At 40.6% G+C, this 60948-nt stretch overlaps 1 protein-coding gene across 2 annotated transcripts; it reads left to right on the forward strand.

The window, feature by feature from the left end:
• Positions 1 to 38755: 38755 nt before the first annotated feature.
• On the forward strand, positions 38756 to 57085 carry LOC141371963 (growth hormone-inducible transmembrane protein). Of its 2 annotated transcripts, none has more exons than XM_073890383.1 (9): positions 38756 to 38852; positions 40342 to 40506; positions 41532 to 41631; positions 42883 to 42994; positions 43400 to 43541; positions 47365 to 47473; positions 53587 to 53775; positions 54212 to 54383; positions 55674 to 57085. In XM_073890383.1, the coding sequence occupies exons 2-9, from the start codon at positions 40378 to 40380 to the stop codon at positions 55756 to 55758; spliced, it is 1038 nt and encodes a 345-aa protein (XP_073746484.1). In that variant the 5' UTR covers positions 38756 to 38852; positions 40342 to 40377; the 3' UTR covers positions 55759 to 57085. The 2 variants fall into 2 exon arrangements, with proteins under 2 accessions (XP_073746484.1, XP_073746483.1); XM_073890382.1 differs by having other exon boundaries at positions 38820 to 38945.
• Positions 57086 to 60948: the final 3863 nt, after the last annotated feature.

Raw genomic sequence — 60948 nt, forward strand, 5'->3', positions numbered from 1 at the left:
GCTTCCCCTGGGGACACGCAGACTCCGCTCAGGAGCACTGGGGAGGTTAATTCATCTGGTCAAGCTTGGTCTGGCCCTGTGAGCTTGGCAGCCCTTCGGTTCCAGGCACTGATTTCCTCAGAAGTAATCTTTTTAGGTTTTCTGCTCCACAAAACCCATTCAACACAGCAATGTAAGGCTTTGTATTGACGAAGGCAACGCCTTCGAGGTGCACAAAATGGCTCAAAGATTCACAGTTGCCTCAATTTTCACTTCTTACTCCTTTAACTATGGTCTTGGTCTTTTAAGCTCGACAAGTGTATCTCCCTTTGCATGCATTCGTATCCTCTAATCCCTTGTTGCTATTGTGTGAGCTGCCTTAGAGTGGAAGTTTCCCTGGCATAGGGATGAGTCCATCTGTAGGGGTCACCCTTGTATGTCCCACCTGCCATCTGCAGGGGCTGCCCAATGCAGATTCAATTGCATGGCATTTCATTGTAGGACAGGCTTATGCAGACACGGTCACATTGGGGCCACACCAAAGCCCTCCTCCAGGCTGGCCCTTAGGAACCATGGAAGAGGGACCCAGTTCCCCTGCAGCAGCTAGAATGGGAGTGAAGGGAATCCTTACCCTCTTGAAATAATCTCAGGCTCAGAAAGGAGGACCCTTATCCAGGCCAAGCCCAGGTGTTCCAGCATGCAGGGCTCTTGCTGTCGACTCCTGGTCTCGTACTCAAGGCTGTGCACATGGCAGCCCAGCACCCCTTCCCCACCCACAGCTCCCTCCACACCCCCTGGTGCTCCAGAGAGAGCTGGCACTCAGTACCACCATTTCCAGTACTTTACACTTGTACTTTATGCTTATTTCACACGAACAACCCTGCAAGAAAACAGGACAGCTACCACCATTTTACAGATGGTGAAACTAACTTGCCTGAAATCAGATTTCTAAGCCCTGGAGCCAATATCCAAACCCAGGGAAATGGGTTTATCCCTCACACAGCTTGGAAAGGTACTCCTACGCTGAGCGCTTGAGCCCACTTTAGCTCGACCCTGCTTCAGCAGATTTTCATGGAAAACCACAAGAAAGATCCAGCTGCAAAGCCCTGGGACTCCATCTGGTTTAATGCCTTCTGCGGGTGAACAGCAGGCCAAAAAGTCACCCCCAGAAAGGACTAGATGTAAGAAACATGGCTGAAGCTGGCTCAGATAGCCTGAGAGTACTGGTCCCCAGGGCCACCTCCCCCCAAGCTGTGAGACCACGGTGGCTACCCACTCCCTGGAGCTGGGGCCAGCCAGAGCTGTGACCCTCCACTAGGAAGATCCTGTGACAGGGGCTATTTCTCTGTATAGTTTATTACTAACTTGGAAACATTTTTTTGCTTATACCATTTGCAAGTGAATCTGAAAGGTCTGGTTTTCAGTCTAACCAGGGGGACGTCTATATACATACACTGTGTATACACAGACACTTAAACTGGGCAATTCCTAGCGCCCGCCTGTATTTTCCTGAAGGTGCTTCCTCCACATAAGAGGTCTTTAAACTATTAAGACTCCAGCTCAAAGGCCACCCCTACTCCAGAAAGCCTTCCTAGATCCCTTCAGGCAAATTTTTCCCCTCTCCAAACGCTAAGAGCTTTTTGCTTTAGCTCCTTTCTGATACCTTCATCTTCTATGTGTGCTACTCAGCTCCCCTGATCTCCTGGGAGGATGGCAGTACCCACCTATGCCTTCCATCTCCATAGTGATTAGATCAATGCCAATCAATAGATATTTGAGATTTTGGTAATTCCGGTCCCCAGTGAAGGCTGTTAGAAATTAGACTAATTATCAGTCATTATCTCTTGATGGTTAACCCTCATGAGGGTTAAAAACAAGACACAAGAAGTGCAAAGAAAAATGAAGATTTGATTCAAAATGAGGAACATTAGCAGCACAATCTGCATACAAGATTATAAAATAAGGATGGATACAATCAGATCAAGCCAAGAGCCTGCTGTTATCTCCAACTTACTGCTGGAAACAGCCTTAATTCTTCTGGTATAAACCCATTCATTGACCAAGTCTTTTTAGGTATATCAACAGGGAAAATTTTGACATTCTTTCCTCAACCCTGCCACCCTCCAGTGATATTGGTGGAGACCTTAAAATATGTAAAAATATTCAATGCTTCGATTATCCTCTGGGAATTTTAACCATTGTTTTCATGTACATTAATTTCTTGGTGTAATTTTTCCCAAGAACATAAAAGAAAGTGTGCATAGATTTACATATGTTATTGCTAATAAACCTCCCAAGAAAATAGCCCTCCATCCAGGTGGAAACCATATCGCTTTAAATCAAAGCTTAATGACGATCAAAGTATTTTTATAGTTACAGAAGAATGCTAGGCTATAAGTCAAAGGCAATTGGAAAATGTAGGTTGCAATTTTGATAAGTGGCTACTCACCTGATGGTAGTGTGAGGACGTTCCAATCTGATGTTTTATCTACCATTTTGTCTGCCCAGAATGTGTACACCCTTATTAGGAAGTAATTCCAAGACAGTTTGGGGGGAAGGTGGAGGGATGCCCTGGTCTTCCATCATGGATGCCAAAGAGCTGGCCATTCCCTCCCCTAGTTACCTGGCTCCAAGAATGTAGTCAGCTGAGGATGAATCTTGGCATAATAGAGGGGATCTACTAAGGAGAATCCTATAAGTTTATAAGAAAGATAGCATCTCAAATTAGAAGAACAGTGGTGTGGGTAAATTTTTTTTTAAAAGTCCTGTTAGAAAAAAAGATTTACAAGTGACTTATTGGCATGTCTAGGACTGCTTCAAAGTATTTCTGCAAGAAAAAATTAGGTGCAGGATAGATACGGTTGGCAGAATTGTAATAGGGAACCAAGAATGGATTCATGAAGATTCATTATACTCTTATGTAGGCTTGAAATTTTTTATAAAAAGTTACTTTTTAGAAGTCCGAGTGTTGCAATGTCCTGTCAATGTGTCAGAGGCAAGCACCTTGGTGACACCAGGATCATCTGCCTGGAGCCACGCTTGGCTAATCTTGGTTGCTGCCCATTTTCTGAGCTGGATTCTCCAGTCTTCCTGGAGATTCAGTGAACGATCCAATGCCCTACAACACATTTCTTCCCTGCTATTGTTTGCAACCAAAAACTTGAATGTTAAGACCTAGTAAATTTAGAACTCCAGAAGACTTTTAGAGCGTCCCAACTGGAGTGCAACTAGTTAATGTGAAACTGGACCCACAACAGCAAATAAGTTATAGAAACACAGCTGTTCTCCCCTCCTAAACACATGACTGGCTTTGATAATCAGTGTCCTAATAATTACCTTCCTGCTATACCTGCCTATGGTGTCAGACTCCTCAACACGGGCTCCAGGCAGCCATTACCTAGCATAAATGGGGATTTCGATATTTGCCACTCCCAAGCAAAGCAGGAGAAAACTGCCCCTTTTCCCTAAAGTGATCGTAATTTTAAACTGATTACAAATGAATTTGATTTCTGTGCCTGCTTTTCTCCGCCTTCCCTTTCCCAGTTGCAAAGGTATAAATGGCAAACATCTAGAAGTATCAAATTCAAAAGACAACTGTAATGCAAGATCTTTAGACCTGAAGGGCTTTAGAATCCCTAGGAGTCCTCGGTGAGATCTGAAACTGGTTCTCAACATAGAAAGCAAAGAGACCAGAGAAAGTTGTGTTACAAGTGCTCCAGATCTTAACCTGCACAACCTGCGCCCTCCTAGTTTTGCAAACCGGCTCGCTAAGCTTCCCAACTTACCTTGCTCTCCCACCTAGTCTGCCAGTCCTAAGGCCGGCAACATCGCAGACGCCTTCTCTAACCTTAGCTCTTCCTCCAACTTTCTAACTCGGGCTTCAGCCCCTGGGTGGGCATCAGTGGCTAAACCGTCCACAGGAGCTGCTAGCCCTCCAGGTGCCACCTACTTCCCTTCTCTGCCCTGCGCTTTGCGCAGGCCCTCAAACACGCACCTTAAGCTGGGCAGTGGTTCCGGGGTGCCCCCCCATTCACGTGGCCGTCCGCAAGCACCAGGAAGACCACCCCTCCCCCACACAGAGATGCAGAACCAACCCAGGATTCCCCCCGCCCCCTCCCGCGGATACCGCTCTTCCGAAGCTAGTTTCTTTCCGCTCCAGCTAGCTCACCACTTACCAGTCCACAGCCCTAGGGGCTCCCCGGGGTGAAACCTGAAACTGCCCGGGTATACCGACAGCAAGGAGAGACCCAAGAAACAGGCCACGCCAATTTGGTCGCTTGGAGGTTTAACTCTACCGGAACTTACCTACCAGGCTGGTCCTAGGCGATGGCGAGAAGAACAGCTCCGTACCCACCAGCTGCCATCCTACAGTTTATATAGCAGCCTCATGCGGGTTCAGGCCCGTGTACCATCCCAGGTGGTCTCAACAAGGCTGTGCACCTGAAGCAGGTTCCAGCTGGGGAAAGAGAGAGGAACTCACGTTCCAAGCACAGGGGAAGGGGTCAGGAGCCTCTGTTTGCCCCCACCCAGCTCGCAGGCAAACCCTGGGTCATGTCTTCTCCGTGACTTCCTGCAACAGTATCTTCTAAGTGGTTTGCCACAACCACAAAGCCCTGCGTGCACACACCGTGTTTCATGGTAGGGCTTTTTAAGCCCTCTCAAGAACAGCGGGGCTCAAGATTTGACATTTCCCAGCACAAGAGGAGGTGCCAAATTGCATACTACAAATTCTGGCTTCTAGGATTTTCCTACTGTAGAGGCAGAAAAGAGTAAACATGATGAAGACTAGCCCCGCCTCCCCCGCCATGAAATTCAAAGAAGCCCCCATGAGCAGAAAATTTCTCATTTCTTTTTCAAATTGATCTACGAGTCTTATTTGTTTAAGTATAACATCAATCACTTTTCCTCAAAAGTTCAAGAAGGAAGCCGAGCTTCTGGCCCCACCCAATTTGCACCTAGGAGCTGCACAGCCCGTGTTGGGTTGGGGCATCTATTCACCAACTTCTGCCCCTCAGTGGTTGTTGGTGACTGGGGGGACATCAACTCCTGCCTGCTTCCAGGCCTGAGCACTTGTGCTGAGCAAGCTCCTTGCACTTTGGAGAAGTACCTAAGGCAGAAAGCCGACACTCCTGGGTGCTCCAGGTGGGAGGTGGTTGCCTGAGAGCTTCCATCACACTGCAGCTGAACGCAGAGGTAGGCTAAGGGCACGCAGCTCGGGACACCAACGGCATCTGCTCCGTGCCTCCTAAATAATCAAGTTTTAACAGGTGTTAACTATTTATGATGTTCCGTGAGTGCCTCAGGAGACAGCCATGATATCTAATCACAGAACAATTTTATAATTTAAAAGGGATTTGATTCTCTTCTCTGTCTAGACAGAAAATAAGCTGGGAGAATGACTCAGACCCTGTATATTTAAACAGAACACTTCATGTGAACCTTAAGTTAAGATATGTTAGTCTCTAGTGTGGAAAGTCAGATTAATACACATTACTTTGCAGGGAAACTAATTAAATTTTTCTATCTTCTTTCTTGGCCTCTATCAATTAACTGTAATTTAAACTTTACCTGGGTCTTTCCATGGAGGAAATAAAGCACACAACCGAAGTCCTAGAAAGCAAATACAGTGTTCTTAGGGGGAAACTCGTACGAGATAAAAGCTGAGAAACGTGGGTAGTTTGCAGTTCAACCAATTTCAAACTCTATTATTCAAAGAGGATAAAGCCTAGACGGTACAAAGAACTTCACAAATATGCTAGCCCACATTATTCATTTCAAGGAGATATTAATGAAATTCATATTTCTTAAAATAAAGACAATCAAGCAGAGAAACAGATCAAATCACAGAACAAAGAAGACTTATCCCACATAATATTGCTCCCTAGGCTTTTTCTTATGAGTTCTGGATGTCTCTGCAGGCTAACCAAAACGCTAGTTGAAGGAACAATCAGAATGAGAGCTAACAGAAGACTTTTCTTGAAAGTTAGTAGGACTTTAACCAGCCCTGCACAGCCTGTGGGAGCCAATGGGGTGACATCAGCAGAAATAACTCATTTTTCTTGGGTCATGCACCTGCAGGGCACTTTAAGTGTTTCTTAGAGTTCCCAGGGATATCTCAGGTGAGGTTTCAGATATCATACGGACATGTCCAGCCCATGTGAGTGCTGTTATTGTCCCTCTGCCTCCTACCAGATGTCCCCTTTCCTATTACAGCTGAAATCCCGGGACCCCCTAGACACGAATGCTGCACAGTAGTCCCCGCCCTTTCTTTTGCTCTGTTGTAGGAGTGTCAAAGCTGTGTGGCTCATGCCCTAATGTCTTAGAGAAACAGCCTTGTCAGATTTTATGTATAGCACACCTGTTCTCCAAAGGACTGCCATCTTCTGTGAAACCTAAGGAGTAAGGACTTGGACAAGAACCAAAATGACAAACACTTCTAAATCCTCTCAACCACATCTCCATGGCTCTGGATGGTTCAAGACTTAGTGCCTCCTTCTCCTTTCTCCCATCAGGTAGCTTTCTTTCCAGGAGGCAACATATTCCCTCCAGATATAACCAGGTAGCCCTAAATCTCTGTCTCGGGCCCCCTTGATTAAAAAAAAAATGGTTGTTTTTATTTTCTTTACTCAATTTTTAATGCATATTTTCCTTAATAGGCACTTCTCTACCCAGTTGCTCAATGAACGTTCATGTAACATTCTCAGGGGATCATGTTAAAATGCAGATTCAGTAGATCTGGGATGGGGCTCAAGATGCTACAGTCTGAACAAGCCACCAGGTGATACTGTGATGTTTATGCTCCTGATCTTGGGCCAACCCTTGCGAAGCGAGGCACCCAGTATTCACAGATAAATGTGATACACCCTGGCCTTCCAGGAGGTTACAGTATGGCTAGAAAAATAAATGTATCCTTATATGGTCAGTAGTACAAGAAAGCACATGTCTGAGAATAAAGTACCTGTTCTCAGTAATGCCCAGATTATGGCCCATGACCAAACTCATATAAATATGCACAACAGCAGAGGTTCTCAAATTGAGTGACCATCGGAAACACCTGGAGGGCTTGCTGAGCACAGATTACTGGGCCCCACCCTCAGAGCTCTGTCTTAGTAGGTCTGGGTTGGAGCTCAAGAATCTGTAGCTCTGACAAATTTCCAGGTGATGCTGATGCTGCTGGCTTAGGGCCCACACCTTGAGAGCCTCTACTCTAGCAACCCCAGGACCAGAAAGCCTCCTGCTGAAGGGACAGATGCCTTCTAGTCATCGGTGTGAGTGAGGATAAATTGCTCCTGGATGCCTGCCCACCCCTACCCCCGACAAGACTTTTAAATAGAGTCTAGACCTCCTAACACATGCTCCCCTGACAAACTCATTCCACAAGAACCTTTCAATGTTAATCTCCATCCTTTTATCTTTAAGCTGAGTCTTTGTGTTTAAAGATTTTTTGTGTGTGTGGATTACTTGTAGACAACATACTGTTAGGTCTTTTGTTTCTTTAATACACTCTCCACTCTGACAATCTCTGTCTTTTGATTGGTATACTGAGACCATCTAAATTTAAAGTGACAAACGGTATATTTGGATTAATTTCCACCATGTTTGTAACTGTTACCTATTGTTGCATTTGTTCTTTGTTTTGTTGTTTTTTTTTTTTTTTTTTGGTCCCTCTTTCTCTTCCTTCTCGGGTTCTAATTGGCATTTCATGTGATTCAATTTTATCTAATCAATGTATCAGTTGTATTTCTTTTTTTATACTTCTTTTTAAAAAATGTTAGTGGTTGCCCTACAGGATACAATATACATATTTAACTAATCTAAATCTACTCCAAAATAACACCATACCTCTTTATGTGTATGTAGTATAGCTCCTGATAACAAAGTATTCCCAGTTCCTCTCCTCTGTCCCTTGTGACATTGCTGTCCTTATTTTCAATTATCCACATGCTAATGATCACTCAGTTATTATTATTGCTTCAGTTATCTTTTAGATCAATTAAGAATAAGAAAACAACCACTTCTCGGCCTTTTGGCTAAGATCAAGTGTAAGAATAAGAAAACAAGGGGCATCTGAGTGGTTCGTTCAGTCAGTTAAATGTCCAACTCTTGATTTCCCCTCGGGTCATGATCTCAGGATTGTGGGATCAAGCCCCAGGTTGGGCTCCACACTCAGTGGGGAGTCTGCTTGAGATTCTTTCCCTTTGCCCCACACCCCACTCACGTGTGTGCACAAGCTCTCTCTCTCTCAAATAAATAAATAAATCTTTTTAAAAAAAAAGAATAAGAAAATAAATGACTTTATCTTTATTCCTTTGCCAATGCTTTTCCTTTCTTTATGTAGATCCAGGTTTCTGGCATATCATTTTTCTTCTGCCTAAAGAACTTCTTTTAACTTTTCTCACAGGACAGGCCTAGTGGTGATAAATTTCTTCAATTTTTGCTATTCTGAAAAGTCTTTACTTCTTCACTTATGAAGTTAACATTTTACTGGATTTAGAATTCTAGGTTGGAGGGTGTTTTGAGTAACACCTTAAATATTTCAGGGGCACCTGGGTGGCACAGTCGGTTGAGCATCTGGCTCTTGGTTTCAACTCAGGTCATAATCTCAGGGTCATAAGATCAAGCCCCACGTTGGGCTCCTCACTCAGTGCAGAGTCTGCTTGAGATTCTCTCTCTGCCTCTCCCTCTGCCCCTCCCACTTGTGCTTGCTCCTTCTCTCTCTAAAATAAGTAAATAAATCTTTTAAAAAATATATTTCATTCCATTCTTTTCTTACTTGCATGGTTTCTGGATTAGGAATCTAGCATAATTCTTATCCTTGTTTCTCTGTAGGTATGTGATTTCCCGCAACCACTACCCACCCACTAGCTTCTTTCAAGATTTTCTCTTTGTCTTTTATTGTCTACAGTTTAAATATGATATGCCTAGATGAGAGTTGTTTTTGTTGTTGTTGTTGTTGTTGTGTATGGGAGGTTTGTTTTGTTTGGGGTCAAGAGTAGGGTGCTCATTTAACCTGCATGATGTTCTCCATTCCTGGATCTGTGGTTTGGAGTCTGTCGTTTATTCTGGAATGGTAAATGGAATGTTATCAGCTGTTATTACATCAGATATTCTTTCTGTTCCATTCCCTTTCTTCTCCTTCTGATAGTCCAATAATGCATGTGTTAGGTCTTTTGATATTGTCCATTAGTTCTTCAATGTTCGGTTCTGTCTTGGGTTTTTTTGTTTGTTTTCATACTTTTTTTCTCCATGCATTTCTGTTTGGAAAGTCTCTATTGACCCATGTTTAAGCCCAGTAATTCTTCCTTTGGCTGTTTCTAATCTGCTGATGAGCCTACCAGGGGCAGTCCTCCTCTCTGTTACACTGCTTTTTGTTTTCTAGCATTTCCTTTTGATTCATTCTTAGAATTTCTCTCTGCTTACATTAGTCCTCTGTTCTTGCATGCTGTCCACTTTTTATATTAGAGCCCTTAGCGTAGTAGTCATAGCTATTTTAAATTCCATGTCTGAAAATTCCAAAATTTGTGTCATATTTGAGCCTGGATCCAAGGATGGCATTTTATCTTCAATATGTGTATTTTGTTTTGTTTTGCCTTTCAGTATGCCTTGTAATTTTATGTTGAAAGCTAGACATGCTATATCAGGTCATAGGAACTGAGGTAAATAGGTCCTTAGTGTGAAGATTTATGGTCACTGGGTAGGAGTCAGGTTATGTTTAATGTTTGCTTAGCTGTAGGTGCTAGAGGTTTCAAATTCGCCTCACATCATTAGTGTTGTCTCCCCTCTTGACTTTAGGCTTCCCTAAGTACTCCTCCTCCTCAGAGAAAGTCTGTATCTTTCAGGTCTCTCAGCTGTAATCTGCTGTTACTACACTGGAGCCTTGGTGTGGTGGCAAAGTGTGGGGAAGGGGAAATGTTCTATAATCTTATGATCAAATCTCAGCACTTTAGTGGGCCTAGAACCAAGTGCTGTGAACTTCACAAGTGTTTCTCCAAAGCGTAGCTTTCTCCAACTGCCTCCCCTGGCTGTAGCATTTCTAGTTTATTTCCTTGATGCCTTGCCCTCTGTTGACTGTGTTTTACCCTCTTAGGGAGATAGGAAGGCTTAAAGGAGAATGGAGTGGAAGGAAAATGTTTGTCCCAGGTGTGAGAAGGCCCTGACAAAATCTTTACCTCTAGAGAGTAGGCATATTGAAGAAGACTGTGGGCCTGTTTCATGATGGCAACTTTCCTGCTGCCAGAGCTACAGAGGATCTTCCTCAGATATCCACAATGAGAACCTGGTAAGGGGGAAGCCTGGCTGGCTCTGTCAGAAAAGCTTGCAATTCTTGATCTCAGGGTCATGAATTCAAGCCCCACATTGGATATAGAGATTACTAAAAATAAATAAATAAATAAACTTAAAAAAAAATAAAGAACCTGGTAAAGTTCTTGGAGCTAAAACCCATGACATTGTGAGGGGTTCCCTAAGACTGCAATCCCAAAAGCTTCTCACTCTCATGCTAGTCCACACTCAACCTCTAGCAATTTGCCAAAATTACCACCAAACTGTTCTTTCCAGTTTGTGGTACCAGAAACTCTCAGTCCAGGTAAATGGGTCTAGGCTCTGGATGAGCCTGTCTCTCCAAATTTCAGGGTAGTGGTCTTCCCTGCATCCTCATATCCATAATAAGTCCAAGAAAAGTCATTGGTTATCACTTTTTCAGGCTTCTGTTTGTAAAGATAGGAGTGACAGCTTCCAAGCTCTTCACATGTAGAAGGTGAACTGGAAGTCCTTCCAATGTTAATTGAACACAATGGTTTCCTTTCTTAATAGAAAGAAAACAAATTCATATGGCATTTCAAAACCAGAGACTATCCATGCCACTGAAGCACCTTCCTCAGAACTTTTGTTGGAAAACAGGACTCAGAATGTAAGATTTCATGTACTTGGGTGTGATGTTTCTGCCCAAGACATCCATAGCCCTAGAGAGGGGCCTGATTCGATCCCTAGTTCATTCTACTCCAGAGATATTTTTTTTTCTTACCTATAACAGTTATGTTTGAAGAAATCTGATTCCATGCACAATATGGCCAGCACACTGGAATAATAAGCCATCACTTTTATTTTTAAAGAGGGAATATTTACAATAAATAATAGCCACATCTAAGGAGATTTAGTGTTAGGCAAACATTCCTGAACTTAAAAAATGAATGCCTTCAGTTATTTTTATGCTGCCTCAGTACTCATTTGGAATATGCTCACCTCCTTGTCTACGGGCACATTTTTCAAACATGCAAATGATCCTATTGTCCAATTCCCAGTTCTTATATTAAGTATCTGATTCAAATATGAAACATGATTAGAAACTAGAAATGTAAATTAAATAAAGGATGAGGTATATTTGTACTCACACTATGTTCACAAAATTAGAAACCAGTGGAGTAGAGAGCATGGAGGTGCAAAGCACAGGCATTTGATCACCTTACACAGCTGTCACTGTGTCCTCTTAGAAAAGTCCCTCACTGGCTCCTCTCGAAGTTTTGGCATCCTTGCCTGAAAATGGGAACAATGATAGCACCTGTTAATGAAAATTCACCTGTTGTAATGAAGATTGAATGAGGGAACCCATGAAAAATTCAAGGCAGTATCCAACAGACAGTTAAAACTAAATAAGTTTTCCTTATTGCCAAGTCCAGTGTCATTGTGCATGTCTGAAACACTCGAAATATATCAGTTCTGCACCTATACAGCCTATAACCAATACAGGCTTCAAATCTAAGATCTCAAATTGCCTTGCACTTTATGCCCCTTTTGGCTTTTCCCGCCCCATTGTTTCTTTAAGCCTTTAAGTTACCAGTCAGAGTTTTTACCTTTTTTTTTTTACTTCCTACTTCCTTTTGTTTCTCCTATTTAGAATTCCACCTCCAGTTTGAACTTCACAGAAGAATTTCAACTTCACTAATGTTTATGATCAGCAAATCCCTAAACAAAATTTATGTTGCCTTTCAACCCCTTTTCCCAGGGGGAAACCCACCCCACCTGACCCTGCCCTGGCCTTTGGATCTCCCACCCACATGGCAAACCTCAGTTGGTGACATCATAATCTGTAAGCTCTTTCAAAAAGCAGTACAAAAGTATATATGGAGACCTTAAATATTCATCCCTCTGGTTTAGTAATCTCACTTTTGAAAGTATATCCCAAGAAAATAGGGATAAAACCATGGCACACAACATTTTTCAACACAGCCTTATTTATTAAAGTGATAAATCAGAAACAAACTAAAAGTCCTATAGTAGAATGCTTAATTAACTTATAGCACAAACACTCCACGGAATATTATGCAGTCATTAAAAGAATAATGAGAAAGAGTACATAGCAACTCAGAGTAATGCTTATGAGTTAAGTGAAATAGCCAGCGATAAAACTACATATTCTGTGTGATTGCAATTATATAAAAATATGGGTGCATATAGAAAGAAATAAGGAAATACTCAAAAAGGATATTAACTATGTTAATGAGATTAGTAACGGTTCTCTTTTTGTTTTTTAACTTTCCAGAGTATTATTACATTGTTTTTAAAATGAAAAGAAGTTCCTTATAAAATGGGGCACCTGAGTGGCTCAGTCGTTAAGCGTCTGCCTTCGGCTCAGGTCATGATCCCAGGGTCCTGGGATCGAGCCCTGCGTCAGGCTCCCTGCTCAGCAGGAAGCCTGCTTCTCCCTCTCCCACTCCCCCTGCTTGTGTTCCCTCTCTCACTCTCTCGCTCTGTCAAAATAAATAAATAAGATCTTTTTTTTTTAAAAAGGTGAAGCTTTCTATTTTAAAAAAAAGAAAAGAAAAAAGTTCCTCATAAAATGTAAATAAATAGTTACAAGGCCAAACTCAGCGTCCTGAATATCTTATACTTTTAGCACAAATGACTCATATTCCAGGCTTAATTTCTCATGTTCAAAGGATGTGCTAGAAGCAAATATTTTTCTTCCCAGATAGAATAAAGGAAGTAATTTAGTTTACTGAGGAAAATTTGACCTCTATGTTGAATTAATGTTATACAAAGATAATGCTCTTACTCCTCTGTGAGCAGGGCATGTTTTTCCCCTCATGGGGATAGATTTGAGCTGAACTATTCTATCTCCTTTCACCTTGCTCTCCATTCAGCTGATGATGAAGCATTTGTAAGGCTGGGGACTGGGGGCACTTAGGAACCTGGCCAAACAAAGCAAATTGACCTGTCCACTGAGCACATTGAGACCTTGGCCAAATACTCAATTCAAACGAGCTGAACTGAGACAAAATAATGAAATATTTTTAGGTGATTCTGTGCCATCCAGGCGAAGCACATTCTTTGACAATGGAATGATGAATTATCTTGGATACCACCAGATAACACTGTGAGGTGTGTGTGTGTGTGTGTGTGTGTGTCTGTCTGTCTGTGTTTTAATATAAAGCACCTGGAGAAATAAGGGGGCTAATGTACAAAAAAAAATAAATCTTATACTGAAAACCATAGTCTATGAGTGTGAAAAGGGGAGCATGTCTAAAAATAATCTAAATTGGTTCCCCATCTCCTGCTGCCATCTTGTCTCTTTCCCAGCTCCTTCAAACCCACTGGAAGGGTGGTCTATACACAAGTCTCTCCTTCTTCACTTCCCCCAGCAATCTGTAGGGTCTGCCCTCACCAATATGCTGAAATGATTCTGATTAAGGTTACACATTAACTCCTAGTCGCCATACTGTTTCAGCTTTTGTCTTACTTGACTTTTCCATAACCTGCATGCCAGTGAACATTCCCTCCTCCTTGAGACCTTTCCTCTATCTGCATTCTCCCACTGTATTGGTTTTCCTCCTACTGTTCCAGGCGCACATTTTCATTCTCTCTGTGTGTTCCTTTTCTTCTTTCTGCCTTTATGTTGGTGTTCCTTAGCTAGCTGTGACTTCTCTGTCTTCACATACTTTTCCTGGACAAACTGCATGCATTTCCATGATTGCAACACTCACCTACCTACTGATGGCTTAGAGGTCTGTGCTTCTATGGCAGCCCTCTCTTCTAAGCTCCAGCCTTTTGGATGACTAACTTCTTAGAAAATCGTCCATAGATGTTCCGTGGGGGTACCTCAACTCTGCTTGTCCACCACTGAATTTGTCTTGGCTCTCTTCTAACAAAACCATTTATTCCTCCAATATTCCTCATCTCCAAGACAGAAACCTGATACAATGCTTGATGCCTTCTTTGCTGGTTCACATCTAAAATGTCACCATGTTCTCTTGATTCTACCTCTTAAATATGCCTCTAATTGCTTACCTGCATATTAATTGCTTACCTGCTTATTAATTGCTTAACTAAGTTTGGGCCCTTGTCATCTCTCCTAAAGTATTTCAACAGTCCCCTAACTTGTAGTCTCTGCCTCCAGTCTTGCTTCTTTCAATCTCTCACCCATATATCAAAAGCATGGTAATGCTGTCATTACTCAAAATAATTCAATGACTCTTCCTTACAGAAGAACTGCAATTAATACATGTAGAAGAAATGATGGAAATAGAAAATCACCACTTGAACATCATAGTAATAGTAGATCCAGGCAAGATCCATGGGTAAATGCTAAAATTAGTGGGCAAAAAATTAAGGAGAAGCTAGACATTTGTATGGTGACAAAGAATGTCCCTCCAAAATATTTAATAGCCACAAAGGAAAAATAATAACTTCCCAGTGGACAAACCTGACATACATCAGCTTGGCCATGTGAAAGAGGTTAGCATCACCAATAATAAGCTATCAACACCAAGTTCCACTTGTTATAACATGCCGAGAAGGGCAAATCACTTCCATAGTACTCTTGCCAAAAAAGCCATAACCTCAATCTAATCATGAGGAAACTTCAGACAAACCCAAACTGAGAGACATTCTACAAAATAACTGACCTGTACTTTGGAAACATGTGAAGGTCAGGAGAGACAAAGAAAGGCTGAAAAACTGTCACAGATTAGAAAATACTAGAGACGTGACAACAAAATGCATGCAGTGTAGTATCTTGGATGGAATCTTGGGAGGTGGTTTTTTTTTTTAATGTACTGGGGAAACTGGTAAAAATCTGAATAGAGTCTATAATCATTTGTATTATACCAATGTGAATTTCTTGGTTTTGATAAATATATAAACTGTTGACATTAGAGGAAGTTTGGTGAATAGAATGTTGGACTTTATACTATTTCTGCAACTCTTATGTAAGTCTAAAATTCTTTCTAATTAGAAAGTTAAAAAAACACACAGAGTGTTTCCCAAGTACTTATAAAATAACTCCAATTTCTTTAGCATGGCATTTAACATCCCTTGTGGTCTGACCTACTTGTCACATCTGTCTCCCATCACTGCTCATAACACACCCAAGGTTTCAGCTATACTACACTTTCTTACCTTGTACCACTTTTTATAAACATACACACACACACACACACACACACACACTCATATGCATTCACTCAACACACATGAGGCCCACAGACAATTGTCTAAATTTGTCATTAATGGGCATAGGGCTAAATTTTGGGTTCCCTGATTCCTAAACCATTGTCTTTATTGAATCAATATAATTCCAGTCTGCTCACTGGGACACCCAAGTTATGACATATGACATGTCATAGCTGTCAAGATAGTCAACTTAATTTTTCCATCAGCTTAATTGAACCCTTTGATGGGGAGTAATACCCTATAATGGTGTATGTCACACATGGAATTAAGGACTTTGAACTCATTCATTTCAAATGCAAACACTGCAATTAATTCTCATGAAGCCAAAAATGGACACACTTATGCACATTTACAAAGTGCATAGTTCTGCTTTTATCAGTCGCATTACAATCCTGTCTAAATCCTAAAGTGAAAATGAATGTCACAGGGAAAAAATTACTGGTGCATATAAAACAGCCTGGCCTAACTTTTTAATATATTCACAAACAGGGATTTCATTCTTTTATTAGTAGTTAGGAAAGGTTGCATTAATATTCAGTAGTTAAAATGTGCCGTTCTAAATTTTTCATAATTTCCCATGGGGGAATAAATTTTTTGAAAAATATTCCCAGTAGGTGAATGACTTCAATAACACAGTGTCTGTAAGGATGGCAAATAAAATGGCTTGTAGATTCAGGCTTTGGCAAACAGTTGAAATAACTTTTCCTTTATGGACAAGTGTTAGTCCTGCTCAATGAAGCTGATCGAGATTGGTTAGCATCTGTACATAAGTGTGTATTAATTTTGGGGGTCCTATTCACTTTTAGCGTTCCGAAATCCTTTCTTGAATTCTTTCAAAGGTGACGCCTTAGTAGAAAGAGCAGAGAGTAGAGGCAGGTAGGCTTGAGGAAACTAAAGAGCTCTGAAATAAAAGAAATGAAGACGCTAGATGAAATTCTGGGTTTCCAAGAGCACCTAAGTGGCTCAGTCGGTTCTGACTCTTGGTTTCAGCACAAGTCATGATCTCAGGGTCATGAGTTCAAGCCCCATATTGGGCTCCACGCTGGGCATGGAGCCTACCTAAAAAAATAATAAAATAAATAAATAAGTGGATAAATAAATAAATAAAAGCACCTCTGGGGCGCCTGGGTGGCTCAGTCTGTTAAGCAACTGACTCTTGGTTTCAGCTCAGGTCATGATCTCAGAGTCATGTGATCGATCTCAGGCAGGCTCCATGCTTAGCAGGGACTCTGTTTGAGATTCTCTCCCTCTGCCCATCCCCCCATTCATGTGTGTGCTCTCTCTCTCTCTCGAATAAATGAATTAATCTTTATTAATAATAAAGTGTACCACTTATTTAATCTTTATTTATCTGAGGGAGAGAGTGCGGCAGACCAAGGGAGAGGAAGAGGGAGAGTGTCCAAGGAGACTCCCCCCTGAGCACAGAGCCCACCCCAGGCTCAATCCCATGACCCTGAGATCATGACCTGAGCTGAAACCAAGAGTCAGTCACTTGACTGACTGAGCCACCCAGGCGCCCCTAAATAAATAGATCCTTAAAAAAAAAAAAAAGGAAGAGGACACTCCTATTTCCCTCTGGATCTTCTCCACAGCGTTCCATGAAGTCTCAGTTTACCCAAAGAAGGAGCTTCCCTTCTTCATTCTCTTTACTGCTGGATTGTGTTCCTTCACAGCCATGCTGGCCCTCTTGACACATCAGTTCCCGGAACTTATGGGGGTCTTCGCCAAAGCTGTGATTGACATTTTCTGCTCGGCAGAGCTCAGGGCCTGGAATTGCCCGAGTATTTTCACGCGTGTTGAAGATGAACTGGAAATCCCACCGGCACCTCAGTCTCAACATTTCCAAAACTGAACTCATCACCCTCCTTTCCCACCACCGCCCCTCCTGTATTCCTGACCTCCGCCCGTGGCACTGCCATCCGCCCGGTTCCTCAAGCCAGAAACGCGGCAGCCCTGCTGAGCTCCTCTCTCTCACTCCCCACACCCTACCTGTCTCGGCCTCCGCAGCGTGTCGGGTCTAACTAAGCCACTAGGCGTTCGGTAAATGTAATTCACCTCTTCTTCCCTCCCTCTCTCCCCATGACCTCCTTCTCTTCATTTAGGTCTTGTTTTTCCTTGCTTGGACTCCTCTGCAAGAGTCTTAACTGGTCTCCTGGCTTCCAGGTTCATCCCCTGCCAGGCTGTCTTTCATACTGACACAAGAATGATCCTTCCAAATTGCAAGTCTGAGCATGTCACCTCGCTGCTTGAATTTCTCCAGAGGTTTCCCAGACTTCAGGATAAAGTCTCAGCTCTTTAGCATGGTATGCAAGGCCCTTTATGATCTGGCCTTGCTTGCCTCTGCAGCTTCATCTCTCCCAACTCTTGCACAGACACTGCTCTTAGGCCATAGTGAATTACTCACCACTCCCAGATGCATAGGCTCTCGTACACCCCAGTGCCTTTGCACGTGCTGTTTGCTCTGCATGGAATGCCCTTCCCCATCACCACCCCAGCTTGTCCACTCTACTAACTTCTCTTCCTTCTTTTATACTCAGCTTTCTTTCTGAGTTTCTCCTAAGCTGAGTTAGAGGTCTCTCCTCTGTGATCCCACAGTATTCCATGAATACTGACATTATCACATTTATTGTACTATATTATAATTGTTGAAAACTTGTCTGTCCCCCTTTTAGAATGTGAGCTCCTTGAGAGCAGGACTGTGTCTTCCTCATCTCTGTATCCCCAAAGCTTTGCACAGCACCTTGCACATAGTAGGTTTTCAATAAATGATTATTGAATAAAAAAAAAAAAAAGGAAGAAATTCTGGGTTTCCAATCTTTCTTTTTCCTTTCTCTCTTGGTTGTGGAGATAAAGAGTGACCAACCACTATTTTCTTTTTTAATCTTTTTTTTTAAGATTAGCAACTTGGTCTTGCAGAAGGGGAAATTTCTTAATCAAGTGAGGAAAAGAGCTACTAAAGCCATGGAAGCAGGCAAGCAAACACAACAGGACAAAAAAGGACTGCAATCCTGTCAAAAGCTTGTCTTCATGGGTTGTTTGAGACCACCATGGTGCAAGACCATGACACCACATTGCCTGGCCAGAAAGAATTACAGCAAATACACACAAAGCTCGTGATGGACTCTTTCCTAGAATTTTCTCACAATCAGGTAAACAACCCTTTCCTTGACAGTGCCATGTCTAAGGATTCCAACCGTTTGAAGTAGGAGCTATTTCTCTGTCTCCCAAAGTCCTGAGGTAGATTTGTAGATCTGGATGCAAGGGGCTGGCAGTTCCCAGACAGGCTCACATTCGTGGGCAAAAACATCAGAGAAGGTGTGTGGGGAAGATTTGGGGACTGCCCCCCCAACAAATCCCTTCTCTGATGGAGAGGTCAGCAGAGTACATGAAAACAGCAACTGTCCTAAAAGTAGTAAAATGAGATTATGGAAACATATATATTGGGGGAATGTGAAGATAAATCAATGAAAGAGATAGCTGGATATACCAACAGTGACTAATCTACATTTATAGAAAAGGTTCTAGACTTATATAACCATTGTATTAACAGTGCTTATCTCTGACCATTGGGATTATGAGTTGCTTCATTTTAGTTATTTTTGATTCTGTTGAGCATTTACTTTTTATATGTCTCTCAGGTAACGTTGGACAATCATTGGAAGCCCAAGTTCTAGGCAGCATCTTTCCTAGGAAAAAGATTAAACCAAATGATGAAATGTTCCTCCTGGATCTAGGATTCTGTTACAGAACACTAAAGAGGGAACAAAAACAAAACAAAAAAAAATCAAACAGGAATCTGGGTACTTTGCGAAGTACTTTTATTAAAAAGAAGAATGAGGGGGCGCCTGGGTGGCTCAGATGGTTAAGCGTCTGCCTTCAGCTCAGGTCATGATCCCAGGGTCCTGGGATCGAGTCCCGCATCGGGCTCCCTGCTCCTTGGGAGCCTGCTTCTCCCTCTGCTTCTCTCTCTCTCTGTCTCTCATGAATAAATAAATAAAATCTTTAAAAAAAGAAGAAGAATGAGATTTTAGCATATATTTTTATAGAAATACTGATTTTATTTGACAATTACCTTCCAAATATTTACATACTACTTCCTTTATTATTTTAATCACTCTTTTAAATGAGACTATAAAAATTACAAATGAATTGCTTTACTGTAAGAACAACATTATAGCTTACATTAATGGAACTCTAAACAAGGAAGAAAATATTAACCCTAGTTTTATATTAGAGATATTTATAAACTTACATCTGAAATTCAGTGAAACCAACTGTTGTTCCAAGTTGCCTTTACTAACCTCAACCTCTAAAAAATGTATAATCGAGTACCATGACCTCTTGCAGAAATGGTAAGATAAAGCATTGCTCTATGGTAAATTTATTCAGAGATCTGATTCCTCACGAACAGCGTGTGTCATTAGGACTTCTGAACCAAAAGCCCATCCCTACCAATCAGAGGCACAGGCTCACAAGTACCCACAGCCTGGCAATAGGAAGCAAATGCTACATTCCCACTATCTTAATAATTCAGATTTTGTGAAACGTGCAAAGTGTTTGGCTCCCATCTGCCATAGGGAACTTGACAGTTCTGAAATACATAATGACTTCTTTCCTTGAAATTAGCCTCAAAGGAGGTTACATATTTCAACTGGATACTAACAAACCAATAACTTTGAAGAAATTCCTTCCTTTTCCTGGAAAGGTCACACTACAGAATGTTAAGATCTCTTAACCTCCAACTGTCGGGACCTCAACATTAGAGTCTTTGCCCAGTGTAAACCTGCAAGCTACAAATTTCTATTCATTTCTAAAGCAAGAACTAAAAATAAAATAGTAAATAGAGATAAATGTATGAATGAATGATGAACATAAATGCTTCTACATAAGAAGGATGTGGATCTAAATATTATGCTGGTTTCTCTTGAGAACAAGGCTCAGGAATTCCAACATGCTGAGTATTGGAGAGTGTTCGCAGGACCTGTGCTCCCAAGTCCCTGGTGATATGAGTGCTGTCTCCATATGTCCCTGTTAAGATATTTATTATAAAGGCTGGAACAGAGAAGACTCTCTGTATTACAATACAATAATGTAAATATACTTAGCTGTAATAGGTAAGCCCCCAAACCCTATAAACCATACCAGGAGAGGTATCTAGAATGCAGGGCAGGAGGCAAAGCCATGGCATGCTCCGGTTTTTACCCCAGATCGAACTTTGAAAACTTCAGTGCAAATTCACTCCAAGGAGAAATTGTATGAAGCACAGACTCATTTATTTTCTGCTGATGAGCACGGCCATGTGAACAGCTGATCAAGTCATCTCTCCCTGCAAAAGTGTGCCAGCAATGTAGTTATGAGTTTCAGTTCCAAATTTCAAAACCACCCTATTTGCTAATGCAATTGTAGGTTTGTTGCCATTGCACGCGGCTAAATATGTAAGTGACTCCGTTCTATCTTTTTTTGTCTTAGCAAGAATGGCAAGGAAACGTGCTCTGCCGACCAGGAAAAAAAAAAATGTTTGATACATCCATTCGGGAAATGAGTGCAATGCGAGGTGATATGAAAATTTCTGGAGAAGTGTCAAAAATCCTTAACAGAAAAAGAGGATGCTGACTGAGTATGTGTTTTGAAATCTGGGTGAGTGAGGAGGGCTGGCAGCAGAGTTTTCGGCTGGCGCCTACTGAGGCTCTACAAAGAAGTCTCCTCCGTGGCCTGTTGACAATGACCCTGTGCTGGTACCATTTTCAGGGTCTCAAAGCCTTCAAGATAGTCACATAGGGTATGGCATCTATTACAAATTTTTGCATTCTAGCCCTGCAATGGCTCCTAAAGAGATGAAGCCTACAGACAGGACGGCATACATGATTTGCCAGGTCCAATGCAAAATGAAATTCTTAATAACTTTTAAACATTTTTTAAAAACAGTAAATTCAGAGCATTAAACCAAGCCCTGGATCCTTCTAAGCAGAGGGCCCTATGTGACCACACAGGTCACACACTCATGAAGACATCTCTGCCTATACTTCTCCCCAAGAATCCATTGTGATTTCTCCGATTTTAGTCCCTTCTCAACTTCTTGCATAGAGACAATGTATGTTCAGGCATGCGTGTGTGTGTGCGCACGTGCATGTGTGAAGAACCCAGGAAATGCATTTTGAAAAAAGAAGCAGAGAACACTGACTCTCATTTACTCAGTCTCATTGAGCTCACTGCTGGATTTCCTGAGGCCTTGGACTCCTGAGCCAAAGCACGAGAGGCTCACCTTTAAATCCTTACTGTAGATTATTTTTCAAACATAAAATATTGCCTTAAGCATAATAATATCAAATGCTCACATTCATAATACAAAAAGAATATTGAAAGGAGAAATGTTAGCATTTTTACTTAAAGGTATAATAAAAATACAGGGAGGTTAGGCATGAAATATTATAAAATATGAAATGCTAGGAGTACTTTCATTAATATTAACAATTACCATTCTGAATTTAACAGGGTATGATTAGTAACTGAATTGTTTAAATTAATGCTACAGCATAATAGATTCAGAATCTATAAATAACATAAGTTTTTTTTTAATTATTGATATTTTCTTTAAAACCTAAATTACCCAAAGATGTTGCCAAAGATCCCATGTTGCTGGACCTGGTTTTAATGAGGAGTATCTCCAAAACATTGCTTAGGGAAATTCTCTAGGAGTAAATAAATACAAAGAAGCAAAACTCCTCAGAGAAAGAATGCAAAGCAAATGGACATTCAATGACATCTAAGCAAGGTTAATTTGTAGCCCAGTTTGTGGCTTCAACACGGGCAGCTAGCGCCACCTATAGAAAAACAATGAAAAACTGTCCTGACAGCCCCTAGGCTGTTTCTGCAACAATTGAACTGGATCAAACATCACAAAGGAATGAGTCAGCATTTTAGTGAAAAAACTGTGGTCTTTGTTCAGTAAACAAAGAGCACTTCTCTAATGAGCCTCAGCGCTGAGCTACTAAATATTTATTGGAAATGGAAAACGTGGTGTATTATCAAATCTGCTTCTAAGTCTTATCTCAGCCTATTATAAGAGAAAAACACAAGTGAGACAAGCGTAACAATTCTACTGGAAAGGGAAAGAGTATTGAGCCTTTTACTGTAATTAAGATACCACACTGCTTGTCCTTTTCTTTTCTGACTCATTTAAACATATTTTGGGGACATCGGCTTTCTGCCAAGTACTTGAAAATAAAATCTCTGTCCTCAAGGTGCATTCAACCTAACTGGAATAATATACACATATGTATATAAATAGTGGAATACAGTATAGGAAGTATTAAGTATCAAAGACTCATGGCTCAGATAAAAACTGTAGTATCTAGAGAAGGTACTTCCAGCTGGAATATCTGAGAAAACTGCATGGGAAATGGTATGTGAGCTGGACTTTGAAGAAAGAATTTGATTGGGACAGAAGGGAAAAGTGGGAAGACACAATTTGTATATGAAAGAAAGCAGAGAGAGACGCATTTGGGAGGGTACCCAGGAGCCAGATCATAAGGAATCCTGAATAGCAAAGACTTGCATAGTGTCTGCAATGTGCCACGTACCAGTCCACAAGCTTCCTACAGATGAACTCATGTCATCCTCGGAACCGTCATGAACAGGTCGGTACCATATTTAATATCTCAGTTTTACAGATAAGAAACTGAAATACAGTGAGGCTACCTAACTTGACAGAGATCACATAGCTAGGAAGGTTGGAACCATGTTCATCACCACCCCCACCACTACTAATAAGGAGTGCTAATTACTATTACTCTTGCTCAGAAGGAGTTTAGACTCAATTCTGTCCAAGATGAAGAAAAATGGAACAGTTCCTGGGTGAGTGTGTTTTTTTTAAGTAAATAAATGCTTTCATGAAAAAGGAAATAAATGCTCATTATAGAGAACTCAAAAGATGGAGCAAAAAGAAGGGGAGAGACAAACATTGTCCCAGAGACATTGTTCACATTTTATTCTGCTTTATTCCAATGTGTTTTAAAACCTCCTGATAACAAAGTAAAAAATAAAAGAGGGTCACCTGGGTGGCTCAGTTGGTTAAGCATCTGCCTTTGGCTCAGGTCATGATCCTGGGGTCCTGGGATCAAGCCCCAAGTCAGGCTCCCTGCTCCCTCTCCTTCTGCCCCTCCTCCCTGCTCATACTTTCTCTCTCAAATAAATAAAATCTTTAAAAAAATTTTTTTAATAAAAAAATAAAAGAGCTTAGGCTGGAAAGAAACAGCCTACCTCAACACCCCTGCTCCCTAGTCCCCACCCCTCAGGCAGCCTAGATCTAACAATTGGAGGCAAAATCTATGGAATTCAGGTATGCTATTCCTTTTCTCTTAATGTCTGAAAATTACAATATTGCTTTTACATCTACTATTAGTTATCTTAATCATTTTCAATAATATAGTAGTCCTCTGCTTATTCTATCAGCTTGAGATGGCTCATTATTTCCTTTGCAAAATGAGAATATTAATACCTTATTCATCCCTTCAACTGGCCTCCCTTGACCTTCTGCAACTGCACTTTTCCTTTTACAGTACAAGGCTGTTAACATTTATGTTCTCTGCTGCAACTACAATCAAGTCTTTTATTCTTTGTCTTTAGGTTGACTTCAAGAGCTAAAAAACCAATAAACAGCATTTATATTAATATGACTCTAAATAATTTTTTACTGCAGGGCCAAGTATAATGCTAGGATTATATTTTCTTTTTTACAAGCCCAATGTCACAACACTTGGGCCATGGAGAGGAGAATGATCTTGCATGAAGGTGAAATGGGTTCTCTTACACTCTATCAATTGTGTTTAAAATCATTGCATATTGTGTTTTTCTTCAAATTTGAATCACAACAGCTTGTGATCCTATTGTGATTTTGTTTGAGGGGATGGGTTTTAAACTGCCTTTTTTGGAGCCTTCTATACTTCTGTTTCAAGCTGGAATGTTTGTCTTCAGGCCTGTGGCATAGCTCTTATCCTGGATTTGCCTTCACTGCCTTCTTGGACTGGATCCACTGCTCCCTCTTGCCCTCTCACATGGATCCAGCCTCTCTCTTGAGTTTCCCCCTTGATTTTCTAGAGTATATCATAGTGAAACTTCCTAAGAAGTGAGATAGGGAAACTGAAGGACTCCACTAAAATCTGCTTTTTTCCCTCCCTTTCCTGCTTCTCTTCTTGCTAGGACAGGCACCCCCACTTTATACATACAAATAATGTATGTCCTCCTTGTAAGGGACAAGGCGTTAATGATTTCTTTGGAGTCTTCCAGCACAATAGACAATATCTAGGAAATGACCAGGCAAAGATGACCAGGGGAAGCCATCTTGTGTGTATTCCAGACCACCAGTGCTAGACATCTTGATGTCAAGACCCCCTGGCTTTAAGAAATAAGCGAGTTAGGGACGCTGAGTGGCTCAGTTGGTTAAGCGTCTGCCTTTGGCTCAGGTCATGATCTCAGGGTCCTGGGATTGAGTACTGCGTAGGGCTCTCTGCTCAGCCAGGAGCCTGCTTCTCCCTCTCCTCCCTGCTCATGCTCTCTCTCACTATCTCTGTCTCTCTCAAATAAGCAAATAAAATCTAAGAAAGAAAGGAAGGAAGGAAGGAAGGAAGGAAGGAAGGAAGGAAGGAAGGAAGGAAGGAAGGAAGGAAGGAAGAAAGAAAGAAAGAAAGAAAGAAAGAAAGAAAGAAAGAAAGAAAGAAAGAAAGAAAGAAAGAAAGAAAGAAAGAAAGAAAGAAAGAAAAGAAAAGAAAAGAAAGTTATAGAAGACACCTGGACCCTTGTCTTTGTTCTATTTCCTAGATGCCTGAGAGGACACATACATCAGACCACAATCCTTAACAAAAACCTAAGACCCCAAGCAAAGACAAGACTCTCTCTTCTTTCCTTTCCAAGTCTCCTGGATGCTCTGTCTGTGTCTGCACTCTCTCTGTACCTTCAGTAAACTCTGCTCTTACTTCCTCCTGACTCACATTTGATTTCTATCCTGTGCAAAGCCTAGGACCCTCTTGGCTGGTCCTGCAGGACCCCCCTCTGGGTCCTGGGACCCAGCCTGCCTATATCAGAAGGATTATGCTGTTGATAAGCTTTCTGACTCCATGAACTCACTGCTTGAACCCAATCAGAAGCCAATAAAATAGGAGCCTGAGAAATCCAGCCTACAGAGCCAGTCCCCTGCAATTCAGAGCAGAGAGGGGCAAGGCAAGGAATCCCTCCCAGAGCAAACTCCTGCCCTCACTCACACTTGATTTGTTTTCTTCCTTGGTATAAAATTCTAGGTCCTCAGTCCTATTCCTTCAGAGCTCTGAAGGCATTACTTCACTGGCATCCAGTGTCCGATGTTGTGGATAAGAAATCTGAGGCCTGTCTGATTCCTCTTCCTTTCTATGTGGCTTGTCTTTTCTCCTGCCCATCAAGCCACCAGAGAAAGTGGAAGTCCCAAGCTTCCTCTTTGAAGACATTCCCATCCACATCTTTTCATTTCCATTCTTCCCTCCACTTTTCAGCCTATCATACTACTTTACCTCCAGAACAAAGAAAGAAAGCTTTTGAGCAATTCAAATCCCTGGCGTTCGAGAGGACAGTCCCCAGGATTCCCCAGGAGGATGCACTCACTTTCCCATAGTCCACCAAACCTCACATGACCGTGTCAGAGCCTCCTCATAGGTGTTGAATAAATAAATGAAACTATCTGGAGATAAGAGACCCTGAAGACACTCACTTCTCTTCCTTGTTTATCCAGGTGCCATCAGAAACCCAAACTCCCCAGGTTCTTCATCAACATATCCCTATAATGATCCGAGCCCACCCAAATCTGATCCTATTTCCTACCATACCCAAACCTTCCATCATGACCCCTGGAATTCATGATGCATAGCCCATAAAAATTCCTTCCTCCTTCTGAAACCCCAGCAACATTTAAATGCCTGCATCCGGCATCACCCTCCTTAGTTCTCATTTACTGTCCTACCTCCTTCCCATTACCATCACTCTCCCTAATTCACTGATGACTCTAATATCTGCTGTTTTAGCTTCCTATTGCTAAATAACAAATTACCACAGACTCATTGGCTTAAAACATCAGAAATGTCTTATCTTACAGTTCTGGAGTCTAAAATAATTTCATCAGGGCTATGTTCCTTCTAGAGGCACTACCTTCTGGAGGGGAAAATCTATTTCCATGCCTTTTTCTAGCTTCCAGAAGCTGCCCACATCCTTGCCCATCATCCCACATTACTGCAACCCCTGCCTACATCATCACATCTCTTTCTTGGACTCTGATCCTACTGTAAGGACACTTGGGATTAAATAGCCCCTCCCCTGATAATCCAAGATAAACTCCACATCTGAAGATCTTTAGCTTACTCATATAGGCAAAGTCCCTTTTACCGTGTATGGTAATGTGTTCCCAGTTCCAGAGATTAGAACAGGGGCGTTTTAGGGCACCATTACTGTGCCTACCACACCACCTTCCCTTCCAACCCTTATCCTAGCGCCATCCTTGCGGCATCTGCATCTATTGGAAGATCCATCCAACACTTAGACCTCTCAGCTCTTTGTCACTTTAATCATCTTCTACCGTACCTCAGTCACCTATTCCATGCTCATATTCATGACCTCGACATTACCAATAACCACACTGCTTCCAAAATCTGAATTTCAGAATATCCAATCTTTTTTTTTTACCACCACCTCATTTCATTGAAATCACCAACTCTAACAAGTATTCAAATTCAAAAACTTCCAAGCCGTTAACCATACCCGTTTCTTAGTTTCTCTCATCTTTCTCACATTTACTCTGATCCAGCCTAGATCCTATGGCCAATCATCATAATCCCTCCTTTGAAAACCTTTCATTTGTTCGCCATTTTCACCCTCCTACACACTCACCTGGAAACGCCCCATTCCCTGGTTAAATCCAATCAAGTGATTTAATACTTCTAGTGGTGCGATAACAGGGGAAAGGTAGGGTCAAGCCTCTGAGACCATCTTAGAAGAGCACACAATATAATAAATATAAGAGGGCCAGCGACTAGTAATGTCTGCCCATAGTAGAATTCAATAAGCTGTAGCTATTATTAAACTATTCTCGTGATCTACTTTCTGTATTATTGATAAAACAGTATAATCTTAATAGCTAACAAACCATTTTGCCATCATTATCCTTTTTTGTGTGGGTGCCACACTTGTGGGTTTCTGATCGTGTAACCCAGTACTGAAATATTTGGATGACAGTGCTTTACTACAAGCACACCACCATTTCAGTAAACCTAAATAAATCTCAAAATACGATTTTTTTATCTGAAAGGATTTTCATTACTTTTTTCAAAACTATCAGTGTGTCTGATGCTTGAAACTGACATATAAAATGACATAAAATGAATGCTTTCTGCCCATAAGCATTTATGTACTAAAAAGAAAAGCAAGGCAAAATGTACAACACAGAAGATAAAAACGAAAATAGTGTTGGGTCTGCTGTTTGACAAGAACATTTTGAAATATGGCAGGTGAGCTTCATCAGGGACTAATACAAAGTAATTCACTCAGAAAAAATATATATATAATCTATATTTATAAAGTAATGAGCTCAGAACCATCTGTTATCACCCAGTAAAGAAGACATCAGAAACTGCTAAAATGAGACAATAATCCAATGTGCTACAGAGGTGGGGGGGCGGTGGGGAACTAAGACATTTTAGAAAGCAGATTATAAATAGAATGTAAAAAGGTATCATAAACCACATATTATGTATAATGTATGAAGACCTATTTGGTTCCCCTCAAGAAAGATAATTGAAGCTCAAAAACAACAACAACAACAAAAAAACACAGCACAAAGTGGTATCTAAAAATCATAAAGTGAGGCTCTCAGTATTTAACTCTTAATACCAATAATGAAAATAATAAAGACTCATTGTACATCTACTCAACTCGGAAACTTCACATGTTACATCACTTAATCCTCATGGGAACCCCATGAGACACATGTTACAATCTACATCGTGCTCGGGCTGCCATTACAAACTACCACAGATTGGGTGGCATGAACAACAGAAATTTATTTTCCCACAGCTCCAGAATCTAGAAGTCCAAGACAAGGGGCCAGCAGGATTGGTGTCAGGTGAGACCTCTCTTCCTGGCTTAAAGGTGCCTTCCCAGTGCACCCTCAGTTGAGAATAAGAGTGTATATTCCTCCTCTTATAAAGACATTAGTCCTATCAGATTAATGCCACACACTTATAACCTCATTTAACTTACCTCCTTGGAGGCCTCATCTCCAAATACAGTCACATTCACAGGTTAGAGCTTCAACCTATGATTCTGAGGGGACAGAAGTCAGCCTATAACAAATGAGAAAGTCAAGACCCATTCTCTACACTTCTCCACACACACACCCCCACATACACATGGGCCCTGGAAAACTAACCTCTGGGGACTGTATTGTCCCAGGTGCCTCTGGCTTAGAGCTGGGTTCAGGCATTGGGAGGCACCGGCCAATGATCAGAGGGTGTGAAGTTGGAGTGTTTATCCCCCTGGCTCCCAAACTGCCATGCCATGGGTTTAATGGTAGTCACAACTCCTGTTTGGTGATCCCTCTCCTATACGGGCAATTCTTGCCATGATCCACTATGATTATCAGCTCCCCCTTATCCTTCCAAGCCCAGGGTGATAACACTTCCCACTACTGCTAATTCCAGGTGCTTTACTATCCCCATGTGTGTGTTATCCCAGGATACACATTTGCAAATAGTGACTTCATTAGACTCTCTTCAATTGTCTCTTTTATATGCCATCTGTTTCCTACCTGATGCTAATACAGTAAGTGGTACCCAAGAGACAGACTCTCAAAATATGATTCTGAAATGGCTCACATATTTGATGAAAGCACACATAACCTCCTTCCCAGACATGAGGTGGCATCACAATTACTCAAATCATTACTGGTAGTAGCAAGGGATGGGGTATGAGTCCAGGGATAGGAGTTGAGAGATAGCTATGGCATTTGGTTGCTAAGACAAAAATGTGGCATTTGTGTGTTAAAGTAAGTGAAGTCATTATAAAGAACGTGGAGCCAGCTGGCTATTTCTGACTATCCTGCACAAAGAGGACATTGAAATTGAAATCCAAACTCAAGTATGAGTATAAAATCAAAATACTGCTATGAAAGGAATCTCTTCTCTCCTGTGACCACAGAACAAATATAGTTGAGGATCAAATTCAGGGCCTGATTAGAAGGATTATGAAGTTGCAGCATGAGTTGACTGGGGAAATCTGCCAAGTCCCTCACACTAAGGTAAGGGCATCGTTGCAGAGAGAATGGTGTGGCAACATTGGGGCAGATACTAACGAGCCTGAGAATTTTGAACCCCCAAGTACCCCTTAATCTTTTTTACTGGTAGCAGTAGCCACACACACACACACACACACACACACACACACACACACACACACACCTGGCACTCATAGAAGGAAAGCAGCATTTGTGCCGTTAAAAAGTAATAATAATAATAAGATTCAACAACTACTCCTGAAGCACTTCACTCATTAGAGTGGCAGAATCTCATCACCCAAGCTACCCCTCATTGGCTCTGGACCTAAAATAAGAGTTAGATTTCAGCACAGTCTAGACAGAGCAGTATAAATCCTGCTCCTGGAGAGACATATCACATACCAAAAGGAGTGATGGGATCTCACCAATTGGTATTATCAGGAGTTCAGTTAGCATGTGTGGAGGTGGACATTAAGGGTATTACACTAAAGAAAATTAAATACCTGGTTTGATTTTCAATATGGATGCACTTGCTGGAATTTGCGATTTATTTTTTTTAAAGATTTTATTTTTAAGTGACCTCTACACGCAACATGGGGCTTGAACTTACAACCATGAGATCAAGAGTTGTACGCTCCACGGACTGAGACAGCCAGGCGCCCCCAGAATTTGGGATTTAAATGTGTTAATGTAAGCTTATGAAAGTGCCTTTATAGTTTTCTAGCTGGTCGCCTGAAGCTTAGACTCAACAACAGCGTAAAGTCTATGAGTATGAGATGCCAAAATTTCTCTGGCATGCTGTAGAACAGTGATTTTTACATTTTTACATGCATCAATACCCCATGGAAATGTGCTTAAATAGTTTCCTAGGCCTCAGACCCAGAAATTCTGATCCAGTAAGTTGAAGGTATCCTTGAATTTGCCTTTCTAACAAGCTCAGGGTTGATGTCACTGCTGCCAGCACTGGGACCTGGGACTACACTTTGAGAAGCACTGCTGTAAAGGAATCTGAAGACCCAGGGAAATAAAGAACATTCGAGTATATCCATTATGTGCAACTGCTGGACAACTCCTTAGCCATACTCACTGAAAGTGCTTTGGTAAGAGAATAACAAACATCCTCAACATTTCCATGGTGGCTGGCCTCTGTAGGTTGGAGATGACAATTTTGAGATGTCAACATGGAATTGTGCTCCCTGATCTCAGTGGGAATGATGAGATCCCAGTGCACTAGAGGCCAGATTTTGATCCTTAACGATTAGGTAACAATGGGAATAATTATCATAATAAACCCCAAAGACAGAGTAGTACTCAGAGTATTTTGCCCCATGGGCAAATGTGACTAACTAAATGGACCATTCAGTCCCTGGAAATGAAATAAATAAGTAGCCTAATGAAGTGCTGTTTCATAATATATAAACAGAAAATGTCTTGGTCTAAGCAGACACCAGATTTAAGTTGTCATAGTGGAGATTCATTGCTTCTTACCTAGTTCCTGGACCAAAACCAGTAAACAGACTCAGAAATCTTTGTTTGAGGGGGAGACTATGTCCCTCTGAAGAAGCATCTTGAAATACAGCCATAAGCATGGACTGTGACTCTCCTTCCAAGTCTTCTTTGGAAAGATCTATGACCATATACTAGGAAAAAAAAACAAAAATACCCAGCCCTTCCGGAGGTTATTAGATACTGCTTCTGAAGTGTCACTAATCCCTGAAGAATCAAAACATTGTTGTGATCCACTGTTAAGCATGAGGACTTATGGAGGTCAGGTGATATGTGGAATCTTAGCCTGAGTCTGTCTTACCGTGAGTCCAATGGGTCTATAGACACATCCTGTGGTTATTTCCCAAGAACTGAAACATACAGTGAAGAGATTACTTATAACTGGAAGAATCTCCGAATTGCTTTCCTGATCATGCAAATTATGGAAGGAAGGGTCAAGTGGAAGCCCCTGGAATACTCCTTGCCAACATAGTAAACAAAAAGCAATATGCATTCCCAAAGAAATGCAAGGAATAATGTCACTCCCAAAGATTTGGAAGATGCATGTGTGGTAATTTCTTCACATTTCCATTTAACCTGCCAAATGGCTGACACAAAGGCTTCTATGTCTTGGAGATGACTCTTAATTATCATAAATTTAATCAGATGGAGATGTCAAGTGTGCCTGCAGTTCCAAATACAGTATCTTTTTTTAATCCCAGTATAGTGCTATATTAGTGTCAAGTGTGTGATATAGTGATTCAACAATCCCTTACATCACCGGTGCTCATCACAACAAGTGCCCTCCTTAATCCCCATCTTCTATTTCACCCACCCCCCCACGGATCTCCCCTCTGGTAACCATTGGTTTTTCTCTATAGTTAAGAGTCTATTTCTTGGTTTATCTCTCTCTCTCTCTTTTTTCTTTACTCATTTGTTTCTTAAATTCCACATATGAGTGAAATCATATGGTATTTGTCTTTCTCTGACTGCCTTATTTCTCTTAGCATTATACTGTCTAGCTCCACCAAATATAGTATCTTTACTAGAGCAACCACCAAACACCCTGGCAGCAGGTATGTAACAGTTAACATAGGAAATTTTTCCTTTTCTATTCCCATCAATAAAGATTGACAGACAAAAATTGCCTTTATGTGTTAAGGTGATCAATCCATCTCTCTGAAGCATTGTTTTAGTTGCATCACACAAATTTTCTATGTTCAATTTTTATTTTAATTCAATTAAAAATATCTTCTATAATCCTTTGAGAATTCTTCTTTGATTCATATATTACTTAGAGATGTATTGTTTAATTTTCAAATATTTGAATATTTTCCATATACCTTTCTGTTATTGGTTCCTCACTGAGTTCCATTATGGTCATAGAATATACTGTATATGATTTTAACTCATTTAACTTCTTTACAGTTTGTTTTATGGCCCAGAACATGGTCTATATCTTGGTGAATCTATCATGTGTACTTGAGAAGAATGTGTATTCTGCTATTCTTGGGTAGAGTCTTCTGTAAGTATCAATTAGATTAAATTGTTTTTAGTGTTGTTCAGGTCTCCCATAACTTCTCTGATTTTCTGTCTGTGTTCTATCATTTACTGAAAGGAAAGTATTGATGTTTCCTAGTGTATTTGGGGATTTTTCTACTTCATCTGTCAGTCACATACCTTTTCCTTCATGTATTTTGAATCTCTGTTTTGTAATAGGGGCACACACATTCAGGACTGTTATGCTTTTTGATTAATTGAGCCTTTCATCATTATGTAACATCCTTCTTTACCCTGGTAATTTGCTTTATTCTGAAGTCTACTTTGTCTAAAATTAAAATAGTTGCTTCAGCTTTCTTTGTTTAGTGTTTGCAAGGTATTTTTCCCATTATTTTATGTTTAATCTACGTTATTTTATTTAAAGTCGGTTCCTTCCAGGTGGCATGTAGATGGGTCTTCTTTCTTTAAAATCCAATCTGAAAATCAATATCTTTAGTTAGAGTATGTAGACCATTTATATCCCACTTAATATTGATATGGTTGTAATTGTTGTATAGATAGGTTAATATTGATATGTTTGCCCCCTCTTTTTTTGTTCCTTTGTTCCCCCTTCCCTGCCTTCTTTTGGAATATTTGACTATATTTTAGCATTCCATTTTAATTTATTTCTTGACTCTGTGGCTATATGTCCTTGTATGATTTGCTGTTGTTGTTTTGGTTTTGTTTTCATTTTTGTTTTGGTGTGGTTGCTCTAGGATTTACAATATATACATACCAAACTTTCACAATTGACTCGAATATTTACCACTTCAAGCAAAATTAACAAGACTTGCTGCCACGTCTTGATATCCTCCCTTTATGTTAGGATTGTTGTGAATTGTGATTTATAATAAATATATATATTAGTGGCCATGATTCCTGGCACACAGTTCCTGAAACCCTTAGAATTTCTTAAGTGATAAGAATAATAAAGGTGGGGGCATCTGGGTGGCTCAGTTGGTTAAGCGTCTGCCTTCGGCTCAGGTCATGATCCCAGGGTCTTGGGATCAAGCCCCACATTGGGCTGCCTGCCAAGCTGGGAGTCTGCTTCTCCCTCCCTCCCTGTCCCTCCCCGCCCTTGCTCATGCTGTCTCTCTCACTCAAATAAATAAATAAAATCTTTAAAAAAAAGAACAATAAAGGTGAAAAGGGTGTTTTTTGTTATTCATCACAAGCCCCTTCCAACCACACCTGTGTTCATGTTAATAAGGTGGTTTTTGGAGAGCCTCTAGACAAAGACATGATGGGGACTGGTTGCCAGGAAAACCAACCAGGGGATTAAAGGGCTGAAATTTTCAGTCTAACCCTCCCACCCCTGTCCCCTGGGAGGCTGGAGATTGAATCTATCTTCAATGGCCAATGATTTAACCAACCATGCTTAAGTAATGAAATCTCCATAAAAACCAAAAGGACAGAGTTTAGGGAGTGTCCCATTTGGTGAACAGGTGTAGATGCTAAAAGGATAGTAAGACGCAGAGAAAGCATGGACGTTCCATGCCCCTTCTCACATACCTTGCCCTATGCACCTCTTCTTTCTTGCTGTTCCTAAGTTGTATCCTTTTATAATATATCAGTAATATAGTAAACTGTTTTCCTGAGTTCTATAAGCCACTCTAGCAAATTAATCAAACCTGAGGAGGGGTTCTGGGAACCTCCAGTTTACATGTTGTGTGACTTTTCAGTGTTTGACTTGAGTCATTGTGACACACGGCTATACTTCCTACCCTTGGATTCTGTGAGATTTCCCAGGAATAAAATATTTCTAATCCATTTCATAATTCTGGCTATAAGCTGGTTTGAGACATGTTAGATGGAGATATCCTAAAGCAGAAACAAAGGATATAATGATGGACTTTTGAATCAAGAGAACATAAAATTACTGAAAATAACATCTCGCTGATAGAATCACAGAGGAAAATACCAAAAACTTTTCTGCTGAGCAGGCCTGCCATCAGAGTGGACCACCATTGTCACAGAAGTCCTAGATTCTAGACCAATATTTTTCAACCATTATTTTATTATTGCTTCTCTAAGAAGCATTTTAAACATTTTCCCCCTAGTTTCCCTGCCCCATGAAATTTTAATGCCACAGATATACTTACCTATGTACTGTGTGTAATGTTTATCTGTTATACTATATATATACTTTGTAAACTATTTATTGTATAATGTTATATTTGTTATATATACAAAGATTTTTTTCACCCTTTAAGAACCAGTTTTTAATCCCCATTGAGAATGGTCCTTCTAGACCCAGATCTACTATTCATTACCTTGCTACGTTTTCTTAAGCTATTATCATTTATGAGTTTTAGTGTCCTCTTTGCAACCTGACCAGAAAGTGTGAGATTATTCTCGAGATTCCTCCAATGTTCTGCCCCTTAACAGATACTATCCCATAATGAAATTACTCTTTTGATCTACACACAGCATTTGGTTGCATCTCTGTGAGGGGTACACATTGAAAAATTGCCAGTTAAATGAGTACGAAAGTGAACTACATTTTTCCTTAATCTGGAATCAATGTTCCTTTTGAGCCCCAGTCAGCGTAAAGCCCAGAGCTTAGTCTATTCCATTCTGTTAAGCTCAGGACAGTCTGACAATTTATCAGTCAGATTTAGGACATCTCACTATCAGTCACCTTCTAGTTCAAAGGCCTTTCTCCTCTCCTGGACCCCTTATGGCTGAGAAACATTACATTAAACAAGAGGAAACAGGTGTGGACTGCTTTCTATTTCTCCACTCTACTTTCTGGTCAATGTACAAGCTCCCAGGTAATGCTTTCAGCAGAACCCAGAGGGAGCAGTTCCTTCTTAGCTAAGGCTTCATTTTTCTTTGGTTGAGGTTGGCACAGTTTGATCTCTTACTCAGAGAGATGCTGGCTCTGTTGTGTAGCACAACCATAGTCTGTTGGTGCCCATCTGAACATATTTCTGGAAAGTGACTGCCTCCCTACTGAGCAGTGTCTTAAAGGGTGCAAACAAGCTAGCCCACACTCACAGGTACATTCTTGGGTTTATCCAGGTCTCAGGGATTCTAGGAATCTGATATGGCAAATTTTAAATCCAAGGAAAAACAGGAGGGGAAGATCTTGATTCCTTCCCACCTGCTTTGTTTTCTGCCACTTAACAAGCTACCAGTTGGCCCCCCATGTTCACAAACATTACCAACCTTTCAGGGAGAAGCACCTTCCCTTTGTTGGGAGATACAGTGAGCACACTGGGGAGGGTAGTGGTAAAACCTTCACAAACTCCCCTTTCAACTCTCTTTCACCCACCCCACATCTCCTGATGGAAAAGTTTAGTGGGGCATTGCGGGGGCATTTATTTTAACTAAAGAGAAATAAATATTTTTTTTCAGTCTTTGCTTCTGATTTTTCTCATCTATAGCCCAGCACTTTCCACTTAGCCAGCAGGTGGAGGATAAGGAGCCAGTTAGCAGGCTTCAATAAAAACAGTGGTGGATATACAGCATTAGGATGCATGATTCATGTCTTTTTCTGTTTTCTGTCCTATGTTCCAAGGCCTTAGAAGCAGAGAACTTACAATTTAACACTTCATACTGATACTGGCAGGCAGGGTCCAGGGATCTAGAGGGGGCCTGCAGGACCAGCCAAGAGCGTCCTTGACTTCTCTTAGGATGGAAATCAAATGTGAGCCAGCAGGAAGTGAGAGAGAGCTTATGGAAGATATAGAGAAAGCAGATACAGAGGGAGTGTCTGGGAGACTCAGAAAGGAAAGGATCATGAGTCTTGTCTTTGTTCAGGGTCTGGGGATTTTTATTGAGGAGGGTGGTCTGGTATACGTGTCCCCTCAGGAACTGGTTAGAACAAAGGTGAGGGTGCAGGTGTTATTCCTTGGAGCCAGGGAGCCTTGGCATCTAGATGTCTAGCGCTAGTGGTCTGGAATATCCATATGATAGTTTTGCCCAGCTATTCTCACCTTGTCCTTCCTTAGATGTTGTCTATTCTAAAGAAATCATTAACTCCTTGTCCCTTACAAGGAGGACATTATGAGGCATGTGTAAAGTGGGGTGGGGGTGCAGGTCCTAGCAAGAAAAGAAGCAAAAACAGATTTTCATGGAGTCCTTCAGTTTCCTGTCTCAATATTTTTACTTACCCACTTCCCCTACATCTGTATCTCTTTCTGTATCCGATCTTTAAATTAATGGTGTAATTATCCACCCAATTTCACTCAGTTCAGAACACATGGATTATCCTGGGTGCCTCCCTCATCCTTACCAGCTATATTCAATCAGTCAATAAATCCTGTAATTCCTCCTTGGTCATATATCTCTGTCATAAACCCCCTCTCTGTCCCTCTACTCTCTTAACTCTAGCCTTCAACACCTTTTGCTTGAACCATTGCAATAAATTCCTAATTAGTTTCCAGTCAATGAAATCTCTCCCCACCCCACATTGAGTATATCTTCCCAATGATGTGACCAGGTAACACGCATTTTTCAAAATATTTGACATCTGCGGAACAATACAAACCCCATACTTAAGAAAATATGCAATCAGAAATTTATTTTCCTTTATAAAGAGAATAAACTTTAATTAATAAGACTCTTATAAATCGCCTGGGGGGCTCACTCAGTTAAGCATCTGCCTTCAGCTCAATTCTTAATCCGGGGTCCTGGGATAGAGCAGGTCAGGTTCCCTGCTCAGCAGGGAGCCTGCTTCTCCCTCTCCCTCTGCCCCTCTGCCTGCTTGTGCTGGCTCTCTCTCCCTCTCTCTCAAATAAATAAAACCTTGAAAAAAAAATCTTACAAATCACTTAATAAAGCATATTGTTTATTCAGGTACTGTGCTGTGAATCTCTTCTCTTTGCGGATAACAGAAGCTGTAGGGAGAAAAAAAACACTAAGATAGCTAAACAAAGAATCCATTTGCTAGCTAATCAAATTGGGGGAAGATCTAAAGATTAAATTGATCTTGCTTGACCTGTTCACTATTTTAAGTGACAGGTTTCTCTACAGTGTTTTCCTGCCATTTTCAGAGTAAAGAAATAAAAATTGCGTGCTGCCAAACTATTTTATTACCCACGTAAAATGTAAACCTTTATGTTTGTCAAGATTTACACGGTTAGAGGATTATCATAAATCACAATTAACAATAGAGGAGGAGCTAAGGCTCATGAATTTTACATGTTGTTAATCATCTTATCTAAAATAGCACCCTTCTAAGGCTTTATGCAGCTTTATTTTTCTCCGTAGTACTTATCATCACCAAACATTTTGTCTATTTTTGTCTCCACCAGAAAGTCAATACCGTAAGGGCAAGGACTTTGTTTTGTCCAAACAACAGTATTGGTTGTGTTTTATTCATTTGTATACATCCCTAGTTCAGTGCTTGGTACAAAGTGAGACTCAGCAAATATTTGTGTAACGGACAAAAGAGAGTGAAAGAAAAGCAAAACAAAACCTCTGTCGTGTAGCCGAGAAAAGGCTTTTCACTTTACAACTATGTGTAATGAAAACATTTTCACGGTCTTCAAGGTAAGAGGCGGAGGCTGTTGTATCATGACTGTTACACATGTATAAACTGAAGCCTGGAAATGTGTCGTGGGAGATCAGAGCAATGGGGGGAGAACCTGCTAAAATCTAGCGAGTGACCTTGTGTGATTTAGACCCTTTCCTAGATTTCATGAGCCAACCTTAGGCGTCAGAACTGATTGACTCCACTCTGAAACTACCACGTTTGGCACACTATTCATCTCGCAAAACATTCTTGAGAAGGAAAAAAAAAGCAACATGAGGAAAAGAAAGGGACGACGGAATAATTTTTAGCTCTCACACATTAAATATTCTTTTTCAATTTTTACGTGATTTTTGTAACGGCCGCTAGTGAAATTGTTGAAACAAAAACAAAAACTAGCTCCGCTACCCATAGCTAACACGGCTGAAGTGCCTTCGCTGCCCATACTCAAAATGGACGCTGACTACGACGCTTCCGGCAGTTCACTACTGGCCCCGCCCCTCCAGCCCGGAACCCCTCCTCCCTACCGCGCCAGCCCTTCCGTCAGAGATCTGCTCACGATTGGATGACCCTAGTGTTTGGCGATTCTCCGGATGTTGCGTCACTCAATGGGTAAGGGAAACTGCGCGCGCAGAGGCAGTAAGGCGCGGGCAGAGGTCTAGGGAGGTGTACGCGTTTGCGTTTCGCCGGCCCGGAAGGGTAACTGTGTGGTTGAGGTGACCAGGGACTGAGGTATGGCTACTCCGGGCCTGCTGGCGCCGGAGATCCACTGTCCTGACGGCCGGCTTCGCGGGGCCGCTGGGTGCATCCGAGGAGGGCTGAAGGCCGGGCGCAGCTTGCTGCGTCACAGGCTGGCGGTGCCACAGCTTGGCGGCGCGTTAGGGTCATCGTCCTACGGTGACCGGGTGAAAGGGGGCGGCGGCGGCGGGGCCTGGGGCAGGCGGGCGGGGGCTTGCCCCCGCTGTCCGCTTCTCCTTCGGGCAGAGGTGCTGAATCACCCAGCGGCTGGGCCGCACAGCCGCCACCCTCTCAGATAAGGGGGTGCTGGAGCGGGGAGGTGGTAGGGTTATGCCTTGACTTTGGGAGACTGGAGTCTTCCTGCCGAGTTCTCAACCGAGTCTGGAGAGCTGGGTCAACTTTCTCGGGGGACCAGGCGCTTGAGCGCATCAATGCTTGCGGAAGCGTACGGGCTCGTCATACTTTATCCATTTTATAGCTAACACATCTGAGTCTCAGAGGGCCGACACTCACGAGGCCACTTCTGGCATGTGGCAGAAACAAGATTTCCACTTTGTTCTATTGCGTGACATGGAGGCCGTTCAGCGGGGCCTCGTTCCCAGTCGATGTGTTGAATAGCCGGGGACATAAACCGCAACAGGCTGAGATGATGTAATGGCTGAGATGAAGGTCTCGGTATTTTCTCAGCGTTGTACAACGATTACAGATTCAGTGGGAGAGCTGGAAGTACACTTTGATAGGTATTTCTTAGCAAGAATTCTTAGCTTTGGGAGTGTTAGGTAAAACATTCCTGGGTCCCGTTCCTAGAGGTTAAATCATAAGGACCAGAGATGCATCCCAGGTGGTTTCAGTACCTTGAGTATTTTTATCACATTTTGAAGCGAAGTAATATTTGGCATGTTTAGCAGAAATTTAAATATTTGATTACTGTTGATGTCGTGAAACCTTACAGTGCAGCATGACCTTGAAGAGTACTCATCTCTTCCTTGGATGACATTTTTCTTCTGCTCAAAAGTTATACAGAGTCTTGTTTTAAATTGTCCCATTGAATGCTTAAAACCACATTTATAAAAGTCATCACACACACTGCAGTTGTCTTAAGATATTAACATCTACTTTGTATTAGACGCGTAACTTATAGGGAGTCATACACCATATTGTTCAAACTGGTATTCAGTTCTGTTTTGGTGATCATCCCATATTGGATTCTGTGGGTTGGATTTCTTGGACTAACAAGGAATAAGCCGACAATTCATCATTAACATTTAAAAAGGTCCCCACTCCATTTTTCTACTAAAATATGATTGACGGGCCCTTCTGTGTCTCTGGATCTTTTCTGTGTTATTCCCTCAGTTGGTTAATGGGTTATTTTTTGTGTGTCTCGAACTAGCATTTCAGATCTGCTTGGTAAACCTGGTGCACCACCATGCTGGCCGCAAGATTTATGTGTCTCCGGACACTCCCTTCCAGGGTTTTCCAACCAGCTTTCACCAAGGCCTCCCCAATTGTGAAGAATTCCATCACGAAGAATCAATGGCTCTTAACACCCAGCCGGGTAAAGATAATCTGATAATCTTATATTGTGTCCCTCTTTTTGTGCACTGGAACCTTTTATTTATTTATTTTTTTTTGACTGTATGAAGCTCCCTGTTCTACCATTAGTGATTTACTGAAACATTTATCCCTGATAATGTCCCAAATCAGCTCTTTCTCCCCGTTAGTTTTGTGTCATTCTGTTCCTCATTATCACATATGAAAGACAGAGCTCCTATAACTTTCTCTTTACTTACAGCTTTTGAAGTTTCATTTAGAGATCTTAGAGTGATTTGTGTGAGATTGAGAATTATATGGTACAACAAAGAGATTGTGGAGCCTGTAGTCAAAAGCTTAAGAACCCAGAAATATTAACATTTGGTCAGTAGCTTATTAATAAGTTACTAAAAATGTCATTTCAGCTCTTGATTAAAGAGTAAAGAGTGGCAAAAGCCATCAGGTTAGAGAGACACCCATTATTTTTTATAATAGATTTCTCCAGCATTCAAATCAGAAGTATAAATTTTGAAATGTGAGGTAGGTAAGGAAATATATATAAGCTAAAAGAGACAGCTGTTTTCCTCATGAATTAACTGTTCTGCTTTTGAAAAAGAGCTAAAAAAAAGAGGTAGTAATCATCCTTCCCTTTAACTTTATGTTAAGGAAAGGTAACTTTCTTGAGCCCATTTCCCAGATAGAAAAGAAAATGTAGCTAATACTTACTGAATGCATTTTTTTTTAAAGTTAGTGTTTAAAGTATGATTCTAGAGATACAAATCTGTAGTTTATGAAATAATTATTCTGAAACTTTTAAGAAGTTAAGTTGTAAACTAAGAATTTAAGTGAATCACTTCAAAGATAGACCACAGATGGTAGGGTTTACATTTAATTTTTTAGATTGGCTAACAGACTTTTATAGTGAAACTATATACATAGAAAGTACCAAGTTATATACAGTTTTCTAGTGTAATGGGATTTAATTGTATTTTATTAATAACATTCTGTTTTGCTGTATGTATCGTGTGTCTTTGTTTTTGTGTATATCAGCAATATGCCACCAAGACAAGAGTTGGGATCCGGCGTGGGAAAACTGGCCAAGAACTTAAGGAGGCAGCAATGGAACCATCAATGGAAAAAATATTTAAAAGTAGGCAGCAGTCTTTAGTTTTTGAACTGGAGTATGTGAATATGTTTTAAGAAGTCCATGAACAGCCTTCTAAAATATGTGCAAACTTATATATGTGAGCATTTTCTGGGAAGAAAGGCAATCATTCTTCAGGATCTCATGACCCAGAAAAGATTGATACTTCACACTGGGTTCATTGGTTCCCAATCATACTTCTTCCAGAGAAAATTTTACTTTTACCATTTTTTTAAAGAAAGGATTAGTAGTTGATATGCCATGGTATTAAAGATATAATCTGTTAAGGAAGCTCACTTGAAGTTGCAAGAATCTTCATTCAAGCATAAAATGTTTATGTATGTTTTAGGTCAAGAGAAAAATCACTAAAACAGATATTAATGAAAGCCTTGCTGTTCAAGAAGAGTCCTCTTAATTGGTTGTTCATATATGGGCTCCCTGGAAACAGTACCTTAATGAAGTTCATTTGGATTTCAGCTTTGCAAGTTTAACAAGATTGTTAATCTACCCAGATCTATTCATAGAACACTGTTGCTGGTTAATGACCTTACAAAGGTCAATATATTATAATGGGAAAGAGCTGTATTCCGTATCCCTCCGGGCATTTCTTTCTGATTAGTAATTTTGCCCTAAAAAAATAAGTTACATGAAACAGCTATAGCATAGTAATAGTCTTAGTGACAAATTCATACTAAAAGGAGTAAGATGCATCCAATTAAGAGTTGGTAAGTTGTTTCTTTCTTTTGCTCTTAGTTTAGGGCACCCTCCCCCTTGATTCTGCTGCACTGATTACATTTTTGGTTCCTTTTTTTCTTTGTCTACATCAAGCATCATCTTTGTTTAATGGCATTTTATACACTGTGGTATAAATATTAACATCTTTTTCATCTTTTTCTTTCTAAGAGCATCATGAGAACATTACCCAGATTCTTACGAATAAAATAATATGTATTACAGAGGTATCCCCACATCTACAGATACACTGCCTCCTTAAATTTCTTTGGAGTGAAATTAGAGGCTAATCGAATCTGATCCTTTTTGTATTATTACACCTATGTTTTAGCAGTGTCGTTTTTTACTGGTCCCCTAATGTTGAAGCCGCTTATATCCCCATATGTTCTAATTATGGTTGTTACAAAGGACTATGGTATATAGTTTGATTTTCCTCATACAAATATTAGAAAGGGCTTACCGTCAGCATTTTAATTGAGTCAAGACATGACCATATTAATGTGCATTTCCTCCTGTGTTCTCCAGTTGATCAGATGGGAAGATGGTTTATTGCTGGAGGGGCTGCTGTTGGCCTTGGAGCATTGTGCTACTATGGCTTGGGAATGTCTAATGAGATTGGAGCTATTGAAAAGGCTGTGTAAGTAAATCATTCCCAAACATTTCCCAGTCTTCAAGGTTCCAATTTTGTTTTCATCCTTCTCTTTTGCCACTTTTGGAATGTTTTATATCTAATCTTCTAACTGTAGACATACACTTGAATAAAAATAAAATCTCTTGGCATCTATTCAAACAAAAATCTTTTACTAAGGTTATATGTGTTTAAGCAAGGAGAAAATGTGTTGCTTTGTATATGTGCCAAGTGCTTATGTTTTATATCATTTAATTTTTATGGTAACTCCAATGTATGCATCATTATTTCCATAATAAATGAGATAAGATTAGAGCAATAAATTGTTATTTCCCAAAGTTTCCCAGCTATGAATGATTTAACCAAAATTTATATCCATATTTCCATAAATTAACCATGTTATGTTTCTTACAGAATTTGGCCTCAGTATGTGAAGGATAGAATTCATTCTACCTATATGTACTTAGCAGGGAGTATTGGCTTAACAGCACTGTCAGCCCTGGCAGTGAGCAGAACTCCTGTTCTCATGAACTTCATGATGAGAGGCTCTTGGGTGGTAAGTCAGCTTGTTTTTGTTTTCCTTTTTCACTAAATATCAAAAGATTAGACAAAAAATATTGGGAGACGGGTATTAAATGGAATGAATCCCTTACTATATTGAACAAGTTGTTCAAATCTGTGAAGTAATAGTGCAACTGAGACAAAAGTAGGAATTACATTCTGAGGTAGATCAGGAATTATTCCTTGTTGAGTATGTATTTAAATAGTGGCAAAGGGGTTGAAAACCAAACTTACAGGAATGTCCTACTTACCTAACAGCAGAGATCCAACAGCCTGTGTTTTATAGCAATTTAGTTAATAAAGGGGGGGAGGTGGCAAATGCAAAACCATCTTAGAAGTCAGTGGAAAATATTTGTTGCCAACACTTTGAACTTTCTTAACCCTGTGCAAGGTTTTATATTCTGTGTTTCTTGAGCATTTGTTATTTTGCTAGATACAAAAAAAAAAAAATGATTTTAAAAGTAGTAGCTATTTTCTGCTGTCTGGTTGAAGAAATGAGCTTGAGTAAGTGGTAAAGGATGCGTACAATAAGAAGTAGAAAGTGTAAAATCAGTTGAAAGACTGTTTTTGTCTTGAACTAGCAGTGAAGGTCCATGCAAGAGACACTTATTTCATCAGAAATGTTGGAGGCTAGCATTTTTTTATTGTAGGAGAGGAATAAGGTAGTCTAGGTTTGCAGAACAGCTTGAGCAAAGGAGAAGAGGTAGTCATTAAAACTGGCTTCACCTATGATCCCAGGGTCCTGGGATTGAGCCCGGCCTTGGGCTCCCTGCTCAGTGGGGAGTTTGCCTCTTGCGCTCCCTCTGCTCATGATGTCTTTCTTTCACTTGCTCATGCTCAAATAAATAAAATCTTTAAAAAAAAAAAAAGGACTTTGAGATAAAGCTGGCTTTGCAACAGTGTCGAGAGTGGAGATCGAGGGGCGCCTGGGTGGCTCAGTGGTTAAATGTCTGCGTTCGGCTCAGGTCATTATCCCGGGGTCCTGGGATCGAGTCCCACATCAGGCTCCCCTGCTCAGTGGGGAGCCTGCTTCTCCCTTTCCTCCCTGCTCGTACTCTCTCGCTGTTTCTGTTGCTATTTCTCTCTCAAATAAATAAAAATCTTTAAAAAAAGAAAAAAAGAGTGGAGTTCGAGGATTTGAGGTCTAAAGTGTGAAGAAGACACAATTAGAAAAAGAATGTTTTGATGGCCACACTGAGGAGAGTGCCTAAGTAGGCAGAGGCCATTGCAGATACTGAAACAGCAAAAATATTTTTTGTATTTGAGTTCTAAGAGCTGCTCAGTGGGGAGTCTGCCTCTCGCTCTCCCCCTCTCGTGCCGTCTTTCTCTCACTTGCTCACTCTCAAATAAATAAAATCTTTAAAAAAAAAAAAAAAGACTTTGAGATAAAACTGGCTTTGCAATAGTGTCAAGAGTGGAGATTGAGGGGCGCCTGGGTGGCTCAGTGGTTAAGCGTCTGCCTTTGGCTCAGGTCATGATCCCAGGGTCATGGGATCGAGTCCCACATCGGGCTCCCTGCTCAGTTCTAAGAACTCAGGTGGAAGAGAAAAGATGCAAGTATACCAGCCATGGCTTTGCAAAATCTGAAACGAAGGATTGTAAGAACATGAACTATGAGTTTGAGACTGGAAGGGAAGGGGTATGAGAGAGATTTCTACAGATTTCCTACAGATTTCCCATCTGTAACCAGATCTAACCAACTTCCATCCAACTTCCAAAACCATATTTCCACTGTACTTTGCAAAGGAGAACCATTTAGAATAGCATGGCCATTTGGACACTTCAGTATACTTCAGATGTGTGTTACAAATCTCCTAACCTAAAAGTCCATGAGGGCACAGAATAAGCATGGTGCATTCTCACCAAGAATGTAAGTTTTTATCAGGTAGAGAATATAAAACAAGGCCTTTTAACAAAACACCATGGCTACAAGAGGAAAAATAATACAAAAGAGTTTAGCCCCTAAAATAAGACGCCAAAGAAGTTTTGTGCTTGGGCCATATTCTCAACTTCCTGTGGGCATAAGATCACTCTCACCTGCTGTTAGGACTACTGAAATAGTTTGGAAAGCCAGGCAAGTGCTACAGAGATGAAGATGAAGTTTTTTGGGGGTGACAGACATACAAATAATGTCAAAGTTGGTACTAAGTGATTTTGGAACAGAGAAGAGGCTTCTGACACTGCTCGTGGCAGTCAGTGTCCTTCCCAGAAAAACTTCCCGGGTGAGGAGGTAATCCTTGAATAAGTCAACCAGATAGAAAAGAGGTATTCTTAGGCAAAATGAACCAGAAGTAAAGGGGCATGAGATGGGGATGTGTTTGCATCCCCACCATTTCAGTGTAGCTGGAGTGTGTAGAGTATGGAAAGGTAAAAGGCAAAAAATACAGCTGGGTCATGAACATGAAGGACCTTAAAAGAAAAAGACACAATTGTGATAAATATCCTGAAAATGCCTTGCATTTGTATGAAGTATGAAGGAATGTATGAAGTGGTTTTTAGTAACTATTTCTCCATTAGAAAATGATAGAGTAGAACTCAGTGTGCTTATTTATCTTAATAAGAGCAAAGGCTTTCCCATTCTCAGCTGTTCTGTCTCTGTCTGTGCTTTACGTCAGAGATTGAACATTCACATATCATGGGTCAGACAGATAATGCAGAGGAGTTAGGCAGGCCTGGTATGTCACACACACACACACATCAGTGACTAAGCAAAAGCGTTAAAAAAGCATTGACATTCAGTTGATCTTTGAGTAGTTGGGCAACAAAATATCTGCTGTTTTGTACAAGAGCTGCAACTTTGCACTTTCTACTTCAAGTTTCCTAAAGATTCATTATCTTTTTCTATTCTGTGCATTTCTTTCTTATACACACAAGGAATATTTAAGTGTTAAAACTAATGTGGCAATCTAAGGCAAAAAAAAAGGGATGGAGGACCAAGTCAGCCAGAAAACTAAGAGGATAGAGAAGTAGAATCGTACTCTCTTTTCCATGTGCTTCTGTTTTTTAGGTTTTTAGCAAATGATGGAGTTCAAGGCAATGTAATACATATATATTCTAATCAGTATATCATGATTAATTTTTTAAAATGCTGTCTGTGCTATACAAAATAAATTAAAAATTATTTTGGAATTCTTATTTCTTTAAGATTTATTTAAAGATTTTATTTATTTGAGGGAGAGAGAACGAGTTGGGGGGCGGACGCAGAGGGACAAGCAGACTCGCTACTGAGCAGGGAGCCAGAGGTGGGACTCAATCCCAGGACCTGAAATCATGACCTGATGCTTAACCAACTGAGCCATACAGGCACCTCAAGATTGATAGATTTATTTGAGAGAGAGAGCGTGAGAGTGATGGAGCATGTGTGCATGAGCTGGGGGCGGGGGGTGCCGGGGCGGGGCGGGCAGAGTGGGAGAGAGAATCCCAAGCAGACACCATGCTGAGCTCAGAGCCGGATGTGGGGCTCAGTCTCATGAACCTGAGATCATGAACTTAGTCGAAACTAAGAGTCAGACGCTTAACCAACTGAGCCACCCAGGCGTCCCTATTTTGGGATTCTTAATGAGGTTTATTCTCTGTCTAGCAAGAATAAACTTTAAAAAGATGGTGGTATCAGTCAAAGCTCAACTTAACTCACTTGAAGATGTCTGCAAAACTTTGTGTGACAGTAGGGGGCACTCTTGCCCCCTATAGGATCAGTTCATTTTCCTTAATCTTTTTAAATAAGGTTTTTTGGAGGGACTAGCTGAACTTGGAACTGGTGGGCTTCTACTTTGTTGTTGCATAAGGATTGATTTTTCTCAGTAATATGTGTCTTTCAGACAATTGGTGCAACCTTTGCAGCCATGATTGGAGCTGGAATGATGGTACAATCAATACCATATGACCAGAGCCCAGTCCCAAAGCATCTTGCTTGGTTACTACATTCTGGTATGTTCTAATTTAAAATTTTTATTTAACAACCTTCATTACTATTTTTTTTTTTGGTGGCTCTTCACAATTGTAAATGACTTGTGCATAATTTTAATAAAACCTTGTGTTTAGAAAACACTTAGAGTTTTTCATACTCATTGGTGGTTGTTTATTGCCAGACCTCTACTCTGAAAAATGATTCTGATACTAAGACGATGGACATCCCCAATATTACATTTGGCCTCCTATGACAGTCTAGTTTGTGCAGAGATTTCCTTTATGTATTTTGTCTACTCCTGGGAGGGTTTCAAACCTGATACACATTACTTAAGAATTGTTTTTGTTGTGTATTTTTAGAAAAATTTAAAAATGAGGGTGGAGAAGAAAAGGATGCAGTAAGAAAAGAATAGGAGCAGAGGATTTTGCAGTAGAGCCTTGGAAGAAAGAACACAGTAGAAAAGATCTTTGGAAATGCACATTTGTGTCTGATACAGTTAGCTCGGTCATTATTTAGGTTTAGCACAAAGTACAGTGGTCAGGGCAGAGGCTGTCCACCTGTGGTATTGTAGGACAGTTTTAATACCTTTTATAGGTATATGTTGTGATACCACCCCTTAACTGTGGAGACACAAATACTTTAGATTAAGTGTTTTCCATCTCCGGTATCTCGGGATAGTCTCTGTGGGTTGAACAAAGAGCCAGCTAGACCCAGAAACAAAAGTACTTAGATACATGTTCTCTACCACAAAACAAGACATATTTTATTTTTTCTAATTTGTTTTTTGAGTATAGTTGACACAATGTTATAGTAGTTGCCGGTATACAACATAGTGGCTATACTCCCCACGAGTGTAGCTACCATCTGTCACCATACAGCACTATTATAGTATCACTGACTGTGTGCCCCGTGCTGTGCCTTTTACTCCCGTGACTTCATTCCATAACTGGAAGCCTGTATCTCCCACTCCCCTTCACCCATTTTGCACACCCTGCCACCTCCCCTCTGGCAACCATCAGTTTGTTCTCTGTCTTTACGTGTCTGTTTCTGCTTTTTATTCGTTTATTCACTTAAATAAAACAAGACAAATTTTGTAAGCATTTCCCTGAAACTTCTAGGGAAACAGACTGTGAAGTGTTTCTAACATAGGTTAGTAAATGGAAATTAGGTATTTGGCATCCAGTATGACAAATTTCTGGTATGAACTATGTCATTTACATTCTTTATGTGCTATCTTTGTTTTGGTAAATGTGAAACAGCATGACTTGACAACCGCGGTTTTCAAGTCTCTTCTGTTAGGTGTGAGGTTATTCAACCATAGATATTCTCCATGGGGCTTTACAGGATAAAATCCTTGTGATTGAGGGAGGTGGTCCATTATCTTCAGCACCAATAACCTGCTTTTAAGAAAAAAATTATTCAAGATACAACATGTACTTCTATAAAATGTAACATCTCTGAGTGCCATCTATTTAAGAATTATTCTGCTTTAGAACAAGTACATAACCATAGTAGTGTACAGAACTTTTTTTTTCTCTTGAGGATGTACCCTTGCACTAAAACACCAAAAACCTCACCATCTGAGTTTAGCATTAGCATCTTACCCAGAGAATGGAGTTGTGCACCTCTTTCCCATTTTAGACACTCAGTTCCTTGAGAAAACAGGTTCAGTGTTTTTATCTCTGATAAATATTAGATACTTAGTGACTTAACTGAATTAAATTAAAATAGCTATGTAGTTTGAGTTTAGAATAAGGGCTATCTCGGTTGCTTAGACAACTCCTTTTAATCTGCTATTATTTCAGTATATAAATTACTTGGGTCAAAGTATTTTTGTGTTGGAGGGGGTCCCCAAGACCAACCATTCATTCATTTAATGTTTTTTTAGAAGGAGTCCCAGGACTCAGCATATAGTTGTACTCAGCGCTAAGGTTTATTACAATAAAAGGACACGTGATAGCATCTGCAAGGGGAAAAAATATAGACAAAGTCTGGAGAAATTCATCCACAGGCTTTCAGTGCTCCCTCCTTTCCTTGAGGGGACTTATCAAGGAAGTGAAAAGAGCAGTGAGATAGAAGCCCATTAGAGACTTGGTGCCTGAGGGTTTTTAATAAGGGCTGATCATGTAAGCACCTTCATAGCAACTACCAAAATACGGATTTTCAGAAGGAAAGCAGGCTTTCAGCATAACTCAGATTTTCACAAGCAGTTTAACCCTCCAGTTACAGAATGCTTCATCTGCCAAGTTCTTAAGTAGCCAAGGACCAGCCCTGCAAACAAGTCTTTTTAAAGATGACCTTAGGCCTGCTCTGGTAACCCTTTCTTGTACAGCATGAATGCCAGTTTTTGCTTTACATTTCATCCATATCTTGAGAAGCTGTGCAGGCAGACATTAGCATTTTCATTTCATGGATGAGGGAAGTGGAGGCGGTGTGAGGTCACACTGGCAGGTGCCACAATCAAAACTGAACACCCTTATTTCTTCAAGTCCAGCCCTCTGTCCACTCTTTCTTTCACTGGTATGATTGAGATGAGACCTGAAGGGGGTTTGGATGACCCAAGGGCAATCCCTTACAGTTTTAAAGGGACATCAGAGTTAGCTTTTGACCAGTATTAACATCCCAGTGCATTCCATTTCATTTTTCATCCAAATGTTTAGCACTGGGTCGACACAGCTGTGGTCTTAATCAGGACTAAGTGTGCAGGAATTACTGAAATGATTGTTGGAAAACTGTTCTAATTGTGTTTTCCGCCCAGCTTTATTAGGATATAATTGACACATAACATCATATAAGTTTTAACATACATAACTGGTTGATTTGATACATTTATATATTGCAAAATGATTACCACCATAGCATTAGGTAACACTTGCATATTTACCATTTTTTTTGTGGTGAGAACATTTAAAATCTATTCTGTTAGCAACATTCAAGTATATGATGCAGGATTAGCTGTAATCACCATGCTGTACATTAGGTCTTTAAATTTATTCATCTTATAACTGGAAATTTGTGCACTTTGACCAATATCTCCTCATTTCCCCCACACCTCTACCCCTGGTAACCACCACTCTACTGTTTCTCTGAGTTTGACTTTTTTAGATTCCTAATATAATTGAGATCATATGATACTTGTCTTTCTCATATTTCACTTCGTATAATGCCCTCAGGGTCCATTCATGTTGTCAAAAATGGCAAGATTTCATTCTTTTTTATAGCTGAGTATTACTCCATTTTGTTTATACACCACATCATCTTTATCCATTCATCCATTGAAGGACAATTTGGTTTTTGTATCTTGGAGATTGTGAGCAATGCTGCTGGCAGCACAGTCATCTCTCTGAGATCCTGATTTCAATTCTTTTGGTTATAAACTCAGAAGTGGGATTGTTGAATCATATGGTAGTTATAGTTTTAATTTTTTGAGGAACCCCCATACTTTTCCATAGTGGCTGTACCAGTTGGATGAATGCCAGTTTGATTCACAATATAATGTTCAGCTACCCTTGTTAGTTTTGTAATTGGTATGTCTTCTTAAGCAGCAAACATCTATTACCATTTAAGATTTTTATGAGAAAATATCATTGAAAGATCTCTGACGATTGCCTTAAAAGTTTTGCTAAAGCTACAAGAAGACTGGACTACAGCTTCCCCCACCATCAGAAAACCAGGCCTTAGAGAACAAACAGGCTCACGAAAGAGCCAGATGTTGGAGAACAGACCTTTGGAGGGATCTGCCCGCAGCTGATGAGAAAGTCCTGGAGGACCAGACCCCCACCCCTGCCAGAGGCTTCAAACTTAGGGGCTACTGTTGTGAAGAGGCCAGGACTCAGGTGCCCACATTCTGTGAGGACAAGTCTCAGGGCCAGAACACACAGAGCCTGATTGCCAAAGAGCTAGTTCACGAGTGTTGGACCTCTCAGAGGACTGTGGTATCTGGGATGAGACCTTGGCAGAGCATGGTAGCCAGGATCTTTGGAAGACTTAAGCCACCCAAGGGCCAGACCCCCAGTGATAAAAGCTCCAGAGATAGAATCTCCAATAAACCTAGCCATGAAGAATGGGAAAACCAGAAGATTGTACCATGACTGTCAAGGCCACCTGGGAAACTGTCTTTGACAGGGTCAGCCTACATAGGAGAGGACCACTGGAGGGACAGGTCATGGAAAACAGGACCACCAGGCCAGACCCTGGAGAGCCACGGGAGGACCAGGTGCCACGGGGTAGGGGTGGCGGAGATGCTATGAAAAGGCCTTGAGGGAGGCAAGGCCTCGCTCATCCTTCCTCCCTGGTACCAGCTCTACGTCCTGTCCCTGGCCGTTGGTGGCTAACGGGGTCAGAACCTGGAGCAATGGGCTGGCACATCAGTATAGGGAAGGAAGGAAGAAGGACATTCTTTCATCCTCTGCCTGTGGCTTAATCCAAATTTCAGGACAAGGAGTTACCTAGGGTGAGTAAAGTTCTCCTGCTGGAGAATAAAGGTTTTTTTTGGCTTTTGAAAAAAAAAAAAAAAAAAAAAAAAATAGATTTTTTTTTTTTTTTTGCTAAAAATTTTGCTGTCAGTTGTAAAACTGATGGGAATCCTAATAGAAATGTAAAGATTCCTAGAGGAATTTTTATCCAGTGTCTTTCTTAACAGCAAAAGATATTTTTAATTGTTCATTATCATGAGATATATCTTCCTACTTGATCTACAAATGTTACTCTCACGAAAGAGACACTGGTGTTGGAATTATAGTATGGGCATAGCTGTGCCTATTCCATGAATTAAACTATGGACATTTAATGTTTTAATAAGAGGATAACTTACTCTACTCACTACTGAAATAATGCCTTATCTAAGATTTATTTTTTGAATTAAGGAGTTCTGTTGGCTAATTAAATTATTGATACCTTTCACTGTAATTTTTCTGAACTTGTTTATGAATATTTGACAACTAAAATTACGGTTAACAAGCTGAGATGACATTCCCTATCCACAAGGAAACAGTAGTGCCTGTCCTTGAAGTTCCTTAGGATTAACATCCTACAGCATTCTCTCGTTTTACCTTGTTTCCTCTTGGCAGCAACAGGTTTGACCTTGAGTTACTCATTTCAAGCCTTTTAATCTCAATTCTTATATAGGATTGTTGTTGCAAAGAATATACCAGTAGGCTCACATCCAGATAATGAAGTACATAAAATTTGATAAAGTTACTCAAACATCTAGATTAGTGTTTGTACTCTGAGTTGAGACAGTTTAAGAATAGTGTTATTGTTCTGTGGAAAGAGCCAAGATGTCCATCGACCATCGACAGATGAATGGATAAAGAAGATGTGGTATATATACACAATGGAATATTAGGCAGCCATCAAAAGGAATAAGATCTTGCCATTTGCAACGACGTGGATGGAGCTGGAGGGTATTATGCTGAGCGAAATAAGTCAATCAGAGAAAGACATGTATCATGTGACCTCACTGATATGAGGAATTCTTAATCTCAGGAAACAAACTGAGGGTTGCTGGAGTGGTGGGGGGGTGGGAGGGATGGGGTGGCTGGGTGATAGACATTGGGGAGGGTATGTGCTATGGTGAGCGCTGTGAATTGTACAAGACTGTTGAATCACGGATCTTTACTTCTGAAATAATGCAATATATGTTAAAAAAAAAAAAGAAGATAGCAGGAGGGGAAGAATGAAGGGGAGTAAGTCGGAGGGGGAGACGAACCATGAGAGACGATGGACTCTGAAAAACAAACTGAGGGTTCTAGAGGGGAGGGGGGTGGGGGGATGGGTTAGCCTGGTGGTGGGTATTAAAGAGGGCACATTCTGCGTGGAGTACTGGGTGTTATGCACAAACAATGAATCATGGAACACTACATCAAAAACTAATGATGTGATGTATGGTGATTAACATAACAATAAAAAAATTATTAAAAAAATAATAGTGTTATTGTTGTGATTTCGAGTTTGGCTAGCTGCAAGTTTGGGTTGTGGAATTCAGGGGTAGTATTACCTACATACAGGAGAGACTTGGTAGTCCTGTTTTTGAACAGTCAGGTATACGATGTTCAGGTGGCCTGTTACTAGAAGTGGCATTTTCTTCTTGGTTGTCATTTAGTAACTACTTCCCTGCTTGCTCTTTCTCCAGGTGTGCTGGGCGCAGTGGTGGCTCCACTGACGGTACTAGGGGGCCCTCTTCTCATCAGAGCCGCGTGGTACACAGCGGGCATTGTGGGGGGCCTCTCCGCCGTGGCCGTGTGCGCACCCAGTGAGAAGTTCCTGAACATGGGGGCACCCCTGGGAGTGGGCCTGGGTCTCGTCTTTGTATCCTCACTGGGTAAGCAGCTGGGTGTTGATACTTGCTTCTTGGTGTCCTAAAATCATTGATGGGCTCAGTTATCCTAATGGAGGGAACTTATTAAGAGTCACTTTTGAAAGTCTAAAAGGGAAACCCTGATTAGAGTGTATTTTCTTATTTGGCATCATGGTAAACTATGATTTTTGGTTTTACCAAATACATCTAAAATGGAAAAGTTGGTCTGGAGAACATGAAAATTGCTCTTGGTGCAAGAGCCTTTCTGTAATGTGAGCAAGTGGCCCATCGCAGGAATGGGTATAATGGGTTTGCAACTGAACGTGCATAAAATTACACAATGCACATAGTCCCTTTCTGACCTGTGCAGTACACCAAAAGAAGGGTTGTTTTGTTTTGTTTTTTAAGTAATGTTAATCATAAATCCAATTATAGAGGAGTCCGTCTTTTTTCCTTCCAGGATCTATGTTTCTTCCACCTACCACTGTGGCTGGTGCCACTTTGTACTCAGTGGCAATTTATGGTGGATTAGTTCTTTTCAGCATGTTTCTTCTGCATGATACACAGAAAGTAATCAAGCGTGCAGAAATAATACCAGCGTATGGAGTTCAAAAATATGATCCCATCAATTCGTAAGTAGTCTTTAATGTCTTTCCTTTGTTACATAGGACATTTGTGTTATTATGGTCTATTTTATTTTACGGCTGTATTAGTTTCCTAGGGCTACTGTAACAGACTACAAACTGAATGGTTAAAACAATGGAAATTTATACTCTCGAAGTTCTGGAGTCCAGAAGTCTGAAATCAAGGTGTCATCAGGGTTGATAACCTTCCGAGGGCTCTAAGAGAATCTGCTCCATGCTTCTCTTCTAGCTGCTTGTTTTGGCCCACAATCCTTGGCATTCCTTGGCTTGTAGACACATTACCCCAATCTCTACCTCTGTCTTCACAGCATTCGTTCTGTGTGTCTGTCTCTGTCTCCGGTCATTTTGGATTGAGGCCCACGCTACTCCAGTATTAATCTCATCTTAACTCACATCTTGATTACATTTGCAGAGACCCTGTTTCGAAATAAGGTCACATTTACAGGTACAGGGATTAGGATGTCACCATACCACATAACCACAATGGGTTTGTCGAATTGTACTGTTTTATTTCTGTTGCTGTTTGATCTGTTCTATCTCTTTAGTAAGCTATGTATCCACAGAACATTTGATTAGATCGTAACTAAGTGTAGTATTTAGGTATTCAGTTAAATCAGTATTTGCCTGTTTTTGTTGATTAGCTTTATGGTGCAACTGTTATATAATAATGCTTTTCCCTTTTCTTGGACTCTCCACCAAAGTAGATTGTTTTATTTAAACAACTTTCTTGAGTTTCATGTTGTCTCTCACCTTTTTTAAAGTAATCTTTTTTTTCCTTGAAACTGAAATTCAGTGTAATGGTTTTTTTAAAATGCTGCCGTAACACAGATTTGTGACAGTTTTCTTTGGTTGGTAGTGGAGGGGGGGTTGCCTTGAGGAGATGTTAATTATATTTAAAAATGCCAGACTTGTGTCTAACACATTTTTGTGAAGGTGTTTCTTTGGTTTTTTTTCTGATTATTTCATTGTCTATCACCCAGGGTTTTTTTTTTTTTTTTTTTTTTTTGCAAGATACTACGCTCATAGAGCGTATCAGAGGATAGAATAATGATTTTTTAAATTGCCCTTTAACATTTCGAAGATGAATCTGCCAGAAGAAAATCTTGACTGTTGTCTAGTCTAGGGCTTCCTTAGTTGGCATCTTTTCTTTTCTTAATTTCCATTTCATGTACCTATGACAAATAAGTATTGCTTTCTCTTTTCTAGATTAAGAAATAGTTTTTAATCATTGTTAATAGAATTATATCATCTGTAACAGGCCATAATTTTCTTTTCCAGGATGCTGGGAATCTACATGGATACCTTAAATATATTTATGCGAGTTGCCAGTATTCTAGCAACTGGAGGCAACAGAAAGAAATGAAGAGCCTCAGCTTCTGACTTCTTTAATACATCAGATATCTTGCTTGTTTAATAGGGACAGGTATTCATTAAATAGATTGTACAAGCAGCTTTCATTGAAGTTTAGAAGATAAGACTTGTCAACATGTTTCAGTTGTTCCGGTGATGTGATGCTTCAGGTCTCCTTTATCTTCTGCAGAATAAATTCAGTTGTTCTCTTCCAAATAACCACACACATTTCCAGTTCTCATGTTTGAGTAATTCTTAAATGTTGCAATGAATGTGAAAACTAAAGTTTGTGTTGTGAGAATTTATTCTATTTTAAAATTTATTTGATTGAGTGAAAATTAGCAAACTCTGTTTTGCTGTATATCATATCAACAAGTAATGTCATAAGTGATGTAGAGGTTTGGTAAAGGGACCAGAGAGAAGCAAAGGGTTACCTGCAATCTTTCTTTGACTACTTAGCACTTGCGTAATTGGTGAGCTGGTGAGAGGGGTCTGGCTATTTGGAAACAAATAAATAATTGCTGTTCTTACATCCGTCTGTTGAACTTAGAAGCACTGAGCATGAAACAAAGATATAGGTGATTCATTCTCCTGATGTTCCTTTCTTTCTCATTGCTGTTTTTACAACATACGTGTTATTTTGTTAGGCTTCTCATTATTTGACATTGCTAGGATGGTCCAGAATGTTAATCGTATGGAGAATTCCTGATATGTGTTATATATGTTTAAGTTTTATTTTTGAACCTTATAGAACAAAATATCCTTAAAACTCTTCTCAGGATAAAACATTCAAAGCATGAAAACTCTTGCATTTTCATATATACAAACACTGTGTTTCTAATTGCAGAATTTTTGTGCATATTTATTGAAATGTTTAATAGAATACATGTTTGCTTTTCCCATCACTTCAGGCTTTGAAGCTTTTATCAGAAAAGCCTGTTTGTGGCTCACACTTAAGATTATGAAAGCAGTTTTTTTCCCAAGACTTGGTTTCTTGTGTTCCTCTCAGGCTAAGCACTAAACAAAAAGGGAGGACATAGCTAGTCTTTCTTCATGAACTATGTCAGTCAGAACTGTAATAGGCAAAATGCTTCATTAGAGTTTCCCCCAGCAGACTTTTCCTTCTCTCCTGCATAGACTGTTACTTGACTCTCTTGTGACATTTGTGTTTTGATACAGAAGAGTTATTTTTGGAAGATCTTAATGAATGAAGTATGTATGATTATTGAAATGATTGGTATTTTTGACAAATATTTATTACAGTCTCCAGAAGTAGTTATTCTAACCACCTCAAATTACATGGGATGCTTATTTCTGAAATAATAAAGGTTCCAGCCAGATGGTGATTGGTCCATGATTTTTCCAGCTGAACCAAACGCATACTATTTGAATAGAGGATTTGTTTCATTTATTTTCTCTTCCTGACCTAGTAGGTAGAATACAGTGTGATTATGACCATGGTACTTAAAGCCAGACTGCCTTTATTTGAGCCCTGCCTCTTCAACTTATTTATGTGACTTTGGGCAAATTACTTAAGCTCTCTGTGCCCATTTTCTTATCTATAAAATGAAGATCGTAACAGAACCAATCTCATAGGATTGGAGTGAAATGTGTGGGCATTTAGTAATATGTAAGTTTTAGCTGCTATTGCTGGTTTGGGGGGGTAGGCAGTGCGGGGAGTTGCCCTAAGAAAAATCTAAGTGCCAGACTTCTATTTTCTCCCTTCTCCACTTTAGTCTCTACAATGTCAGTGTGATCCTGAAGGTCCTGTTGTCTTCAGCCATTTTAGAACCCAAAATTTATATCCCTATGTTTGGACGGTATCACACAAAACAAAATGATAGAATTTCGACAGTGGGTATCAGGCAAAAGCTTACTTAGAAAAACAAGCTGTTTTTTTTTTTTCTTTTTAATTTAATGACTTCGTACTTCATTACATCACTTTTTCTGACTTTGCTAAGACAATGAAGACTTTGGTATAAAAAATGAGTTATATAAAATGTGAATAGTTATAAAATATGACAGATGTAAAGTCATAATGAAACAAAGTCCCTGGTTCCCAGGCTCTGTTAACATGCCATGCCACCGAGGGTTTTTCTTCACATCATTCGCAGGGAAGAGTGAAGACCTGCACATGGATAGGCTTCAGGCAAAAAAAGAAAAATACCTACTTCTCATTTTCTAAAGCATCACCTGAAGCTTTTCAGGATAACTGAGATATGTATTTAAAAATGATCACACAAAAAAATAAAGGCCCTTTGGTTTGCTTAGAACGCTATTGTGAACATTCAGAAAACGAGTGTGGCAGGCATCATGCTACCTAAACCCAGGGGAGACAACCAGGGTTCTTCAGGGCAAATGTTATAAGAGCACAGCAGTGAGTTTCCAAGGTGTGCCAGCAGGAAGCCTCCCAAGACTAAACAAGAGTTACAGCACATAGTAAGAGCAGTGAGGGTGTTTCCCCCAGCCAGAGTATGATGGAGGAAGGGTCGGAGAGCAGGGAAGGATGGCAAGAAATGCCAGTTCCCTTGAAGCCCAATTTCCTGCTCATAACACGGATGTCTTCTGTGCTAGGACCCTGAACCTTTGAATGTGTTCTGTGCACTTTAAAATGTTAGGATGTAGGGGCACCTGAGTGGCTCAGTTGGGCATCTGCTTTCAGCTCAGGTCATGATCCTGGAGTCCTGGGATCGAGCCCCATGTCATCCGACTCCCTGCTCAGAGGGAATCTGCTCCCTCTCCCTCTGCTGCTCCCCCTGCTCCTCTCTCTCTCTCTCACCCTCTCTCTCTCAAATAAAATATTTTAAAAAAACCAAAATGAGAAAATATTTATAAAAAAAATGTTAGGATGTGGGAAGAAAGACACGTTTCCCTTAAAATTGTTCATCTGGATAGAGGGTGTGTTTCCATGTTAAAATTCTTGAAACTGAATGACACCTGAGATTTGTGTCATTCCAGTGTGGTAGGAGGGTCCAGATACCCTGTTAACTGCTAATGATTCAATTATTTGCATATTGTGTGCTAAGTCCTTTGTATAAATCATAACATTACTTTGAGCTAGGTACTTGTAATCCCCATTTCGCCAAGGACTAAGCTGAAGCCCCCAAGTTTGGTATTTATTTGCATAAGGTCATATGGCTGGGAAGAAGTGGTAGAGTTGAATGTCTTAGCCAGTTACGCTTAGAAAGTTCGACGGATGCCACAGGGCTGAAATCCTCTTTGAGGATCAACAGCACTGTACAAATAGGTTGACATTTTGCTAAAATTACAGCCTTAAAATTTTAGTGTTTATCGAAAGGGGCGCCTGCGAGGCTCAATCAGTATCTGCCTTCAGCTCAAGTCATGGTCCGGGAGTGCTGGGATCAAGCCCTGCATCCAACTCCCTGCTCAGTGGGAAGTCTGCTCCTCCCTCTGGCCCTCACCCCACTCTTGTGCTCTCTCTCACTATCTCAAATAAAAGCTTTAAAAAGGGGGGGGGGGGCGATTGACCTTAGTATCTGAAGAATAAATGGTAATTATGTTTGACTTCCCCAGATCCTATTTCTTATATATAGTACCAGAAACTCCTTTTCTCAGTTGCTGAGATCACCTCTAGTCACAAATCAAAGGATGTTTTGAAGGTCAGTGTTAATCACGAAGATGGAGTCCTCCCTAAATGTACGCAATTTACTTAGCTTTCAAAACGGAAGCCGTTTTTCAGGAAAAGATAAAGCTATGACCTTGAAGACTTGGTCTTTCGTAAAGAAGCCGTTCAGGAAGCTGGAGAAAGTTCCCCCAGTATTGACACTTGAAAACTGCAAAAGGAGCATATTGTGCCAGAAGCAAAGATGAAATTAATGGGGGAGGAGATTATATGGGCCGTTCTGGCCAGTTAGCATGAGGACAGGTCCTGCGCAGTCTCTTCCTGTCTGCCTAGCGTTTCATTCGGCCTCACTCAGCCTGCTATCCTAAGGGGCCAGAGTCTCATAGTTGGTGGGGGGTAGTGCAACCTCACTTGATCCTAGAAATAGAGAATTGAGGTTTTCTAGCAGGGCCAAATTGACATTCATGCTCACAGATGAGCATACAAGTTGAACAGTTTTTGAAAATAAGACCTTTCCGTGAGCACTTCGTAAAAATTACCTGATTACCTGTATGTGGCAGCTAGCCACCATCGTGCTAGCTTTCCTTGCACTTGGACCACCTGGGCTGCTCACCTATACACCCCAGAGTGGTTTTACATAGCATCACAGAGCTTGGTGAAACAAGGTTCATAATGATGATTTCATAGGAAGGGTGTTCTGTTTCTTAATTTTATTTGCTCATTAGTCATGGTACCTCAATTCCAAGATGCTATATTTTTCACACTTCATTTCTGAAATGTGTGTTTTTCATGGGTGTTTAATTTTAATGTGTGTTTAATTTCATGATTATCATTTATTCTTCAGATACTAAAACTAGGTTCTTTTGCAAAACTAAGGTTATCCTAAAATCAGTGACATTTTAGAATTTAAAAAAATGTTATTTTCCAGTGGTTAGTTTTTCCATTTCTAATAGTTCATTGTCCTGTAAGAACAAGTATCTGAAGGATTATCTTTCCATAATTGTAGCAAATTAAAAAAAAATTATTTCAGAGAACAAGTGGCAAGAGGGGCAGAGGGAGCAGCAGACTCCCCATGAAGCAGGGAGCCCATGTGGGACTCAATTCAGGACCCTGGGATCATGACCTGTTCCAAAGGCAGACGCCCAATGGACTGAGCCAACCAGGTGCCCTAATTGTAACCACTTTTACTGATGATTCATAAGGAATCTTCTACAAGACAATACAAACCTAGCCCCACCCAGTTATGTGTGTCATGCAGGTTGAATGGACTGATTTCCCAGCAATGCAGAAAGATTCCAAAAAGGAGGATCAGTGGAAGTTGAGAGAGAAAGCATTTGTAGTTTGATGTGATCTGACTGTTCATAAGGACAGTAAGGGATTTGATAGGTTTGTTTGGTTTGCTACTCTGAAGGAATTAATTGAGCACCAACTGTGGGGAGAAACAAGGATGAATGAGAAACTTTCTTCCCTGGCATCACAGCCAGGCTTGAAAGTCTATAAAACAGCATCTGATGGACAGCGGCAGTGTGTGGTAGCCAGGAGGGATCTGATAGTGAGCAAAGGCTTAGCCCTGCTGACCTCTGAGCAGTGAATGCTGAGGGCAGAAGCCCTTAACTGCTG

This window comes from Callorhinus ursinus, unplaced genomic scaffold (assembly GCF_003265705.2).
Source record: "Callorhinus ursinus isolate GAN/ISIS: 27379988/994484 unplaced genomic scaffold, GSC_fseal_2.0 scaffold147, whole genome shotgun sequence".
NCBI lineage: Eukaryota > Metazoa > Chordata > Mammalia > Carnivora > Otariidae > Callorhinus > Callorhinus ursinus.

Coding starts and splice junctions, on each gene's coding strand:
- LOC141371963 (XM_073890383.1), top strand. CDS start 40,378: ATGCTGGCCGCAAGATTTATGTGTCTCCGGACACTCCCTTCCAGGGTT. Junction 41,632..42,882: donor AATGGAAAAAATATTTAAAA/GTAGGCAGCAGT, acceptor TGTGTTCTCCAG/TTGATCAGATGGGAAGATGG. Junction 43,542..47,364: donor TGATGAGAGGCTCTTGGGTG/GTAAGTCAGCTT, acceptor TGTGTCTTTCAG/ACAATTGGTGCAACCTTTGC.